At 39.2% G+C, this 71,227-nt stretch overlaps 3 protein-coding genes across 7 annotated transcripts; 2 read left to right on the forward strand and 1 right to left on the reverse strand.

Annotated features, from left to right (window-relative positions):
• The first annotated feature begins 8,394 nt into the window (after nt 1–8,394).
• On the forward strand, nt 8,395–18,378 carry ncam3 (neural cell adhesion molecule 3). 2 transcript variants are annotated; one of them, XM_012859131.3, is made up of 17 exons: nt 8,395–8,607; nt 8,922–8,999; nt 9,155–9,352; nt 9,481–9,618; nt 11,357–11,500; nt 11,595–11,712; nt 13,743–13,897; nt 13,989–14,122; nt 14,730–14,862; nt 14,969–15,136; nt 15,267–15,386; nt 16,276–16,278; nt 16,426–16,553; nt 16,646–16,814; nt 16,921–17,113; nt 17,186–17,299; nt 17,587–18,378. In XM_012859131.3, exons 1-17 carry the CDS (start codon nt 8,553–8,555, stop codon nt 17,612–17,614), a joined length of 2,076 nt encoding a protein of 691 aa, XP_012714585.2. In that variant the 5' UTR covers nt 8,395–8,552; the 3' UTR covers nt 17,615–18,378. The 2 variants fall into 2 exon arrangements, with proteins under 2 accessions (XP_012714585.2, XP_012714592.2); XM_012859138.3 differs by lacking the exon at nt 16,276–16,278.
• Nucleotides 18,379–26,800: 8,422 nt separating this feature from the next.
• mroh1 (maestro heat-like repeat family member 1) lies at nt 26,801–53,580 on the forward strand. 4 transcript variants are annotated; one of them, XM_021314666.2, is made up of 45 exons: nt 26,801–26,947; nt 28,064–28,150; nt 28,292–28,437; nt 30,489–30,620; nt 30,715–30,877; nt 31,760–31,858; nt 32,087–32,238; nt 33,096–33,236; nt 33,459–33,551; nt 34,952–35,030; nt 35,379–35,492; nt 35,583–35,656; nt 36,670–36,792; nt 37,199–37,309; nt 37,407–37,551; nt 38,613–38,653; nt 38,986–39,127; nt 39,249–39,301; nt 39,463–39,570; nt 39,932–40,051; nt 40,138–40,260; nt 40,351–40,497; nt 41,341–41,367; nt 42,841–42,963; nt 43,063–43,142; nt 44,512–44,653; nt 44,788–44,883; nt 45,223–45,327; nt 45,593–45,728; nt 45,851–45,963; nt 46,356–46,508; nt 46,616–46,672; nt 46,904–47,001; nt 47,136–47,301; nt 47,503–47,672; nt 48,173–48,310; nt 48,574–48,688; nt 48,857–49,003; nt 49,092–49,158; nt 49,263–49,384; nt 50,156–50,305; nt 50,428–50,562; nt 50,784–50,886; nt 53,019–53,084; nt 53,170–53,580. In XM_021314666.2, exons 2-45 carry the CDS (start codon nt 28,129–28,131, stop codon nt 53,244–53,246), a joined length of 4,914 nt encoding a protein of 1,637 aa, XP_021170341.2. In that variant the 5' UTR covers nt 26,801–26,947; nt 28,064–28,128; the 3' UTR covers nt 53,247–53,580. The 4 variants fall into 4 exon arrangements, with proteins under 4 accessions (XP_021170341.2, XP_012714571.2, XP_035986103.1 ...); XM_012859117.3 differs by having other exon boundaries at nt 26,801–26,943; XM_036130210.1 differs by having other exon boundaries at nt 26,801–26,943; nt 28,070–28,150.
• A 6,979-nt stretch (nt 53,581–60,559) lies between these two features.
• Nucleotides 60,560–63,912, reverse strand: LOC105923210 (cholecystokinin). The gene is made up of 4 exons (XM_012859109.3): nt 63,811–63,912; nt 62,003–62,082; nt 61,677–61,860; nt 60,560–61,147 (listed from the first exon to the last, which is right to left on the reverse strand). Exons 1-4 carry the CDS (start codon nt 63,824–63,826, stop codon nt 61,014–61,016), a joined length of 414 nt encoding a protein of 137 aa, XP_012714563.1. The 5' UTR covers nt 63,827–63,912; the 3' UTR covers nt 60,560–61,013.
• Nucleotides 63,913–71,227: the final 7,315 nt, after the last annotated feature.

Genomic DNA, 71,227 nt, shown 5'->3' on the forward strand with positions numbered 1-71,227 from the left:
CTACTACTACTACTACTACTACTACTAATAATAATAATAATAATAATAATCATTTGTAGTATTTAATTATTAGTAGTATTTAATTATTATTAAAACCCAGGAAGCATAATCAATATGACTAAAACAATACAATCAATTTCCCAGTTTCTGTAGAACATCTCAGCATAGGTTGGTTTTACCACTACAGCACCAAACCATGCACTTTTGATATTTAAGTTTGATAAAAAGTTTTAAATTTTGTTTTGAATGACTATGTAAATTTGATTAAATTGGTTGTATTGTATTTACTATGTATACTTTGGTGCAATTTATTACAACAAAGTGGGGTGTTATAATCTAATCTACATGTTTCGCTTAGTCTGCATATATTTTCAGATTTTTGGTTCCGTCACACAAAAACAAAATAATGAAATATATCCTCTTGAAATCATATTATGTCCCTTGAAAAGAAAAAAAGAAGAAAAATGTTGCTCAGTTGGTAGAGACTCAGCAGAGATAATATAGGTGGATGGCTTTCTGCAGACTACTAGGCTTTACCAATGACTTTTTTCTCCCAGCTGGTGTTAAATCACCACTGGGTTCTTTAATAATATGGCCTCAGAACGAGATCCACAGTATAAGTGATCTTAACTTTTGGCTCCAAATATTTTTGCCATATTGACATCAAAAGCCAAAGAGCGATTAGAAAGCACACTGTCAGTCAAGTGTCCTATGACAAAGAGTCAGGAAGAGAGGAGCAGAAGGCAGGAAACTCTCCCAGGTGACTCCTATGATAGTTACTGAAAATATGTGGAGCTGGAGGGGTCAGGCAAAATGCTGACCAAAATAGCCACACGCAACCAACCGTAAATTGATGCGCAGAGGGTCAGTAATCTGCAGCGTCTATTTATTGGTTATTTATGTGACAAACAATGGTTGGCGTAAACAGGTTCGACGACCTTGGGCCATCTCTCTTATAGCATCTTGTCTGTAAGTAAATATCAGCAGCATAAATATAGCACAAGCAGCGCTACTGTCGCTATCACAGAGGAAGTGTCCCTTTTGTTTAGAGTCTGGACCGTTGTTATTTTTGTAACAGTGATTATAAAGACATTCAGCTCAAAACACAAAGCTACACAAGGCAGACACAAATCTTACTAAAAGAGTACAGACTGCTGCTGCATTGTTGATCATTTGATTAGATATGATCCTCGACAAACGTTAATGTTTGTTACCTGAGGAATTATAAAAGTGAATAAAGTACAGAAGTAAAAAAGTGTTCATATTTCCCTAAATGTTTAAATAAACCAAGCAGTGTTACCTTTAAAGCAGGTGAATTGTCTCACAACAACAGAAAGTAGCTAAGATGTGGATCAGAAATAGGTCAATCCAGCTCTGGGGTTGATTCACAAACACATAAAACTGATTACTAGGGAATTAATACAGTACTTGGGTTAAAACTTTGAATCTTGAAAATATGCAGTCACTATTCAAAGTAATAGGCAGTGAAAAAAATCTCTCCAACACCCACCCACAACCCTCGGGCCAAAACATGCACAGCATTAAAAATGTATCATTGTTAGCATAATAGATAAATAACAATTTATTATGATCTTGCCATTTTTTTTTTGAGCCAAAATAACTTTAATTTTGTGAAGGAAAACCTACATTATGAATTAGGGAAGACATTATGTCGTGTTCTCCATCCTAGAACATTGTGCACTGTGACAAAAAAACAAAAAACAAGAAGCTTCTGCGTTACTGCCATTGTTTACTAAAAGTGCGGACAGAAATCATGTTACCACCTACAGGCTTACAATCAAAAATTCGTCAGCTAGGGGACATTTACGTGGGCATGTGCTTCAAAATGCACGGATTAGTCCCATAGCATTGTTGCTGTGCAGGGCTGGGCTGTGTGAGGAAGCTTTGTTTGGGTTATGCTGCACAGAAGGGTTGCTCTGATTCTTAGCAGCCGCACATGAAGTATTCAGTTACACACACAGCTGAACTTGATCGCTCTCTGGATTGCACGCTCGCTAAATACAACCTACAGATTTGAAACCGGAGGAAAATTCATTTTTGGAAAACTTCGTATTTGAAAACAAATTGGAATTCAAATGGTTTTGTACTGATGGAATATTTCCACTTCATAAGCGGGGCGTAGCTGTTTTAAGACCCCTCACACACATCTGACCAATTTTAAGGTAACTTTTTATCTGGCTGCTCAGGCTTTGGTTGCTGCCAGTCTCCACCCCTTTTGGTCTGATGGATCACTTTTTAGCACCTGCTTGACTTTTTTTTTTTTTTTTTTTTTTTTTTTAGGAATTTCTAGCAAACTGGAAACAACAGGTGGGATGCAGGCTGGAAATCTGGAAACAACTCTGTTCTACATGACAAAATAAACTTAAAATGTCTTATTTTTACAAATATGCAGAGGTTCTTAGGTTAGGTATTGGGGCATCTAATTCCTCTTTGGACTGGAATCATTTACAAAGACTTTTAAGTTATATTCCGTGTAATGAGCCCAATGGAAAAAAAACAAATATTAATTTCCCTTATGCAAATAAAGTTTATCATAACCGTAAAACACACCCAAAACACATTAGAAGTAAACCATAGATGGCTTGAATCGCATCATCTACAACAAAGGTTCCCAAACCAGATGCTCTCCCCTTCACACCTCCTCCAATAGATCCTTTTTATAGAAACCACAAGAAGCATCTAGTCACTGATGTATAATTGCACGCTGCAAAAGCCCTTGCCTGTGCAACTCAACAATCCTGCCATGTTTAAAACCAAAAGCCGTTTTGCATCTGCCCTCTGGAAGTTATGAAAGAATGACTGACAGAAAATAACATGAAAGACAAAATTATTTGACAAATTTTGACTTTTTAAAAGGTTTTATCATTCTAGTTGCCTTTATTCGCAGTCTTCAGACAGGAAAAGGGCAGATAGAGAAGGGGGAAAGAGATACAGCAAATGTCCTGATGTCGCAGTTGGAAACCCAAGAGGGCACGTTGAGGACAACTAGCTTCCCTATGTGTGGCAGCCAGTGAGGACGCAGCGAGAGCTCAGGAGAGACCTGTGGCTAGACCACTACTCTGAATCTCAGGAGCCAAACGTCTGCAGCTTCTGCTGGTCCTGCAGCTTTTTATGCTGAAACGTAAGCCCACACAACTACAAATAGGTGCTTGTGTTATAAAATATAAATCTAGAGATAAATCTAAAATAAGAGAGTGATACAGTGAGCATGTTACCAAAGCTCTACGTCATGAATAAAAACTGCTTGATCATTGGTGAAATATACTCATCAGCAATGTGTCAGTAGGTTTTGCGGTCTTTGTCCGCAGAATCAAGAATCTACACTTGCAGGTAGTATTTGACTTAATTACGTTATTATTAACTTGTCCTTTTAGACACTAAACTGTCAGCTTTTGAAAAACCGATTCAGAGTTTTATTCCCAGTTTATCAGATTAACACCCTTTTCGCTGCCATTTCAAAACAACGACCGTAATGAACTTATGTTTATTTGAAGAGGTGCACTTGCTGCAGTTTTCTAGTCCAGTTTACCCTTTGGATTTTCTAAGAACTAGAATTTCTAGCATGAAGATTTATAGCAGCATGAGGGTCATAACCAGTGATTTGCAGTCTGAGGAGGTGGCTGAGGCACTGCCTTACTCGTCATCATGACAGTTTCTGTCACTGACACTGACAAGCTGCAATCAATTTGTCCACTTGACTGTTCTATAAATTAGTTTTTATTGTGATTTAAACATTTCTACGCTCATAATCGCTAAATTTGCACATTGCTTTTTCAAATACCTAGGAGAAAGGCGAGGTGAAGCACCTGCCATCTTCCAGGCTCCAGTGTACTAGATTCTCTGAGACCTATTAGTCTAATTAAGCCTATTAGTGTTTGTTTACTTGAATGACAAACTGATCTTCTCCAAGAACCTTAAGGACCATAATGTCCAGTTCACATCAGTATTATTGCACCTTCTGCAATAAAACTTTGTCAAACCTGAGAAGTTTGAATTTAACCAAGCCACTACATCAGGGGTCTTCAATACCGGTCCTTGAGATCCGTGCCCTGCAGCTTTTTGACGTGTCCCCTGTGCAACACACCTGATTTAAATGCCTGAATTATCACCTCCATATGCAGACAAGTTCTCAAGAGTCCTGCTGATCACCGGATTATTTGACTCAACTGGAGATTGTTGTCAAATAATCTTTCCCTTATGCCACAATTGCAATTGTGGAGCTTGACCCGGTTGGAGCCTGACGGATCTGTACAGAAAATTGGACTTGTTCCGTAATTTGACGGTGAATGACGGAGAGCGAGTCCGCTGATGATGACGTTTAGAGTAGTCGTGGAGAATATAGAACCGTTCTCATTAATTAAAATAACAACGTAGTTGCTCCGTCAGTCGGATGCGCACGTACGTGAGCAGAATGAAGCAAGCAGGATGTGGAATCTGGGATGATGATGATGATACAAAATCAAAATCTCAGAAAAATGTCTTTCTTCTAACAACTACATGCATGAAAACAGCATTATATACATTAATATTAGATATCAGACTGAAGCAACGGCTGCTTTCAAACTATATTATTTATTCTGTTTGTGCTCTGTTTCAAAACGACTGGGTAAAAAACAATCCGGTTAGGGTTCTTTCACACACCCTGGGCTGATTTGTTGCGTCTGACAAATCCAGGGTTCAGTAGGTACCTTTAACCAAGATTGGGTTAGAGTGAGATGCGTGCGAGCGTGTGCATGCTTATACTCACACACACACACACACACACACACACACACACACACACACACACACACACACACACACACACACACACACATACACACAGAGGCATGTTTGGGTGACTCTGTGTAGAGAGTGAGGGTGTGTCTTCTACAGTCACGAGAGTCTCTCTGTCTCTCACTCCTTCCTGTCTCCTCCTCATGTCTTCAGCTCACACATCATTGTTTCTCTCAGTCTGTGTGTATAGTATGTTCTCATACACAATGTGTATAAAAAACTTGTATTAAGCTCTTATAACACCATGCTCTCCATTTTATTGTAGCTTAAACAAATATTTCAGTTCAGTTTATTTATGTGTCCATTAATAGCAGCAAGTCTTTTAAATTGTACTACCTTAGAGCAAGGAAAGCTACTTATAGTTTATCTTAAGAATTATATAACCTATAGGTCAGCTTAGCTAAATGAAGTCAACGTGAGAAGACAGACTAAGGCAAAGATGTTCAGATAAATGATATGTTTAAAGATGTAACGTCTGGCTTCCAACCAGCACTATTTCTCTCCTGAGAGTACAGCTCACTTGATTTTGTATTTCTAAGAAACATTTACTGCTTCTCCCTTTGACAACAAGTGACAACAAGAGAAAGTTAATTTTTGAAAGTTAAAGTTAATGTTTGAATGGCAAAGAATGTCAATATAAAACATCTATGATATAATATTATGACATGATATGACTCCAAAAAATAAATTAAATCCTTGAGAGGTTTAAACTCTAATAATTCAGACCATAAAGTCTGATTTTATAATTTTTTCAATTTAATTTCTTATTGAGATCTTTGTTTTTTACCAACTCAAGTATGAATACATTACCTGTAAATGTTGTATCAAAATACCTTCGTATGAGTCATAAATTTGAATAACAATGTGTGTGCCGACGAGGCTCGTTTGTCAGCCTAAAAATAACTTTTGATAATAACCTTTAAGAAGGTATAAAAGGTAACACACTTTTCATTAAGTCCATGTTGTATTTAAAATATTTATTGAGCTGTTGTAATACTCTAATCGTAAACGTCATGTTTCCCTAGTTGTAAGTGTAAAATCCTCTTAATTAATGGAAATAAAGGCTTGAAAACAACAGTGTCGTGGAGTTTGTCAATGAGAATCTGGCGCAGGCGACCACCGCGGACAACAGAGAAAAGTTTTACATGATTTATTGAAGTGACACGTGCAGTGATTTCCTGTTTCAGGCTCGGAGAACAGGTTCCAGAATGGCATTAAGGAGGAAAGGTAGGTAGTTCAGAAATGATACTGGAGTCTGTGATGAGTTCACCATGTAAAAACAGAGGCTTTCTTGGGAGTCAGGAGTCAGATCCAGGAAGTAGGGACCAGAGGAGACGGTAAGGGGACTTTGCAGAGTGATTCCAGAGGTGTGACCACCAGGGGGTTTCTAGGAGCGAGGAGAACGTGGAACTGTACTTCCTTCTGGAAGGTAAACACACAGAAGGTAAGTAAAGGAACACAAGTGTAAAAGGCCTGATTATCTCCATGAGCGTGAGAACTTTCTGCTGTCTCTCCTAGGAGATCCATTCCTATTTATGCTCTTCCTAAAAAATTCTGGATACATTGTGATAAAAATCAAAGGGCTGGCAATACTTTTGCAAGACACTGACTGTATATACACTTTTAGGGCATCTGATCTGACTGGGAAAGAGAACCTTATGAATATGATCCAGGGCTTCTGTCAGAGTGTGCCCACCCTCGTTAATGGTTCTCATTATGAGCACACTCCGATCTAATGAGCCATAATAACACCTCCTGATAACGCCGCGATAGGGGGCCCCTTTGGACTCGCCAACCTTTGACTGTCTGCCTGAACGTTGGTGTGCAGATGCTGATAGGCTATCAGAGGGAGGGAGGGGATGGGCAGGCTGGCTGGCTGCTGGCCAATGGAAGCAATATGACCCAGAGGAATGAAGAAGGACTGACGGCGTGAATTGTTGTACCACAGAGATGAAAGAGTAATGACGTACACCGTGTGTGTACGGGCATGTTTGGGTGTTTAAATATTGGCAAACCAACTGCTCGATCCGTTTATGAGCAGTGCATCTTTAACAATAATGGTCAATAGTCTGTGCAATGATCAAGTTAAGGTTGCATAGATTCTGACACACTTTGGCCTCAGAGGTTTGTGAGAGAACATTAATGAGCAAACAGCATCATGAAGACCGGGAGATGCAGCACACACATCAGGGACCACACTGTAGAGCGCTTTAAAGCAGCATTAAGTTGTGAATATCCCAAGCTTCAACTATCTTAAACAGTACTGTTCAGTCCCTCATCTGATAGTGGAAAATGTCAAATGAAAACTACAAATTGTGCATGCCACCATTATTAGTTTTTTTTATTTAAATTTAAAACAGTTTGAAAACCATGTACCCTTTCCCTTCCACTTCACCATTCTGTGAGTCTTTGTGTTAGCCTATCACATACAATCCCAGTTCAATATATTGAAGTTAGAGGATGTAAAATGAAAAAAGGTTTAGCTGCAATTAATACTTTTCTAAGGCACTGCCCAGTATGTTAGATGCATGTGCAATTTTTCAGAGGCTGCAACGTGAAAGAAGCTCCTTGTTCATGTTTTGTACCGCAGCCGAGCTGTGAGCTGTACTGGAGAGTTTTGATGATGCCAGATATAACAGGTCATAGGTCATAGACATAACATTCAGGTCATTTGACATAAAATTGATTTTATTGAACCAAAACTGGCATAAAGACACAATAAACAATAAAAACCTCCCCCAGAACTGAAGTAAAAGTTACATCCTCTGAGAACATCACCTCACAAAAAAGCTTCATTTGCTGAGGGAAAACCCTTCATTTGACTCCATTACTTGGTTGTTATACGAAAAAAACTCAGTGAAGAAAGACCTGCAGCAGATCTAGTTCAACAGTGACTAAATAAAATCAGGCATTTGTTGTGTGAAAAGAAAAAAACAGGTATCTTCACCTTTTTGTTTTGCCTATTTTAAAACATAGATGATGGTCAATTTTTTATTTAATTCAAATATTTCTTTGATTGCAGTTTCACAGTTAAAGCTGTTTCAAAAAGTATAAAAATCTCAAGTATAAAAAAAGTTTCCCAGCAGGTTGCACATTGTCAACAAATGGGAAACGAAGCAACGTGGTCGTTTCGGTATACTCTCTGTGTACTAGGCTGCATGCGTTTGAGAAAACGTCTACCTTAACGAAACAGGAAAAAGATAAAAAACATCTTTCGTCATCTCTTCTTTCCCTTGAGGGCCGCCTGCCCCTTCTTTCATCCGGTTGCCTGGTGGGTGAAGAGATTCAGGACAAGATGAAGAGGGAGAAAGGAAGGGAAACAGACGATGTCAGAAAAGGCGAAAGTAGAGAAAACAGATATTGAGATATATGGTTAATGTGAAGAAATAAAAGCAAAAATATTTAGGAATGAAATGAGACATGAACATTGTTCTCCATGAAGGAGCAACAGAAAGCCCGTTGGGTTGTAAGATAGGATGAGAGACAAGAGCTTGCTCAGTTTCCCCCTCCCATTTTCATTTCCTGCCTTTTCATCTGCCCCAGTGCCCCTATAAAGCCTCTGACACAGACTGGGTCCCATTCAAAGCTGTGTCAGCACGACAGGAAACTGCAGGTATCGTTCTGCCTGGGTGGTACCAAGTTACACATTTTTGAGCTTCATTTGTTTAAGGGACAAATACCTTGTTAAAAAAAAGTTACTGTCAGAGCTGTGATCTGAAGCCTTTCTGGACTGAAAAAGCTGCCAACAGGAGAAGATGCTGAAACAATCAGCCTTCATCTTGCTGCTCCTGCAGCTGGTGTGCAGTGCAGGTAAGAACCGTTCATCGACTGTGAATTTTGTACAGCTTTATCTACTGTGGTGATGTGCTTTAGTAGACCTTTAAAGGACTGATTGTGTGAACAACAGGTGTGAACAAGAGGTCATGTATGTGGGCAGGAAATAATTGAGGAAACAGTCAATATATCATCGTTAAACAGTCAAACGTGCCTCCAGATGGATGCCTCGTTGATGAGCCGAAGCTGTCTAATTTATTAAGATAATCAGTCAGGCAATTAGTCATGCTGTCCGCTGTTCTAAGTAAATCAAAAAAAGCAACAAAAAAAATAAATTTTCTCTTGTCCAGGTCAAGCATCAGGACTGGAAATCCTTTTGAGCAAGCCAGACCTCCAAGTTGGAGAACAAATCTTGCTGGTTTGTAGATGTAAGTAAAACGTTATTCAGTGTCTGTTCATCCATCCATCAACCCACCCATTCATCTATCCATCCATCCATCCATCCATCCATCCATCCATCCATTCAATTTAAGCTAATATTTTTTATTCCCTTTGTTCTGACTTCCCGTCCGATCTCCTGCAGCCACAAAAGACGGAGATTTTACGTGGCATAAGGATGCAGAAGAAATTGATGATGAAGATATTGTGTCAAAGGTGGATCCCACCACCTCCAAGCTGGTTATTAAAAAGGCCAGCCTGTCCGATGCGGGCACGTATACCTGCGCGTTTGAGTCCGACGATGGACACAAGTCCAGTGCTCAGTCAGTTGTGTATGTTTACGGTAGGTGGCTGCACACACCTACCCAAACAGGATAAGTTTGGTGTAACAACACATTGTGGCATTTTTGCTCTTTCAGTTCATTCGCACCAAGTATTTATCCGTGCCTTTGCTTCATCTTCTTTTCTCAGAGGGCCCATCGTTCCATGGCACCACCACCTACCATGAGTTTCTGGAGGGAACCGACGGGATGGTGCCGTGTCAGGTGACTGGGCAGCCAGCGGTGGATGTTCACTGGCTTAAAGACAAGGAACAAATCCCTTCTACACGTAAGATTAATATCTAGGACTAACACGTAGCCAAGTTTTTACAGCTAAAAATGTTTTTCTCTTATGTAGGTAGCAATGGACAACTTTTAAAAAATATCTAATATAGAACCCGAACTATCCTCTTATCATTGAATTTCTTTGATCAAAAACTGTTTTGCTGCCATTATTGTAGCATGACCTACAAACCAGTTCAGTAAATTACAAATAATCTAAATTATTTGTAATTAGTGCTCCCAACCCACGGGGTTGGGAGCACTAATTAGGGAGGCATTTCCGCTTATTTCTTCTGAGATAAAACTCATACTGCTGCCTTAAACAGATAAAAACTAACATTTTCATTTGAACTTAGGCACAGCATATGTACAGCTACTCAGGAAAAAGAAAAATCACTGCCACTCACCAATAGGAGATGTCCATTAGTGATTACAGATGTCTAGATTTCTGTCTGTTTTGGTTTATAACTTCTACATTGTAAATAACTCTGATTTCGTGTCAGATAAGCTAGCCCATCCCGTTTTTCACTAAAAGTAGTTGTTTTTTTCCTTTTGCTACATCTAATAAATTCAAGCTTAATTGGCCAAAAAAAAACATGCATATCTTATCTAGAGATGTAACTATAGAAATGAAAGATGGCAATTTTTTTATCTCATGAAAAATTATTCATGAACAAACATTCTATGCACCCTAGCTAAAAGAAAGTACTGCTAATGACTCAAAAGCTGACATTTTGAAGAAATTCATTAACCGAACCAGAAACTTAGTTGGCAAAAATCCAACTCTAGAGGATGCTACAATATGGATGTGTTAATTTAGCAAATAAATAACAAAACACATTTTTGCACAGCTTTGTAGATACATTAAGGGGAATACCCAAGGTAGCATAATCAAAATGGTAATAAAGGGGTTAGATGAGTGGCTTAGTAGAAATTGGAGAAATTGGAGTCCTACAAAGAAAAACAGGGCCGGATTATCCATAAGGGCCAGTGGGCCAGTGCCCAGGGGCAACAACCATGGGGGGGGGCACCACATGACACATGCTTTAAAAATATATTTTTCATAAATTGGTATATTATTTACTTGAAATTGTTGAAAGACCATGCATTATTCGTTTTGTGAACACTGATGTCACAATAATAATAAATTATAAATAAATGAAGATTTTTTTTTATTTCAACATTTTAAAATGAGATATTTAAATATTGCTCACTGCTCATATGCCTACATGTAGTTGTGTAAGTTAGTAAATAGTAAATGACATTACAGAAATCCCCTTGATTATGTCTGATGTTTTTGACCAGAGAACAGCCTGGGTAAGGGGGGAGGGGGGGGGGGGGGGGGGGGGGGGGCTTTGAGGTATAGTGCCCAGGGGCACCACATTGTCTTAATACGGGCCTGAAGAAAAAGGTAATAGCTTCCACATAAAACATCTCAAAACAATGTAAAACATCCAGCCCAGCAATAGAAAACCTCTAAGCCAGAAACAAACTTCTCCACTACTTTCTCTTCTTCCACATTTATTGGTGTCTAAATATTTACAATTATAGGGTGTAAAAAGCTTACTATAACTTTTATTCTCGTATAATTGATGTCTGCTCCCTAAAAATCTATATTGTAGTGTAAACTTACCCAACTTTGATTTTGCCCTGCCATGCTTTCACTTTGCCCAGCTGTAATAATATAATAAAAATGGATATTAACAATGTTATTAATGTAATGTTTTGTGCCTCTCTTTCTATAGCTGGAAGGCGTGTTCGTAAGATGCCCGATAACACTCTTCAAATTGAGAGGGTGAAAAAGGACGATGCCGGGACTTACATTTGTCAGGCCCAGATCAAAGGGAGACAAATTTACCAGGAGCTCCCTGTCTCTGTTGTCGTTAACGGTTAGTCACTTCTGACTTCTAAGGTTTCCAGAGGTTTGAAACGTAATTTATTTGCTAATAATTTTAATATGTTTTTATTTGTCTCACACTGCAGCTCCTCCCACTGTGCGGATTAGAGAAGAGGTGAAAAAAGTGATTGCCGGGCCTGACACCAATGTCTCATTGTTGTGTTTGGTTGATGGTCTGCCCAAACCCAACATCTCTTGGATATTGTAAGCCACCGCTTTATTATTCTTATAATATAAAAAAAAAACATTTAATTTTCAAATACTTAAAATTCCCATTAAGGAACATATCTAAAGTTATTTAAAAGGCTAACATTTAAATGCACATTTCTCTAATAAATATGTTTCAAATAACAACTTGCATTTCTTAATAAGGCAGAACTTTATTTAGAGACAGCTTTTTATTGGCATATTAACAATTAATTGTTATTTAGAAGTTTTGTAAGAATCTCAAAACAGTTTTATAATAAGCACCAAACTTGAAGTATGCCTTAAATCTGTTTAGTAGTTATTTCATTAAGATATCCAAACAAATGAACAAATGAATTGACATTGCATTGTTGGTTGAGGGATACTGAAAATTCCTCTTTTTTGACTTTCATCCATCCATCCATTTTCTAACACATCTATCCCTATTGGGGCCGTGAGGGGTGCTGGTGCCTATCTCCAGCTGTCAATGGGCGAGAGGCGGGGTACACCCTGGACAGGTCGCCAGTCTATCGCAGGGCAACACAGAGACAGACAGGACAAACAACCATTCTCACACACACTCACACCTAAGGACAATTTAGAGAGGCCAAATGACTTTATATAATCTAATTTGATGTCTGTTATCTTTGTCACCGCTTGACTGCTTTGCCTGCTTCCGGACTTAACCTTAGAAATAACTGAAGTCAATATAACCCTTCAGAAACTCTTGAATCTTAATTTCTCAGGAGACTTTAATCGATAGACAGTAACTCTGTTTCTCATTGACTGACAAAACATTGGAAAAGAGATAAGATAAGATAAGATAAGACAAGACAAGTAAAGATGAGAAATTCATTTGTTGTCCCACAATGGGGAAATTGGGGAGTGACAGTGGCAAAGACACAAACAGAGTTACACACAGCTTATAATAATGAAAACAAAAACAAGCTAATCCAAAGTTAGTTCTAAACCAACGAAGGATGAGCTTTAACAGAAACGACAACAGTAAAAGTAAAAATAAATACCAGAGTAAATGTTGCACATTTATTGATAACGTGGCATACTCTGGGGAGAAACAGTGGAAAAACACCAGCCTATTTACAGAACAATATGAGATAGTATGCATAATGATGCGCCAGCATTTTGAAGAAGCTAAGGAGGGTTCAAGTGTACCTCAGCATCTAAGAGACAATGTAATCATCATAGATTCTTCCATGTGTAAGCTAGTAGATAGGGGAGATGAAACTAGATACTTCTGTCAAACTGAGCTCAAGTAAATATTCATTGAAAGTCTGGACTCTCTTGACAGACTCTAAAGAGTCTTAAAGAATCCTCATTGCATATAGGGGGTGGTTTTGTGTTACATTTTTACTCAGAAGTATTGATTAATATTTTCTAAGAAAGGCCCCTAGAAGTTCAGAGTGGGACATCTGAGGTTTCTCACCAGTGTTGACCTCAAAATCCAGTATGGCTGCTGTGAATGTGCAACTTACTGATTATAGCAGAAACTGTTTGTGTGCTCTTTTGTTTATGTTCCTCCAGTGAACATATTTGAAAGTTCTCAATGCAGATATATTTATTCTTATGAACTTGTAACGCTAACTAGTTAGCATATCGTTTAGGAAACCCCACTACTTTTATTATTTGGAAGTAAAATGTAAGTTAAGGTTGATGCTCTTTCCAAATCCAAGTTCTAATGTCATAATGTCAGATAAGAAAAAAAGGCCATCGGTGGCCACCAGCACATTTTCCTGGCCCACTGTTGTTGACTTCATAACAGTTCCTTTAATTGTAGTAACCTTGAAAATTATCAGTACCAACATTTCTTCTCACTACCACTAGAGGTTGTTTGAGAAATCTGTATCGTGTGAATATCAGGGTGGAGAGCAGCGTCCTGGGAAGAGCGTTGTGTCTGTATACGTACACATCCCCGATTGTTTTTGCATCAGATTTCTGCCTCCCTCTGCTGAGCTCGGCTGTCTGTGCTTCAAATCTTGATTTCACCCAAACCGGACAGGACGTAAAACTGGTTTGTTTTTCATCCTAAGGCCACTGGACTTTGATCCTTCCCGACACCTCTTCAACTCAGACCACAGCCAGCTCACCATCCAGTCTGTGGCCAGGATCGACTTAGGGGAGTACATCTGCACGGCCAAAAACAAGATCGCTGAGAGCAGTGCTACCCTCACGCTGCACGTTTTTGGTTTGTGTGATTTCCCCATTCTAGGGATAACTTTCATTCATCCCTGATAGACTGAACCAAAGTGACATGATGATGATTGTTTCTTGTGCAGAGCCCCCAGAGGTGTTTATCTCAGAAGATAAGCACAGGGTGAATGTGGGTGAGCGTGTTTCTGTGTCCTGTAACGTGACTGGCCATCCTCAGCCCGAGCTACACTGGATCAACAAGCAAAATGGACAAGAACTGGTAATGCTGCTCAAACGCGATCTCGTGACACATACAGTGGTTCTCAAAGATGTACGCCATACTATTGAAATGCCGGGTTATTATCATGTAAAAAAATCTGACTTTTTTTTCTACATATACAAAGATACTTTGTTGAAACACCTTTTAATTTAATTTAAGCATTCAGTCTTCTTGAGTTCATATCTGCCATAAGTTATAGTGAATCAAATGACCCTGAACCAAAGTTTAGCTGTCTTATATGGATTTTCCTGATATTTGCTCTCTTGCATCATTTAGCTAAAGCTATAATTTGTACAAAGGGCAGAAAGGATCAAGATTAGATGCTGAATTTGAATTATTCAAACAGGTGTGTTTGTTTTCAGTTGGATCGTACAAGACTGCCGTTCTTTACATTATAAACAATTTGTATACTTAGAAATTAGCATGGCCTCTTTTTTATATTTTAAGAAGATGAAATGTTACCCGGGTGTTCATACTTATTAAAATCACTTTAACTTTGCAACTTGAATGTCATGCAGAATATGAAAATAACTTTTATTTTTTCATGTAACCTGTGCTATATAATCTGAAAGTCCTGTGTTTGACCCCGTCCATTGCTCTCCGTCAGGATTCTACTGGCCATATCCGTGTGGTGGACGGCATGCTGGAGATTGAGGAAGTGATGCCCTCTGATGGCGGACGCTACTCCTGCATGGCTGTCGGTACTTCTGGCAATGCATCAAGAGATGTTGAAATTCACAGTAAGATCTTCTCTGTGTTCAGGCTTATCTCCCCCTCAGCCATCGACGTGTCTCTAAGTGGCATCATTTTTTTGTGTATTTGTCTCTCCTCCTGTTTGACCCACAGCTCAGCCCGGGCCACCACATTACCTGACCGTCGCCCCAGGTCCAACCTCTGTGCTCTTTACACTCAAAACCTTCCCCATCAATGGAGGAACACCGATCCGAAATTTTGCCCTGCAGTGGAAGGAAAAGGCAATGGAAAAGTGGGAAGAGCTCATGGTTGCAGCTTCAGGTGAAATATGTGGTTTTTATTAAGACTATGAGGTTGTAATTCATACTTTAGACATTATTTAAACTTATTTACTCACCGATTCAGCCGTCCAGCTGACCCTGTAAATTCTTTGTATCTGTGTTTTTTGTAGATGTTCTGGCTATCACAGACCTGAAGCCGTACACGACGTACTCAGTTCGTATGGCGGCCTTAAACGATGTGGGACGGGGGCTGTTCTCAACAGAACACACGGTTCGCACTGAGGGCAAACGTACGTTTCACCACGTCATCTAGAAAAGCATATCGACTGCAACCACACCTCAATCAACAACCTGAATGTATTTTATTGGGATTTTATGGGATAAGCAACACAAACACAACAAACAAGTAACACAAACATGGCAGCCGGGTCAGCAAGAAAGTTGTGGAGGACTTTAAAGCCGGGTTAGATTATTAAACAATATTCTAAACTTCAAACCTACCTAATAGTGGACCCCTACCAAAACAGACACCCCAAGGCCATCCCTTATACAAATCTGGCATTAATGGAGAAGTTTCAAGAAAAAAATTCACACTGCACGTCTCCCTGAACAGACAGTTCCCATTGCAACACATGGTGGTGGCAGCATTATGCAGTCAGGATGCTTTGATTCAGCAGGGACAGGGAAGCTGGTCTGAGCAAATAGAAAAATGCATGGAGCTAAAAACAGGGAAACCGTGGAGGAAATCCTGTTAGAGGCTGCAAAAAGCCTTGAGACTGGACATCTGGAGACAGAGCCCACAAGTCTGGCAGGTGTGACTGAAGCAAAAGTTGGTTTTACCAACAGCTGACTCACTTAAAATCCCAATAAAAAGCAGGAATAAATGCAAAAGAGTTCAACAAGAAGGAATAATTTTGATATTATTCCTTGTGTATATGGACCCTGTATATGTGACGAAAAAGCTGGTTGTTAATTGTTTGTACATCTGAAAAAATGGTGTTGTTTGACAGCCAGAATTTGCCTTCATTAAAGGCTTTTCATCTTCATTTTCAACTACCATATCTATTTATTCCTGTTCATATTTCATTGAATCATTCTTCTCATATTTCATGCCATCATCCTCTGCTGCCCGCTGATTCAACTCACGTCATCACATAACCTGCTGCCCTCGCTTTGCAGAAGGTAAAGGTCTCATACTCGTTAACGAAACTACAAACTTGTAAATGAACAAATTCCCGTTGCATATAGTGTAACAATATAACCCCTGTGCAATGAGTTAAACAACATCAACAGATAAAGTTGATTTAAAGTTTCCCCTCCTGCTTTTAGGTGAACCAGAGAGTCCAGCTTTATCCACCGATCAGGCAGTAGTCGAGGGCAACTCCTTCTCTGTTCCTCTTGAACGGACCGATGACGGTGGATCCTCCCTGCTGCACTACAACGTCCAATACAAGCAGGTCAGACACAATGTGACCTCATCTCTCTCTGTGAGTCTGTCATTGCATTTCTTCCCAGTTATGAATTGGCTTCCTGCGCTCCTTTTACCCAGGATACAGATGAGAGTGAGTGGCAATCCATGCAGCTGCCTCCTGAAGCTAAATCTGTCGACCTGAAAGACCTGGCCTATGGTTCAGGCTATCACCTGGAAGTCGCAGCTGTCAACTCTAACGGCTCCTCCATCAGTGCAACGTTCAACTTCACAGTTGCAGAACAGCCTGGTGTGTTGCCTCTCTCCTTCCGTGATTATACGACAAGCATGTCCCGTAGGTAAGAGCTATTTCCAGTTTGAGTCGTCTGGCTAATTTGTTCCTTTGTCCCCCGCAGTGAGCAGCAACATGACCAAAGGCGCCGTGGTCGGCATCGTGATGTTGATCTTCCTGGTGGTGTTCCTGGCCGTAGATGCCACCTGCTGCTACAGAAACCGCTGCGGTGTGCTCATGGCCATTGCCGGGAAGCTGTCCGGGTGGAAAGATCCGGGTCTGAAAAAGGTTGAGGAAGGAGACGGGACAACTAATGGGTGAGTAGCTGTTTGTAAGAGAGCTACGTTTATGCAGAGCTGTTTAAACACTTCTGCATGTTCTGCCAACAGAGACGTGACACTGAAGGGTATCGCCAAACCGCGAGGCAGTATTCAGACAGTCAGCAAAGAGGCAGGTCAGCTCGCAGAGGTCACCTGCGACAAAGCCCCCCTCACCAAAAATGAGTATGTCAATTCTCCCAAATGCGCAGAAGTTACATAAATAGAGACCCTTGCAAATGTATTCATTCCCCTTTTAACTTGATGACATTTTGTCATTTTTCAATTTAATCCCAATAAAATTTTAAGAAGTCTGCGATTATACTGTGACTGAATGTGGAAAAAGTTAAAGAGTTGTGAATACTTTTGCATTGTACTGCAAATTACAAGGAAGAATGTGAAATGTTGTTGTTGGAAGTTAAATTTTGATTTTATTTTGACACAATATTGTTTTTTTGTTTTTTTACCCACAGGAAATTAGAACCCACAGCTGACCTATGAGGTGTTATAAACTACAGAAGAAAAATTAAGAACTAAAGAAAACATGTTGTACAGAGAGCAAGAGAAGAAGTCAGTGGATCCCAGCCGCTGTGGGAGAAGTCAAACACACTGAAACACTGCAGGAAAGGGACTGGTTTGGACTGATTGTGATAAAACTGAGCTGATCCTGGCTTCTGGGCTGTTAGCATGGAGGGGATGGTTAGCCTGGGTGTTAGCCTCGGTTTTTACACTTGTTTGTTCATTAACAGGGTAATAATGATGTCTGTGTTTTACAGGGTAAACGTTTTGTTACTGTGTAATCTTCATAACAACTTTTGTGGAAGAAAACGGTAACATTTACTTGGCACAACAAATGTTTAGCTACTGCTTTTCATAGTCTTGCAGACCGAATTATCTTTTTGTTGTTGCTAAATTCTGTTCTGCTAACATTGTGTCTCCAGTAGGAATCATTAAAATTAATTTAATACTTAATATCTTAACTATATGTTACTGAATTTGAATGTAAGTTAACTCCAGATATTATTTATTATTTTAGAATGTTAGCTTAATAAACGTTATGTGTTCAAGGAGGGTATGGATACGTCCACTACCATCTTTAACTTTGTTACTCGCTGTGCTTTTAAGCACTTTTCTGTGAACAGCCAGATAAGGGACTTGTAATTAAAAGCTGCTTAAGAAATAAGTAGCTCAACCACTCACCTGCAAAGAAATTCAACAACAGAGCAGCAAATCAGCTGTTTAGCTTACTTAACGCTTTTTTAATGGAAGTATCAATTATTCTGTCATTGTTTTTACCACTGTACATTGTGCATACATTTTGTATTTCATAATCAGCTTTATGTCTTTTTTGGCTCGCTCGTGTTTTAGATTGCACGCTTGCTAATTAGACTTAGGCCTTTGAAACTGCAGGAAACTTTGTAGTTGGAATACTCCTGCACCATTTGTATTTGAAAAAAGAATTGTATTCAGATGCGTTCGTATTAATGAAATATTTCTACTTTCTATACATACTTGCGGGATCATGGATATAGCCTTCTTCAGTGATCAGTGGGCAACACACTGTGGACATGTCAGTGGTCCATCAAATGAGAACACAAAGGACAAATAATACATGCAACAAAGGGCTTTTAGAGTGGCCAACTGACCTAGCGTCCATGTCTTTGAGGAGTTGCAGGAAAGCAGTGTACCTGATGTGTTCATGGTGCCGGGCAGCAGTGCTAAATGTTCAAGTTGTTTGGTGATGACTCTTATTAGACAACACGTATTAGGTTAGTTGGCCTGTGTGTGTGTGTGTGTGTGTGTGTGTGTGTGTGTGTGTGTGTGTGTGTGTGTGTGTGTGTGTGTGTGTGTGTGTGTGTGTGTGTGTGTGTGTGGCTGTGGGTAAACCTACACAGACTCAGCATCTGTTGGCAGCTCTGCCGTTGGTAGTCTTTTTTTTTTAAATGGAAACTAAAAATGCTTTCTCCTGTTTCTTTTGTGAAGTGTTGTAACTGGTGTACAGATGTTTCTTCCCTGTCTTTGTCTGTTTTCACAATGACTGTGTTTCCCTATCTACCTGTAGTAAGTGTACATACAAATTTGAATGTCCTGATACACCAAAGTAAACGTTGTTCCTTCGTGTTTCCAAGAGCAACGTCACACAACATTAAAGCTGCTTGTAACATAAGATGTGCTTGATTGCAGACTTTGTAATTGATGTTTGCCCATGTTACATAGAGTATTTGCTTGTATGCTGCAGTTGAAACTGTTCAAACAAACAAACAAACCTGACATCATTATACAGTTGGGAAGATGGTTCTCTACCCTGGGTGTGGTATCAATTAAAAACTCACATTCCTGAGATCTGCTGGTTTATTTTGTCTAATAATTTTTATACATTGATAGAAAGGCAGGGGTCTTGCCCTGGGTCTTTCTGCATGGAGTTTGCATGTTCTCCCTGTGCATGCGTGGGTTCTCTCTGGGTACTCTGGCTTCCTTCCACAGTCCAAAAACATGACTGTTAGGTCATTTGGCCTCTCTAAATTCTCCTTAGGTGTGAGTGTGTGTGAGAATGGTTATTTGTCCTGTTTGTCTCTGTGTTGAGGCATAGCTGTGCCTATATGTAGGCACAGCTATGCCAGTCCTGTTGATAATGCGCTCTATGACGGCTTTTCCAGTTCATTTAATGAATACTCAAAGGAGCAGCAAGCGAAATTTCATTATTTTAGATAGAATGAACTAAAAAAATTGTTTTGTGAGGAACTAAAGGCATCTTTTAGATGGGATATGGTATGACGTCACATGACATCTCTCTCTGTGTTGTTCTCCGGTCTCCTGTTTACGTTGTCGGGCCAGCCGTGCATGCATGTATGTGGGTGTACGTGCACATGAACAGCTGCCACTCAGGGCTTAGCCCCTCCCTGCCAAGAAACAGTCACCGCCAGAGCAGTGTAGCATAGCAGCAAAATGGCGGGGACCATGCCCGGCAGATCGAAACGTTCTCTTGCTAACAGCAGTATACAGTTATGAGTTTCTTACTTCTTAACTAGACATGTTCCTCCAAAAGGTGATACTGTTTTGCTGTGTATTTTCATCCGTCCATTCCTCCATCCATCTATTTTCCAACACGCTTGTCCCTATTGAGGTCGCGAGGGGTGCTGGTGCCTATCTCCAGCCGTCAATGGGCGAGAGGCGGGGTATACCCTGGACAGGTCGCTGCATATTTTATCCTTTGCAAATATGTACATATGAGGCGACGGGTGGGATGGGGAGGGTTAAAGGGGAGCAGAGGGATATAAATAGGTGTGGCTTGATAGACATCTTGTTTTGGTTTACAGACAGTGCTCAAGCCCCACCTAGTGGTGAAATATCACTTAATATTCCTTTAACCAATCAGAATTTCTTAAAGGAGTGATGCGTTTTTTTTCTGCACATCTTGATGCTGTTATGCACCAGTGAAAACGTTCCGTGCAGCAATCAAAAGCAAGGAGATGGCTTCACACAAGCAAACTTCTAGATGACCATTAAGGCTACTGACATCATGTAGAATACAGAAAATACTTTCTTGCTTATTTTATGTACATTCTTTGTAAATTTCTACACTTTCATTTAAGATTATTTCCTAATATCTATTGGTCCTCAATAAAGTTACATTACTGGATCTGCACTGAAACTAATGATCTCCCTCTATGGGAATGATAAAGTTTATATTATATACATAACAATATTTGTATGATTGTTAAAGTGTAGCACACCACCATGTCAAAGTATAATCCTGCCCCCAGACAAATTGGAAAAACTCCATCAAAGTGGGCGGGGGGAAGCAGGAGCAAGCTTGATTTGCCATATTGAATCATGGAGCTTGAGCAGAGTTATGCTGGTAGTTACACCATGTTTTGGTCTTTTAAGGTGGAGCATTTCCCCCTCCATTTCACCGGAGGTTGATGGAGGCTTTGTGGAGCCCAGTGGGCCAGAGCTTTATCAGTCTGAGCTGCGGGCTCAAGGCACTGACTGAGCAATGTCTGAAGCCCGAGCTGCCCAGGCAGTGGAGGTGAGTTACAGGACGAGGCAGCAGCAGTCTGCCTGTGAGACAGGCAATACCATCAAAATTTAATCACTAGACTGGATATTAATTACTGATATCTGTAACATTATTTTGCCCAGTCCAAACTCTTTCAAAATATCTGTAAGTAGATTTTGACTACTCAAAACTCTAAAATCTGTAATACAGTTTTGCATAGTAAGATTCAACCTATTTTCTTATTCATGTGTTTGTCATCACAGATATCTGTAATTTAGGTTTGACTGGTCAGAATGAGATTAGCTATATCGCAAAAAAAAAGTATCACGCTAGTCACACTGACATTACGACTAGTAATGTCACTGTGAACCAATAGCAAATACGGATTGGAAATTCAACACAAGACAACCGTCTAACCCTAGGAGGGCGCCACAGTGAAGATTTTAAGCACAAAAGAAGGATTTCAAGAAATATGCACTGATTTGTCAAAACTAATGACCAGGATATGTAGACAGTACTATAAGACAACCATGTTAACAGTTTATTGGCAAAAAATAGTTGATTTGGGAGTGAGTTACACTTTATATAAGTTTATGTGCTGATTTCCTCCACTGTTTAAAGTCAAGATCTAAAGCTGTTAAAGACATAACCCAGCAGCTCTAATGGCATGAAAGGTGGCTCAGGTGTTGTCCCATGGAGGCTGAAAACTGTTTTGATTTTTATTCAGATAATTTTGAAAAGCCATGTGTTGTTTGCCTTCCATTTCTGGGCACAGCTTTGTGTCTGTATAGCACTTAAAATAAAAACTCTAAAGTTTCTGGTTGTAACTTGACAAAATGTGAAAAACATTCAGGTTCTGCAAGGCATTGCATGGCTCAATGTGCTGACTAGAAACAAAACTAAGCAACGATTCCTACAGTTAGCAAAGTGCTAAGGTAAAATATCTAAAATATCCCTACTTAGGTTGTAGCAGCAACGACATTTGTATATAAACTACAAACACTGACACTTAAAATGCTTCTCCCAAACACATTGAGCGTATGTTGGTCTTTGAAGATATAACCCTTAGGAAATAACTGATACTTAACTTTTTTGTGCTAAAACCAAACTTTGTCCATGTTTACAAACCGGGGTAAACAGTGAATTATGTTTGTTTCTTCGTGTCTGAACACTTTGAAATAGATAAAATCCGTTCTATAAATAAATGGTGAGTTCCGATCAGATGTGAATGTGCATGAGCCTTGTGTCCCATACTTAGCAGAATCAGAAATAAATTTAAGAGCAAAAATAAGAATTTAAGATGTGGCAACAGCGGGATACAAATGTGCTGTGTGAAACTGAATATAAGTACAATTCATTTTTAGGATTATTCTTGAAGCAACAGATCAAACTTTAAAGAGTACATGGGCGCAGCTTAGCAGACCTTATCAAGATTTTCACTATATTTCAGAAATGCAGCATCAGTTCAGATAACGACATGACAAACCCCAGATTTGGGATGGTCATATCCTGGATCAGAGATAATTGCACAAATGCCGTAATGAGTTGCTGACATTTTCCTACATATACAAGTAAAAATTGGAAATATCCCATCATTATTCAGAAACCTCACTCAGCATCTCAGTAAAGCACCACACACTATAAGGTCCTCATGTGAATCATCTTTGAAACTCCGTACCATTCAGGCAAATAAGAAATAATTTTTTTTAATTATCCAATTTTAGCCCAGGGCTAGACCCTTGACCACAGATTGCTCCCCATACGCCACTCTGTTTGGCAGCACACTGCTCCCAAAGGGATGGCTTAAATTAAATGCAGAGACAAATTTCCTCTCTGTGGCACTATAAAGGGAAATATTATTATTATTTCCAAGTAAAAAGAACCCTTTACAGCAAAGGAGATTAAAAAAAATATGTGGGCTTTGCCAGTTTTTATAAAAGAATACAAAGGAGTAGCAAACTGCTCACCTACTTGCATGCTGCTACTTTAATAGTGCTGTTAATGCTCTTGACACTAGTGGCCTTTATTCAGAAGTAGACTAACAGACATACAGCAAAGGTTCAGGGCCTGGACTCCAGCCCCGGACGGTCACATCGAGGACAAAGTACATGGGCGGCACCCAGTAGCGGTTTTTGGCACAGGCAAACTGGGCAGACGCCCTGGGCGGCACTTTTTCAATGACACTTAGAGGGTGGTACAAGCTGTTAAAAAAAAAAAGAAGAAATAAATGAAAAATAATCGCCATAAAAGCAGTTTCTCATTATCTATCATATCACTGCGCAAGGAATTGGCACCCCTTGCAGCTGCAGGCGCCCTGCTTGCTGTGAGAAGATGTTGCAATCCCGCATACTGCACAGAGACCGACAGGCTGGAGGCTAGATAAGATGTTATTATTAGTTGTAGGTGAGGAGGCCAGTTTCAGTCGTGGAGTTGATGCAGAGAGAAAGAATAATGCCAGTCATAGGAGGAGGAGGAGGAGGAGGAGGCAGTGCCAGGTATAGGTGCAGAGTTTGGCTGGTAATAGTTGTTTGCATTGAATCATATAAAACCTTGAAGGATTGCAGTCCAAACCAAGGATTTTTGACATCTTCTTGCTGATAGGCTGCAAAGTGTTGATTCATTTCAGGTGTAGCTTGTATTTGTTTTGTTTGTTTTGCACATGTTGGGGCTCGGAGGGTTTCTCGCCCTGGGAGAAATAAATGTAGAACCACGATGGGTGGCACCCACTACCGCAAGACAACACCCTGCTTGTTGTTGTTTTTTTTATTGCAAGATGCTTGCATGTATGACACAACAGAAAAAAAATGTCCTGTTCATCCTGAATGTCCAGGAGGGGGTGACAAAATACACTCAAACTGAAGGAAGAATATTAACTGCAGAGCAAGGGGTCACCACCAGGTGGCCCCCAAGCACCATAATTGGTGCCCTCAAGCCTGTTCAAAAAATAGCACAACCCTCCTGTGAGCTGCATGTAAAATTTTATTTTATTCACTTTCCCTTCCTTTTTAATCATACTTGTATTTACATAGATTTAAAAATAACAATAGCATTAAAAACATGTTTATATTACATAAAGTTGAGCTCTAATTCTCCTGGTTCAAAGGTCAGTACTAGTAGCCCTTCGTATGACACAACACCAATGAAGTAGCTCTAAGTTTCAAAAAGGTTGGTGACCCCTGCTGTAGAGTCTTCTAAAGCATTCAAAGACACAAACTCAAGAACACTGAGCAAATATTCATTGCAAATGTTTTTGGTTCTGGATACTTACAACCTGCTGGTGAGAGTAAGCAGGATATACTTTAACAAAGGCCGGTGCATGTGGGGGGTGGGGGTGAGAAGATGAGTGAGACGTGACATTGCAATTTTAGGCAGATCATCTGGTGCACCAAAGAAACGTGGTGCTTTACTAGTTTTATCCTCCTCCACAGTTCAAAAAAGAGCAAGCAGATGGTTAGGAGACAGTTTCTAAATGTGATAGAAGACTGTTTAACTCCTACACATGTATTCACTCTCTTTGTAAAACAATTAAAAATAAACATAGTATTTATTTATTTGTTCATTCACTCACTATTGATATGATACATTTTTCCAGTGTTTGCAAGGATTAGGATCAACTTTTAAATATTTCTTTAAACTGAATATTAGTGACTGAAAATTAAGGGGGGAAATGAGAGGATATGTATACTGATCCTGATTTCCTGTCATGCTCTTGTTTGCATGTGATGTTGCACAATTCTCAAGCATTGTCATGCGACACACAAGGAGGATGAAAGAATCATAAAAAGTTCCTTGACCATTGCTTTAAGATCTTCATCAGAGTGTTTGCTTTGGAGGGAGTGGATTTCCTTCAGCCGAGTCGACACAATGAAAAATCATGCAGCGATAGAATGTCTTCCAGCTTTCATGTTGGATGACTTGCAGTAAAAGTAATTCATTTAGGTTCAACTTTTCTGTAGCGTTTTTTTCTTGCTGTAATTTAGGTGTATGTTTCTGTTTTATTTGTTTAAAGTTTTACATTTGTGGGACTGTTTCGTGTGGAGTGTAAGACTTTGACACCTGTGAAGAACTCTGCATTGTATTTGCTGTACAGCTGGATGATCTAGGGCAGCGTTTCTACTTCAGGACCTGGACGACTTTCTGAAACTTTCTGCTCTGGAAATGTTGAAGGAGAATGTCTTGCTCATGACCCTAAAGCTCAAGCACTCTTGCGTTATGTTGCAGGTCACGGCACGCTAACTCTGTTTGTCAAGGGACTCTCAGCTAGGAGTGCCTACACCACACTTGAGACGATCCAGACTCTCCATGTGTTGTTCCATGTTGGTGCAATGACCTACCAAACGCTACCTGAACCCTGTCTGTCTAAAAGAAACTTACCCTCTCGTTGCACTACTACCTGTTTTGCACTTCCCTTTATATCTGCACACTGGTGTGGCTGTAACTAGGTCTTTCATGGCAATATGGCTGTATTAACATAATGCTGCAAAGAAGAGAAAACCAAGCATAAAATGTTGCTTTTATTTTGAAATTTAGACTTTGGTTTATAATTTCATTGTTTGTTTGTTTGTTGTTGTTTTTTTTTGTTTGTTTTTTATGTCCCATAGTTTCGTAAGACTAATCAAGCCCATTTTTTGTGTTTAGAGATGAAAAGTAATATCTTATAATAGAACTGATCTAAACTTGTTTGATTTTTCCAGTTCAATTGTATCCAGATACTGTATGTTCTATAAATACATCGACCATTTTCAACAAATAGGCTGCTTGAATGTTTTAACACCTTCAAGTTACATCTCCCTGAGGTCGGTTAAAAAAACAAACATGAGGATTTATTTATGTAATAGCCTATTTATTTATTTATTTATTTATTTATTTTTACCAACTAATATTGTCACTAAAGGTTTGTATAATATTTTACGTGTATTGTTCAGTATGTTATATAGATATTTTTGTCCCAAATATTCAAATAACAAATGAGCACATCAACAAAATATGAAGTTACAAAAATAGATAAAGAAAAAGAAGACTAAGAAGAATCTTTATCTAGTTAAATTTAAATGTATGTGCAATTTTGTGTGTACAATATGATTCGTTTTTATAGCTTTATATTTTTTCCATCATATTTTTCTTCTCATATCCTCTCCTATGAGACCTCACACTCTCCTTTCATGCGCTTGACAGTGGCAGCTGCCATAATGTCATCGTTTACGTCACGTCCATGGCTAGAAATGGATTCTGATATATCCTACTACTTCAATGGAAGTGTGTAGCTTTAATACAATAGATAATAGAATCTTAATTTTAACGGATTACTATCTATGCATTTTAACTATTGTTTGATAAGAAAAAAAAGACGTACGCAGTAACGTTATTTTTCACGAGAATTATTCATTTTAGAGCAGAACGTCTGCGGCGCAGGGAGCAGCGCGACAGCGGAAGCGGTGGCAGCGGTAGAGGCGGCATCTGCGAAGGCGGCAGCGCGGCAGCGGTAGAGGCAGCGGCGGAGGCGGCAGCGCGGCAACGGCAGCGGTAGAGACAGCGGCGGAGGCGGCAGCGCGGCAACGGCAGCGGTAGAGGCGGCAACGGCAGCGGCGGAGGCGGCAACGGCAGCGCGGCAGCGGCAGCGGTAGAGGCAGCGGCGGAGGCGGCAGCTCTCTGTGGGAACGCCCCCCGGCCAGCCTGCTGACAAGAAGCACATGACCAGGCGTGTTTACACCTGCAGGAGAGGACCCACTGCGCACACCGCGATTTCGCCACTGCCTCTCTGTCAAACCAACACAAGGATTTATCCTTGTGTCAGGACGGGACTCTCTTTGAGGACACTCTGTGGGAGTCGGTGAGTGAGTTATGTGTGAATTAGCTTCATTTAAGATTCTGGTTGTCCTCCTCTGAGGAGGCTAGCTTTTCTTCCGTAGCAGCAGCTGCTAGGTTAGCATGCTAGCCTCTGTCATCGGGTTATGTCGCTGCAGCACATTCAACACCACTGTGGTGGGTCAAAACTAGCTCTGTGGAAATAATTATAGCCTCCCAAGAGAAATAATTCCTGCTGTATTCCTGACCAGGAGGCCAGCGTGTTTTTCCCTTGTAGTGTCAAGAGTGTTTAAGCTTCAGCAACTAGAAAATGACTGTCGGGCTGCTTGGGTCTTAATTCATGGGGTTTTTGAACGGATTTTGGAAGAAAACTCGTGTGACAGCTGTGACTGACAGTCAGATCAATCTAGGCAGTCTGTAATAGCTCCACTCATCGTTTGGTACAATGAGTGTGTGGAGCTGTCACGCAGGTTTTAATAATGTGGAAACATCACCCGGCTGGGTGGGCTCTGACCATCAGCTGCACAGTTTACCTCCGGCCTGCCTGCTTTACAGCTAATCAGTCCAAATGCATCAGCTAACATGACATTACTTGCTGCTGTGTCCTCAATTCTTACTAACGGATTAAAATAATGAGTAGTTGCACAAGCTTTGAACAATCTTTTGCACATGTAAAAGCTTAGGGATTATCTTATTTTCTTATGTGAGACAAGCTGTTTGGTGCATCCTGACAAGGTTGGTAACCATCAATTTATATACCGGAAATCAGAATCGGACAGTTTTCTATTGATCGGCTCTAATTGGTTATCAGCAGGTCAGTAACTTCCTCCATTTTCAGTTAGTAAAGGCATCAACCAACTACATGTTTTTAAACACTGTTTTTATTTAATAAAACCAGGCTGAGGGACATGCTTCATTGCACGTAAGGCAATAATCTTATAGGTCCTTCATTTTCTGTTTGATTTAAAACAACTCTGAGACCAAAAGGTACTGCGAATTTGTTTTTCTGTTGTGTGTCTTATAGTCCTTAAAAGGAAAAAATGGAATCTGCAAAGGAAATCAGGTTCAGCCTGGAAAAGGCTGATTGATGCATCTCTTATCCTTATGTCATGCAGTAATTGTAATTAACGTTTTTTTTCCCCCAGCTCCAGGGAACCTGTGCTCACCTTCCCTCACTGGCTTCAGGAAGCCCGTCTGCCTGATCACCACCATGGACAACACAGACGTAGAACGTACGTTCCCCTGCTTCCTCTGCTAAATGCTCTTTGTCACAAGTGCCTGAAACACTTTGTATTTGAATATCGTAGCTTTGGTTTTCTATACTTAAGAGCCAATGACATACTAATGTCTCCTGTTATTTCTTTCCTCTGTAGAGGTGACTCTGGCCCTGCTAGATGCTGCCAATGATAAAGACTCTGAGGTCCAGGATCAGGTCAGAAAGTCCATGTTGACTTTGGGAAAACAGCAGCCAGACAGAGTGCTAGCGATGTGCCAGGACTACCTCCTGAAACACCCCAAGGTAAAACCTCATGATATTCCTGTATTGCCTTGAATTATTAATAGCAGTAATAGTAATCATTAGACATTAATTAAATGAGACATAGATTCTGTTAAAACAATGTTTCAGACCACTTCTAAAACTTTCTGTAGGCGCTGTCGCCCCTCAGGGTGTCAGAGTATTTCATGGATGAGGAGAGAATATGCTACTGGACTATAAAAGGTCCAGTTTAATGGTTTAGTTTAGGCAAGTAAAAGAGCTAAGAAGATTGCTTAATACTGCCTTAATTTATTTACAATTATAGTAAATTATGCTGATCAGATTGTAAATGAACAACACATATTATACATGTGCCTTTTTGTGTTTAGCGCGCATAATTAGGCATAATTAGGAATAACTCTGACCACTAGATGGTCAAACTGATTCCAAAGCAGATTTACGTATGTGTAAAAAATGCATCTACAGGCACTTTGGCTGTGTGGTGCTTTGAGGTGAATTCACAACAGTACTCTACAAGGGTTTGAAAGATGACCTGACCAAAGGACTAGGGTAGTGGTGAATTATATATTTTCAGGAGAAAACATGGTTGGAAAACAATAATCCATAATGATCTTAGTCAGAACAAAGACTTATGTTTGTTTGAACCTAAAGATTGGAGTCTGAAATTGTATAAAAATGTAATTTGATCTGAGGAGACTAGTAAGGGGTGCATCATGGTGAGATGAGGTGTAACTTGCTCTACTGGACTTCATCGTCCTTTGTGACAAGTTATTCTATTTAAGGTTTGGTAGCAGGAGAGCCGGAGCTTACTGAAACGGTCCACTCTGTTTCCCGCCAACTTGGTGACTTAATAACAGCTCGGTTTATATTAATTTATTCCAATTCATTATTAATTTTCTGTTATTTTGACAGCTCTAGTTATAGATTAAATTAGCATAAAGGAGAACTATTTCCTTTTTAAAGGAATAAGGGCTTAAACTGGAGTTGTCTGATCAAAACTTACTCAGTCTAAATAATTTTTTTCAGATTTGTTTGCCCCCACATCTGTTTTTGTCACTCTAGAGTCCATTTTTGTTTAAAACCTGGCCCAGTTTGCCTCTGCCTCCTAAAAATACTCCCTCAGATGTGATGTGCTAATGGTTAGTTTATAGAGTTGTATTGTTTTCCATTCTCCTCACATTGTTGACAGTTTGATCATGAAGTTGGTCATGTGAAAGTTCGTCTGACTTCCTTTGGCGCTAATATCTAACCAGAATGCTGATTTGTGTTTTAAGGATCTTGACTTCTGCAAACTGGTCAGCGCTGATGTTTGCTTTGATATACATAGCGATCTATAAATAAGGAAATGAAACTGTGAAAGCCGCTTCAAAAGGCACACAAGTGTGTGTCACCATCAAAGGGGCTTCAGAAATTAAATGACGCCTGATGGAGTGAAAGACTAAATGGTCTTGGATTCAACATGGTGTCACAATCATTCATTTTATTTTTAAAATGTTAATAATTTCCCCTTTTGTTTTATTTAAATGACCTCTATAACACTGCCCTAGTACTGTAATAAAACAATTAACAGTAAATGGATGAGTTTTAAAAACCTATTTATCTCTTAAAAGATAAATAGGTTCCAGTTTTATTTGCTACCAACTTATTCTTCCTTCTGTTCAGTGATCTGACTCTGCTGCTTGCTGTATAATACTGACCCATCTTATCACTTTACCACAGCCGCTCATCTTTTCATCTTTGCCTCATTGCGACATTGCACTAAGAAATGTTTTTGAAAACATGAGTGACACATCACATAAGGCAGAAGAACGTTTTTTTTTTTTTTTTTTTTTTTTAACCTGAAGCACTCGTAACGCAGACGTGCCTTTAGGAACCAGCAACTAAAGTTTAAATTTGAGTGTCAGTTTTCCAGCCTACTGTGGTAACTAATTAAAGGGATGAGCAGTTATTGTACAGTAGTACTCCCTGTAGCTTTTCATGTTTTAATCTGGTTTGTTTCTGTGTTTTTTTTTTTGGTTAATCTTTTCCCGTATTTGCCCATAATCTGCTCGTCCTCTGTTTTCCTCTCTCAGCTGGTAGTGACTCACAGAGTTGTGATCCTTCAGACCATTGAGCTGATTGTTGGCTGCAGGATCGAGGAGATCAGTGCTCCCAGGATAAAGAGCATTATCTCCCTAGCTTCAGACGAAATGACCAGATCCAAGGTGAAACGATGGCTCCTTTTATTTCTTATAAATAACAACATTTACATTCTGGCCCTAATGTTTTGTTGGCGTCGCGTCCTCTTGGTTGTCTAAGGAAGTCATCCCTGACTGGCAGCAGGCAGCCGGTAACATCTTGGTTGCTGTGGGAAACAAATACATCAATGACATCATGGAGGAGATACTAAGCAAGTTCCAGCCAGGCGTCCTGCCTCACTTCTTCGTGGTGCAAACACTGGCCAACCTCTCCGACTCGAACGGTGAGAAACAAAAAGGGGAAGAAACGTTTCAGTGCGTAAAGAGGTAACCAGCAGTGAGAGGCCCGCGTGAAATAACTCGCCAGCCGCTGACCAGGAAGTCACAACTTTGGCATGAAAGTATTGAGTGACTGTTAGGAAGAAAAAAAACAGGAACCTGTTAAACCTGCTCAGAAATTTACTAACAGGTTTGTTCGTTTTTTTTTTTTTTTTCACATACATTTGAATGAGCCGATTTCCACAGGCATGAGGATCCACCGATTGAGAAATGATCCTGCCATTGAAAAGTAAATGTCTGAGTTCTGGTTTCAGCGCAGCTTTGCTTCACTAGTGAAAGTCTGAGGAGCTCTCTCTGAACAGGGGGACCAGCTCAGGGACCACAGACTACAGGATTTATCAGACCAACTAAGGGACATGTTGACACAATTTGGACAAACTAGATTATTTCTTTCCTCTCCGCCTAAAATAAAGAAATTTATTTTAAAAAGCTTATGAGATTTTATCCCATAAGTGAATATCTCGGTTCAAATATTTATTTGGATAGTGGTGACTGTTTTTATTTTTTTCTATTACTCATTTGGGTAATACAAATGGGTTTGGAAATGACTTTGAATGTTAGCTTTAATCTAAAAAGAAAATATCTCTACCTTGTACAAACAGCACACTCTATAAATTTGAACTGGATTGCGTAAAGAAAAATCTAGAATTTATGACTAACTTTTACCATTAAGACTAAACTACAACTAAACCATTGGTAAATTAACAGCTTTTGTTTTCAGACAAATTGCTGAATTTAGTTGACATTTTTACCTTTTTATGTTAAACTTAGCCATATTTTAATTCATAAAATGAATTCATATTCATTTTATTGTTTGTGTTTTGTAGTTTATGGGATGGTACCGTTCCTGAATGCCATCCTGGGAACCATGTTGCCAATGCTGTGCATGGCCAAACAGGACAACATGAAGTGGGTCTTTTCCTCTGGTGAGAAGCCCCCGCTCTTCCTCTGCTGACATCCCCTTTAAAATGTCCCTCTATCATGTTTATATTATCTGTTAAAGAATTTGTTCAGTAATATAGTGTGTAATAATGATGTAAAACCAAGTTACAGCTTAAAAAATAAGAAAAACACAATTTTCTTGTTTATCTTCCTTTTTTTATGTTTTCCCTTCCCTCTTTTGCTGTTTCCCTGTCTTCCTTCTCTCCGTGCAGCGCTGTGTCATTTCAGTGACAGCATCCTGGAGTATTTGGCCAACCTAGATAAAGCTCCAGATCCCACAGTCAGAAAAGACACGTTCTCCGGGGAAATCTATGCGGCTTTTGACATCCTCTTCAATAACTGGTTACAAAGCAGAGAGCCCAAGGTAAAGATACTCTGGATCAATGCAGACAGTTTAGCAAGTCCACCAGCAAACCTACAATTAGCATAAAGTCATATATTTTGGATGTAACTGGAACAAAAAAGTGAGATTTTCATCTTGTAGAGCAGGATTTTTTTTTTTAAAGTGGGCCGTGAGATGATTTGTTGCTGATGTGCTAAAAAGATTTAGTATTTCCTTATTTGTTAAAATGATTCCAACGTATAACTGTACAAGATGCTCAATATTCCTAATTTTAACGCAGGGGGAAGGCTGCTCTTTTTTTGTAAGAGTTCTTATAAAAATACTACTGTATTTATGGAATATTAGGATTTAGGATTTTATATTTTAATAATCCCCCCCCCCCCCCCCCCAAAAAAAAAAAAAACATCCCACCCGCCAAATGGGGTTCTCCAGTCTCTGACACTGTAATTTTGGGGGTGCAGGTTTGGGAATCCCTGCTGTAGAGACACAAGAAACCCAAGTATCCACTGCTTGTTGAGTCTACATTAGAGCCTTTACTGAATAACAGTCCCTCCATTGTGCTCCATAATTGAAGACGATGTTGGATCCATTAAAGTTTATTTTAGAGGCTTCCAAGAAGTTAATTGGATACTCATACAGTGAGAGACTTTTTCTTAGGTTCTTGGTCAGTAGCTGCTTGATATGTAAAGTGGTGAAATGCCGATGTTTTTCCCTGCGTTAATTTTGCTTCATTGAATTTACTTTGTTCGTCTTGTACAGTTTATGAATAAGATTTTAGCTGTTGGCCTGGCACTCCCTTCCGATTTCCTCCCAGTACGTCACGCAGTCTCTGTCACATCTGTCAGCTCGTATCCTGCCTGTCTTTGTGTGTCCTCCAGCTGAGGCTGACAGTGGGTGAGGCAGTGGGCTCCATGTGTCATCTGATGGCCAGCGATAAACTGGAGGAGCAGATCCCCAGAGTTATCCCCGCCATCGTGTCCCTGTACAAGAAAAACACCGAGCACTATGTCATCAGTAAGGTGGGTACAGTCGGAAACCGTCGCTCCGTTATTACTTTACTCCTGAATATTTCTCTGGAACAACAATCCTTTTTTCTCTCATCTCTAAACAGCTTTTCAAAAACTATAAATGTCTTGTTTTATCAATTAAAGTCTCAGATCAGTGCTTGTGTGGGTGGTATTTACAGTGCTAAGATCTTGAAGTAAATTTGAGGTTAAGAGTTTTCCCTTTGCTCTGAACAGAGCTTGTGCCAAGTCCTCGAAGCCTCGGTCAGCATCGGCAGCAGAGTGCTGGAGACACAGCTGGACGGTCTTCTCCTAGCACTGCATCAGCAGGTACGAGTTCAACATACAGCCAGGCCAGCTTGTCCACTTTATGTTAACAATTCATTTCCAGTAAACATAAAATGGGAATCTTGGGTTAAAAAAGATTTCTGTTAAAAATTCAATTACTGTTTGTTTTAAACCCAGCAAACACATTTTTAGTGTTGACTGGGATTTAAACATTAACATAAAATGGATAACCTTTAGAGCAGTAGCTTCAATTTGAGTGAAGCTGAACAAATATCTTGTCTTTAGCTGTGTGACATTTTCTAGTCATGTGCTCGCATGGACTGGTGACTTTGATAACACTTGCATAAAGCTTGGTTATTGTAGAAATGTGTCACAAAAGACTTAAAAGACATGCGGAAAATCTGTAAACATTGTGAAGTCACACTTTGGGGGATTTTGTTTTCTTTTGGGGAATTTTATTTTATTTACCCTGTATTTATACAGGTTGTTCATTGAGATCCAAGATCTCATTTACAAGAGATCTGCCTGTTACCACTGCATTGCAAAGTTGTTTTTCACCACAAGTTTACAAAGAATAGAAAGCATAAAAAATGTACGATTCATTTATTTTATTCTCTGCCTTTTTGGTTATTGTTATAAATAATAAAAAAAAATGTAAATAGATCAACATTATCCAGTTTTAAAGCTTGATTGGCTGGTTGGAAACTCAAAAATCAAATGTTTTTGTAATAACTGAACACGTCATACATAAGGCCTGCTTGGGTCACATTGACAACACTCCAGTCCAGCTGTAGAAGTTGTTAATGAGTGACACAGACTCAAAAAACCTTTGTCCTATATACCTATATTTAGTGTTGTTGAGGTGTTTTTAAAAATAAAGGCTGCAAGAGAGAGCAAGACTTAAAGCAGAAAACATGAAGGCTGAGTGTGTAGTACAGCAAAGTTGCTCTGTTTTATCCTTTCAGCTCAGTCATGGAATATTTACGAATGTTTTCAGCCTTTTAGACAATATTTTTAGGATAAGGTGAGAATCTAAATTCGGCAGGTTAAATACGCTCGGCTACGGCTGTTTTATTAATGGTAGCCAGGCGCTAATATAAGATGTGTGAGAATGCTCTCTCGCTCAAGCATAGACGCTGCTCCTGTTTTGAAGAATTCATGACCAATCACAGCAGGAAGGTTGGAGAATTTTTTTATTTTTTTATTTTTTGTTAAAGAAAAATCAAAATAGGCTATAATTGGTGTTGAAGGTTTCCAAAAAAAACAAGATTTCAAATTGGTACATAGTTGAGTTCACAGGGGCTAATCCAGTCACAGATATGGTTCTGATCTGAATGAGTTGTGCTGAACTAAAGTTGAGTTATAATCTGTCGTTACAGCGTCTGGGCTCACCTAAATGGATCTTTTTTAGAAATCATAGTAACTTTTCCTTTCTCCTACAGGTTTCTGCTCCGGTTGATTACGGTGACCCCCCCACTGTCAAGAACCATAACGAAGCCTTGCGTTGCTTCAGCTTGCTGGGTACTGGTTTTATTTTAATTTCTATAATCGTCTGCATTAAAATGGAAAGGTTGAGCGTATTAGATGTTTGTTAACATTCACCCCTCATCCAACTGGCCGATCTATCGGATGTAGCTCTATGGAGTCACAAGTGCAGTAATGAGATCATGCATTAGCGCGTTAGGCTCTGACTCCTCCTCCACATAATCTTGTTAACTGGGAAAGATGATTCACAACTTCATGCTCCCCCTACTTTCTAGCTTGTTTTTCCAGTTTTAACTTGTTGTTTTTATTTTGAAATGTTTTATATTAACTTGTTAATCTCAGATTTTCATTAATTTGTTTGCTCCTGCTCTCCTCTCCGTCTAGCCAACTCTTTTCCAGACCGTCTGGTTATGTATGTTCTGCAGAAGTTGGAGAACAGCAATGAACGAAGCAGGATGGGCTCCCTGGCAGTGCTTCGTCACCTCATAAACTCCTCTTGTGAGGCAAAATGCTGCAACCACACACCATTTATTTCAGTTCTGACTTAATACACCTTTGTATTCATAATTTTGTGCATGTGTGTTGCAGCGTCTACAATGGAGAGCAAAAAGCTTCTTATCCTGGCCAGTATTAGACAGCCTATGGCCGACCACAGCAACAAGGTAACGTCCATATTGATGCAAAGGAAGAATTGTTTCGCCCTGTGGGACAGCCCTGTTTTTATGAGTATATTTTCTGAATATGGAGTTTGATTGAGGTATTTCCAGATCTGCATGACTATGAAAACAGAAAATAAAGTATTAAAAAATACTTTTATTTGTAGATTCTATTTGTTTACCCATAGTTGGAATCATAAATATCTAAGTATAGGTTGCTCCATTAAGATTATAGGAAAGATGCACCTCCACCCATCAGTTCATCAGTTTATCACCCTGTCCGTCTATCTCTGTGTCCATTCACTCGTCCATCAGTCAGTCCATCCACCCATGCTTCCATTCATCTCTCCATCTGTTCATCTATTGATTCCTCTGTTCATCCTTTTATCCATGAAGCTTTTCAATCAGTCTGTCTATCCACCCATTTGTGTGTTCTTCTGTCCATTTTCCATTAAGCTGTCTGTCCATCCATTTTCGAAATCATATATATATATATATATATATATATATATATATATATATATATATATATATATATATATATATATATATATATATATATATATATATATATATATATATATATATATTAGTCCAGTCCATCTTATTATTAAAGCACACTCTCAGGTACTTATACTCCTCCACAGTGTCAATAGGGACCCCCTGGATCGAAACAGGGGTCACAGGTGTTTTGTTTTTTCCTCTTGTCTACCCATCCTTCAATCTATCTGGCTGTCTATCCATCCACTCACTCATCCGTCCGTCCGTCCATTGACCTATCTGGACACCTGTCCATCACTTTGTTCCATTTATGGAGCTTGATGATAGTAGAAATCTCCAGCATTCAGTGGATAGCCCTTTTACAAATGTTCTTTAATTTTAAAAAGGCCTGAGAGTACGAAATTGTGATGTAAAAAAAGAAAATCTATAAATGCCGCAGTGTTTTACAAAAAGGTTAAAAAAAATAATCCCATTGCTGTTTATTGCATTGTATCTGAACAAGGATGTGTCTGTGACAGGTGAAGAAGCGTGTGGTGCAGGTAATCAGCGCCATGGCTCATCACGGTTACCTGGAATTAGAGGGAGGGGAATTACTGGTCCGCTTCATAGTTCAAAACTGTGCTCTACATGACACCTACCAGGTAAAAAAAAACAAACTTCATTCTACAAACTACATTCTGTGTACTTAATTGTATTTGGAGTGGAAGTTAATGGTTCAAAATAGGTAATTTATCTATATAATTGTGTGGAGGTTTTGAGTTCAACCAAAGCTGGTTTGGCACAAAACCGAAGACAGACTTGCCAGCAGACACAGGCAATAAGATAAAGCAACAAATTCATTTGAGGCATATATGAGAGATGCAGATGGTAGGAGATAAAAAATGGACCTAATTAGCTTAATGACTGCAGAAGCTAACTAATTAACAATGTCTAGGTAGAGCTTGCTCATAAAGATTTCTCATAATTTTTTTTTTTTTTTTTTGCACCATTGATGACATTGAAAGTAAAATGTTTCCTGTTTACTATTTGTTCCTGCATGTCTCAAAGTCCCACCAAAGACCCACTTCTGATCCAGAGGAGGTGACTAATGAAGCACTAAGGACAATGTGTGACAGCACCCTCCATCTCCTAACCACCACCGTTGGCCGACTAGCTGATGTAAATGTCTGCTTCTTCGCCCATCTGGCTCTCTGTCTGACGTCTTCGTAGATAATAAGTGCTCATATTCTTAGTTTATGTTTTGTTTTGTTTGAAGGTGCTTTGGCCCAAGCTGCTGTACTACCTGACACCTTCACAGTACAGCAATGCCACTACTCCTCTCTGTAAGAGTCTCATAGTGTTGGGGAACAAGAAGAAAGCCAACCAGGAGCCCAGTTTCAAGATAGATTTCACACAGGAGGGTTCGTATAAGGAGTTCACCGATCAGTGCCAATGTTCTTTAGAGTGTGAAACCAGCATGGGGAAATATGAGAGTCTTGAAGTATGATAATGTTGAGTAAAAAGACCACCGTGTCATGGGATTCACACAAAACTCTTAAAACAAAATGTATAACGTTACTCATTTTGCTTTTATTTAAATCAAAAAGGCAATAATTGTTTATACTACTTCTAAAGTGATATAGCTTTTTACAGTTTTCATGTTATCTGTAAAAAGTATTCATAGGTATTTTGCTCAGACTAAAGAAAATTTACTTTTGCTTTTTACAGAGTAACACTGTAAGTCTACCATGCAGTTTATTCCTTGGTTAATTAGCTGGGCTATCTGCAGGTAGCAGTTTGTAGTTGACTGCTTAACAACCATGCTGCTTTTAGCACCCTAAGTTCAGTTTTCAAACAGCGTTCCCTTGTTAAGCATATAGGGGCACTCCATTGGTTTCTAAACCATTACTATCTGTGTGTTTTTTTTAATGATAAATGCTTACAAACAGCTAAATTGGTATTTCTTGTGAGGTGATCGTGTAGTAGCCCTCTTTTAGCCAGTCCATGGGTAGTATGCAGTAACACGTGGGGGAGGGGCAGCGCTGCTAAACGTTCTCCATACTGCGGGACGATTTGATTGAATTTTGACTTTGTAAAGTCTTTTGAGATGACATGTGATGTGAATTAGCACTATATAAATAAAATAAAATTCAATTGAATTAAGAAAGCTTGTCCTAGAGGCGTTCTCTGGCACCTCAGGAAAAGGCCTTTCACCTTTATGAGCAGTATGAGGAAAATGTAAGCAGGTTTTACACTCTAACTTTTTGATAGCTTGGTATAGCTTGATAGCGGTAACTGGGCTGTGCCTTTTGTGAAATAAATTTTTCTACTCATTTGTTAACGGGTAAAATGTACAAATGTGAAAAACAGCGTTGCAAAAAAAAAAAAAAATCTTCAAACGGTAAAAAAAAGTTGGGTTTGTCTTGTTCTGATGTTGGATTTAATGCTTGCGCGTTCTTCTCTTATTTTTCCTCCCCACCAGTTAATCTTCCATCTCCTCAAACCCTAATGATCAGACTGCTGGTAAGTCAATTTGCACACCACAAATTAACTATAAGCCCATATGCTAAACGCAGGATTTGCATGCGTTTCTTTTTAGCGTTCACCGTGTAAAACGAAGGCAGCAGAAAACTAATTGCTAAGTGGTAGAAGAACCAGGGAGGAACAGATTGTGATAAATGGGGAAAAATTAAATGCAATGCATATTAGTGTTGCAGACTGATCCCTGGTAAAACACTGCTGGATATATGTAGTTATGTATCTGTGATATCTCATTTATTTTCTCCGTCTCTGTTTAAGATTCCGGTTACAGATCTTTGAAACTATTTTTACAGAACTGTGTCGATGTGTTCTAGGTCAACGCTGCATTTCCTTTTAACAACAGAGGTCATGGGGCCCCATCCCTCTCGCTCCTACAAATCCTCAGCATCAACATTCACCCCAATACAGAGGCAGTCTGGGAGAAAGAAATACCTCCTATGCTTTCACTATTGGAAGGTATGAACATGATTTCTCCATGAATTTGTCTCTAGAAAGTGTTATAGCCTACCGTGCACATCACATTTTATATTCATGCCTGGCTATGTGGAGTCCTCAGATTTTGTGTCCTTATTATCAGAGTCAACAGCAGAGAGTCTGGATAAGAAGCTCTGGGATGAGAAACTGCTGGAGGTGGGTTTTTGTTTTCAATAAATATTACCAGATCGTTATAATTATTAGTCTTGTGCTTATGAGTAGATGGTAATGGAAGAGAGATTTGGCTGTCTGCTTTATTCTGAACATTTCTAAACTATGATATACTGGATTTTAAAAGTGAATATGTCCTCCCCCAGCTCTTGTCTAAAACCTTGACAGCGATTGATGATGACAAGTGGGTTTGTCAGTTTGCTGCGGAAGCAACAAGATACCTCGCTACATACAACAATTACCTGGAGGAAAAGGTAACGTTTTAACAGTTTGAGGAGTTATTGACTTCCAATTTTAGGGAAACGACTCGCATGCTGCACAGTAAACATATTTTCTTGTAGCTCCTCATGCAAGTCAACCTTAAATACTTATAGGAGTTCTAATAATGTCTCTGAAGTCTCTGCATAAGGAGAACTTGGATGCACAAACTGTTGAAGTTAGGAAATCTGAATGTTTATCCAAGACTTGTTAAGGTGTCATACTTGTGTAACCGATCAGGAAGTGGTTAAAATATCGGTTTGCACAATCATGAGCTAAAAATGAGTGTCAAGTGTTCAACACTGACAAGGAAAGGAATATAAAAGGTACACTGTCTTTTTTTTAAATCTTGTTTAGAGCTTCCTGTATCGATGTATCGGAGTGACTCTCCAGCAGTGTTTCAATAAGAAGGTTGTAAAGAAGCAACTACAGGAAGTTCTCCTCGCAGCGCGACACAACGATGCGATTGAGCGAGAGGTCTGAGAAACGTAAAACCATAGACGATGGCTCTATCATTCATTTGTCTGTTCCGCATTAGTCCAACTTTTACCTTCTCTCCTCAGGGAGTTGCCACGGGTGTCGGTCTGTGTGCCAACAGCCATTTAGAGGGAACCTTAGCCAAGCTAGACGAGTTTGGCAAATCGGATGCCTTTAAGAAGTCTCCAAGCATCTTCAACCTACTCAAAGTACAAACTGCTAAACATCTCAAAGTGTTGTGCGGAAATGTTTTGTTGGAGTTCATGCAAAGAGTTTTCCTCTCGGCTTTCCTGCCACAGGAGCGTAATGAAGTGGAGGTGGAGAAGGTGAAGAGCACATTAATCCTGTGCTACGGCCACGTGGCTCTGAACGCACCGTCAGAGAAGATTCTTAACCGCATTGATCAGGACATCTTACGCAGCATCAGTAAACACTTCAACACCAAGGTAACGGGCAAGCTGGGAGAACGAGGCGGGGATTACAAAAGCAACCGTCTGTAGAGATCATTTAAATGACATCCGCACTGTGACGCCAACAGTGTTCATTATCAGGGAACGGTTGCTTTATTGTAGGAACTACTGCGCATCACTTCAAAGCTGCTGAATCAATCTGACGCTTTACTGCAAACTGTCGGTGTTATTAAACTAGACAAGTCAAATTCTGATGTCGTCCTTTAGTCACATGATCTTGGCAGCACATCTGGATCTATAGAGGATTTAGGAACATGCTGGTAATAAATGCAAGACTAATTTAGTGACTAGTTTTGTACTGATGTAATTATCTGTTGCAAAAAAATAACCAAATACTAATGCTGCCTGTAGCGGATAGAAAATGTCTGACCAGCCCCACAAAGTAATTCAGATGGACTTTGAACTTTAAACTAAGCAGATATTGCAGGTCCCTTTTCCCTCTCCGTGAAAGCTATGCAGGCCATTATTTATCTAATCCTTCTCATGTGACTGTCACTCTGCTTATTCACGAGTCAACAGCACGTGTAACAAAACGGGCATCTCCCAACATAATGTTGACGATGTCATGAACGGTTTATTTTTAGTGTGGCAGTTTTGTTTTCAGTATTTTTGTGTGATATTCAGCGTTTCTTATCCCATCACACTTTGGGTAATTTGTGACTCTGTAACGTTTTAGCCATAACTCACTGCTGGTTGCTGAACAAATTGATTATTTGTTTTAACATTTTTGCGTGCTGTTATCAGTGCCAGCCTTACATGTGTAGAAATTGTGCAGAGCTTGTATACAACCTCATTACGCTGTCACCTCTGTCTATACAGGTTCTTGGGATTAAAGTAGAGACGAAGGTATTGTTACGGGATCAAAGGGATTTTTTTTTTTTTTTTCTGTTTGTTTCTTCTTGCTCCTCTATCTAAATTTTCCTCTTTGGGTAATTTTGCTAAATACTTGCCTGAAAGCTCTGAAATCAATACAACCCAGCTTGATCTTAATGAAACAAATGCGTTTTCTTCAAGCTTTTGCTGATCCTGCTTCATCTTTGGGAAATTCTACTGTATTTAGACTCAAACATACTGACTATTGGTTGTAGATGTCATATTAATTATGAGTGCACATTCACATCATGTGGACTTTGTATAGATATAATCAGTTTAAGGTCATTCAGGTCCAGCTTGTATCTCATTATTGATATCCTAAGGTGGAATGATGGCTATGATGATGGAGAACAAAGGTTCTGAGCATCTTAGGTTGATATAATGAATCATAAATGTGGCTGATTGTCACCTTTTAGAACATTTTCAGGTTTCACCCAACTGAGTGTATTTGAATCTGTTTCAGTATCAGGTATTTTTATTTATTTTTTTATCGTATTATAATTTCCGCTTACCAGCACCACCACTCATTATATTCTATTTGGATTTCCCAATCCCTGTAGTAGCCTTGCTTTTACAAATGGACTTTTTTTCTTGTCATTGTTATTGCTCTCAAACATTAAAGAAAGATTTTAACTCTGATATTTTTTATGACACCAGGTGTCAGTAGATAATAAGCTTGAAGAAGGCTTTCAAGCATAATTAACATCCACCTAAATGCACCGAAATGCAATGAAAATATGTAACTCTACATTAGATTTTGTACAAAAGAAACAAGAACATCATTAATTGTTCCGTTTTGAAAAAGTTAACATTTTGTTTTGAGCTATAAAGCAGACATCGTAACTCGGGTCAGGCAATTATTGTATCATTATCATTTTGAATATATATTTTTTGTTCTGTTTCTGTAATACACTTTTAAATGCTGGTTTATTTTTATTTTTTATCATTAATAAATGGCTCAGATTTCATGACACAATTTTAAGTCCACATCCTCCATCACTGATCGTATCTCATGTCGTTGTTAAACGTGTCTTTTATCCAACTCTCTAGATTCAATGCATCGTTTTTCTTGGTAGTTGCTTAGAGGTGGACTGCTCTTAAATCACTCATCAATGACTAACCATCAGTGTGAAATGCTCTTGTAATTTCTAACTCTAATCTCTCAAAGGCTTTAAGCTCATCTGATGCTTTTCAGACAGGAAGCCTGCAGTTGGTCTGCTGTTTTCACAAATCACTTCTAATCCTGCGACTGTGATTCCAGATTTCTCTCCATCTTTAAGCATGGAGGATCAATCCACAGTCGCATTTTTGGATTGATTAAAATTGTTGCTTTGCTGGGTGCTTTTCCATTTAAAAAAATAATTTTTGATTGCATTCACCATTATCAGAGTAGTTCTTGTATTTTATTCCTGTGTTTTTGGTCCTTCTGTGTTTGCCTTGATTCAGGACCTGACCATGAAGCTTAGTTTGATCCAGAGTGTCGGCCTCATAGCCAAAGCCATCAGTAGGTGTGTGAAGAAACAAGGCTACATCTTCTCCCGCAAACAGGAGCTCATCACTGTTATGCTGGTCAGTGTAATTACAAACAAATGTATAATTGCGTCACATATTGTAGAAATTCATCAGTTTGTAATATTCACTTTGATATTTTTTGATTGCACCGATCAGGATTTTATGAAGTCTGAGCCCTCTGATTCATTAAGGACTCCCTTACGCCCCCTGGTGATGACCACCTGCGCCAACCTGATGTATCCTTCATTTCACTGGTCTACTCTTTTCTAGGTGGTTGTAGAGCTGGGCGATTATGGCAAAAATATTACATAACATTGTTTTTGGGTTTTTTTTGGGGGGGGGGGGGTTGTATGAATAATTTTAGTAAATTCATCACTTATTAGTTAAGTTCACCGTAAATTTGATTAATATTAATACCATAGTTTAACTAGTTAACGTTGAAGTGCTTTATATACAGCTTAAAAAGTTAAGGGATCACTTTGTAAACACACGAGATCTCAACTGGGATGATAAATCCTGCTGAATATCCATACTTACATGGATAATGGGAGCAAAAGGATGCCACATAAGTTGATGAGAATAATTGAAATGACTCCTAACCCACGGAGGACAATCTGGGGTGCAACCTGGTGGATGTCAGATAGAAATGCCTTTATTGTCCCACAATAAGAAAATTCAGGTGTGACTGTGGCAAAAACACGTAGCCCAAAGCCCAGAGGAGAGCAGCTTTAAAATGGTGTTGGACTATATAGAAAAAAAGCATATGGATAAAATAGAAGTCATATCAATCAATATTGATAATTGTCAACAAATTCAAAACATATATTTTAAGTGCAGCCCTTGTCATTTTATGCTGTTGTTTAGTGACCTATTTTTAGACACAATACACACAAACACTGAATTCAAACTCAACCCTTTATTCAACCAACTTTTTACCAATAATGCAACTTTTTAAAAAAGAAAAAATAACACGTGCTCTCTGAACTCTTTGAAGGGGGCGGGGCTTGGTGAAGGAGGTTCCTGGGTCTGCGTTGTGATTGGTTGGAAGGATGTAATGACTGTAATATTAACCTACATGAAAGGCCAGAATGCAAAAAGAAGAAAAACTGTTATTCAGTATATCATTGATATACGTCTATCGAACAATATATATTGTTATCGAATTATTGTCCAGCCCTATTTAAACACTTACTGTCCTGTGGTGATTAAAATATCCAAACGCTCCTTCCACCGCCGTCTGTTAATCTCTGCAGCAGTACGTGTGACATGATTCGTTTGATCATCAATCAAGAGATTCAGCTGTAATAACTATATTATTACCATGTTTTTAGAGCAGGTAATCAGTGGGTCTCCTTCTATAGGAGTTGCTTTAAGAAGCTTCAGGAAAAAAGGAAGAAATAAAACTGAAATGTCTAAGCAGAAGCACAGTAGTAAAATATATAAAATGTCCCTCACAGACAAACCCACACTCTCTTTGCCTAGGCAGCTTGTTACCAATTTCTAAGCCTTCACTGTCTAATATAGTCATCTCGCCCAGCCCCTAGGTGGTTGCACTGGACTTCCTCTGTGTTTCTGCAGTTTAATCTTTAACTGTAAATGCCTCAGGCCCCTGGACCCTCCGCTAAGCGAGAACGAGAGCTTTGACTTGCTAAAGGTGTGTGTGAACGGAGTTTTTTCTCTGCCGCCCGACACACACACTCCAGAGAAAACGAAGGACGAGGAAAACCTCGACCCCAAGCAGAGAAAGGTGACTTGCAGATGACGCGTCCATGCAAACACATACTGCTTGGGTGCTGCTTCACATTTCGACAGCCGTGTGTACTAATCGTGTCCTTTCTTAAAGCTGTAGTCAAAGGAAAATGCTCTGTCTGATCCCTCTAGGCTTTGTACAACGACACATTGGGGGCTTTGCAGGAGCTTCTGAGGAGCGTTCTGGCCCGGGATCCCAGTCCTGATGGCCTGCAGAGTATCTTCAAGGTGAAGTCTGATGTTTTACCCTCATCAGCTTATCAGTAGAGCTTAACCTCGTCCATGTATGCATCCTTCGGGTGTGTTTGGTCTTTTATCCACGAAATGCTTCTTGAACAAATGATCGCTCTTATCCTTAGTTAGATGATACAATTGCATGTAAAGAGGAAACCTGACATTTATTATAGCCAGTCAGTCAAGTAGGTGATAAATCATCCTCCTTCTGTGGTACGTTTACCTATAAGTTCAGTTTGTGTTGCAGCCTCATCTCGATGTATTGTTTTTTTATGTAGACTTCATCTTCAAATCATCTGACCTGTGCTTCATTTCTGTTTTCCTTCGCTGCAGCACATTGAATCATGGCTGGGCTCTGTACACGACCATGAGAGGGAGAGGGCCATCACGGCCACCTCTAATCTACTGGCTTTCTATCTGGAGAGCCTGAATGTCAAGGTACACAGACCAGGGAACACAGATATCTGACATAGGGACAGATGTATGTTCAAACTTGCACAATCATAACATGAAATAACTTTTTCATCAGTTTTTAATTGTCCACTATTTATTTAGACATTTCTTATGCCATCAGTGGCACGGCCCACATATTATAGGACCAATAATGGACTCTATTGTTGATGTCTGTTCGAATATCTCTGCTCTTTGTTTGGTTGTACTATTATCTGTGCCGCTTGTTTCATTTTGGTTGTCGTGTTGGCAGAGCATGGTGTCGTTCCACAACCTTGGAGCGCTGCTGGGTCGGCTGTCTCCCCGCTGCTCCGACCCTCAGCCAGCTGTACGGGCGGCTGCCGTCAACTGCATCTACACACTACTTTGTATACAGCTGCGATATGAAGGTAGTCACACAGGACCCTCATAATATGGTTAAAATCAACTCTTAAGTCACATGTCGTACGGGATATACTGTGTGTAGCCGACGAAATGTTTGCACACTTAGATTTGTTTTTCTGTCTTCCAGGATTCTCATTGGATTATAAAGACGAAGCTGTTGAAAGTCTGCTATCTTTAAAAGAAGCTCTAGAAAATCCTGACCATTCAGTCCTTTACAAGACCTGTTCAGAGCTCACAAAGGTGGGTTACTATTTCTGGCTTGAAATGTAACTTTACTAGATTTTATTTAGTTAAGGGGGCTGAATACAATAGCTTTTTTTTCAGATTGTTTAGTTATAAATTCTTCATTCCGTTTTGCAACAATACATTACTTTCGGTTGGTCTATAACACAAAATCAGAATAAAACACACTGGCATTTGTGATTTTTATTGTCATAAAACCCATTTAGGGTTTAAATTGGTATGGATACATTTTCAAGGCAATGTTTGTCCCACTTTCTTGGCCTCATCTTTATTAGAACGTTTTAGCACCGCTTCATGATAAAGTCAGTTGTATTTGCAAAGGTAATAAGTGTGATAGCAACCAGCACAGCACAGCGGTGCGTAACAGCATCTTCCCCTGCCTGTGTCAGGTGATGAGTAAGCGTCTGCCTCAGCAGCAGCTGACAACGCTGGTCTTCATGTTGTTTGAAGGGCTGGTGGACAGTCAAACAAACTGCTGCAGAGCTTCATCCGTCATCTTAAATACAATGCTGAAAAACAGGGGAGCCGGATTACAAGACCTGGTAACACACACAGACACACACACGCGCGCGCGTGCTCAGCCACATGAGGGCTGCTGGGGCCTGAAATGATCTGGTCGGGTAATGCGTGGTGTGTGCTGGCTTTGCAGGTCCCAGAGATGTTGGAGGTTCTGCACGTTCGTCTGCAAAGCGTTACAGAGGACCAGGTACAACTTATACCACGTTTATTTTTTTATTTCATTGTGGTGTTCATATGATTTCATTTTAGGATTAACAGTTTTAGTCTGGCAAAAGTAACTCCTTGAATAATTTTTTTGAAGTGATGTACCTAGTGTTTGATTAATGCAGCCTCCTAATATACCGTTTTCTGTGCTCAACATCCTAAGTCATAATTCTGCTATCTTTATTGTTCTGTGTTGTTGTTTTTTTCTTTAAAGGTGAGAGTAGCAGTGGGGCAGACTGTGCTGATCCTGGCTTCTCAGCATCTGCAGACTGTCATTAATACTTTAGTCAACCAACCACTTCCCTATGATAGGTACGCAACACTACCAGCGACAAAATGTTTTCTCAAACCACTTTAGTGTTCTTAATATGTTTTTTTCATTGTTGGACTTCTTTAATAATCTAATTGAATTGATCGACCAGCACTAAATGTTTTTGTTTCCTTAGCTGGACCAGTGAGATGTGGATGGCTCTGGGAGCAGATCCCATTGTAGCCAATCAGATCATAGAGATGGTGATGGAGAAGCTTGCCATCACGGCTCCCTATGTTGACAAGAAGGAGTCAATGATGAGGGGAGGCATGACAAAAGTGGCCACCAATCAGCCACTGGCTGTAAGTCAGACATTCAGGCATATTTATATAAAATAGATTTCGCTAATATCTCTTATAAGGTATAATATGTTGTTTTTGTCCTCCAGTGAACTACTGGTGTGAAACTAAATCTAGTATAAAGCAGAAGGTGGTCAACCTGATGGGTAGAAGGTGCAGCTAATGTATCGACACCTTGGTGGGACGTGTGCTCTTTGTTTTCAGATGACTTGTGGTCTGAAGGAGTTGTTGTTAAATGGTCAGAGTCAGGAGCCAGCAGTCAGCCTGTTCCCTCAGCTCTTCTCCTGTCTGACCATCAGGCTGGGAGCGAGCGTCGGAGTCATGCCACCAAGGGACAACACTCAGAAGCACTTTATCTCCCTGCATGTAGCAGGGTATGGATCTTTAGATTATTATTTTTTTATCTGTTTATTTTAGGTATCTGCAACCATTAGAAAAGTGATAACTGATAACTTTCTGATGACTCTAAAGAGCCAATCTTCTCCAGCTAAATAAAACTTATCCAAATATAAAGTCAAACTACCCTTTCTTGTTGCTATTATATTGAATCATTTTTTGTTTTTGTTCATATACACTATGTGGTTCATAGTTTTTATTTTTATTTTTTTATATTCCTTATATTGAATTTGCTCACCATTCTGATGTGAAAAGTTTTATGCAGACATTAAATAAAAAGAGAGAATTCAGGAAAGGGACCTTTTCTGTTGGTTTCACATAATAAAAAAAAAAATAAAAAAAGAAATCGAATTTCTGTTCATGTTTGAGCCAAAGTCATGTAGAGGCGCTGCGGATGAGCTAAAGAGCCATTTGGTGCTTCAGTCGGGTTGGATAATTTTTAGTTCAGTGAAAACATTTTTGTTTTTTTCTGTCTCAGGGTTGCCGCTGAGGCTCTGAGAATCCTGCTAGCACGCGCTCAGTTGGATGAGGTGATGAAACGACTGGATGAAGATAATGCCTGGGATGCAATGAAGGAGCAAAATACACACATTACAGGAGTAACGCTATTAGCAAGGTAAGCACAAAAATAGACCAAAGCTATGTGGACGAGGAAAAGACAAATACAAATAATTACGGGGGGGGGGCGTGCTCTGTTTTCTGTTGTTCCGATTTGAAACACTAGGTGTCATTATTACTTGATTCTCCTTTAAGGACTGTTTATAAATTTCAACCTTCACTATAAGTGGTTATGAAGAGGATACAGATGTAAAAGCAGGTATTTATTTTTTTGCTGACTATATTCTGTAATTGCTTTGGTTATATTTATCCTGTTTATAGAGCCTTGGCTAAGCATGCTGGTCCCAGGTTGCCTGCGATCGTTGAGAGCCTTTGTCCGTCCCTGAACAACATCTATGAGTGTCAAAGAATTACGGTCACCACTTTCTTTTCTGAGGTGAGGAAACTGTGCTTCACTCAAACTAAAAGTACCCCCAGCTCTTATCTTCCTAACTTGGACCACAGATGTTTTTTCACGAGGATGAGGGATAATCCCAAAGGAAACTAAACACCTTTATTCCGTCTCGGATGAAAACCTGAATATTTTTCTCTGTGATGAGTGCAGCTGTTGAACCATCATGTGGTGACCGAGTTGATGTTGATAGACGTGTTGATGAACAACATGATGGAGAGGATTTCAGATCCCTGCTGCACGGTTCGCATGTTGGCTGTGCGAGGACTGGGCAACATAGCAGTGGGATCGCCAGAAAAGGTGCACAAATATATGTAAGGTCAGCCAGGCTACCGTATGGCCTGCAAGGCTGCTGTGGGTTAACTCGTGCCTTGCTGTCCCCTTTTAGGTCAATAAATACGCCAAGGAGCTGCTTGCAGCCATGAGTTCAGGAATGGAGGAGAAAGATGATCCGGGTAAGTGAGCAGGAACGGCAAAGTTTCAGTAAGGGGTTGTTTTATTGAGGCCATCATGGATGGAAGCTGGATATTTATTTATTTATTTATTTTGTGTTTTTCAGGTAAACTGATTACCCTTGAAGCCATGTCTGGTCTGTCTAAAGTTCTTCTCCACCTGGACAAGAAGAATGTCCACTTACTGGTGGTCTACATCTTCATGAAGATCAAACCTTTCTTAGAAAGTGTAAGTTGGGTGTTGATCAAAAATTACTTTATGAAATTCCTCAAAAGAGGTCCACCCAGTTCCCCAAATGTTACTGCTATGCAGAGAGGAAATGTGTGTGACTGCAAATATGCCATCCAAGCAGTTTTTTGCAATATTACACTTGGTAATGATAATGCAATAATAATAATTGCAATTCAATGTATTGTGCCTCTGTAATGCCACACACTGTACATGGTTCATTCTTTTATTAAGTTATTAACTCAGTTTTAAGCAGAAGTTGGCCTGTGTAGTTTTCTTTCTTTCTTTTTTTGCTTTAAATCCTTTTTATAGTACATCTTAAAACATCTGTCTGTTTAAAAAAAAAAAAAACTCCCTTTAGCTGTCAGATATTGATGTCTTCTGATGAGCTCAGCTCAGTCAACAGATTTTCTATTGTAGATACTAGCCTACAATACAGAAATTTAAAACAAAAAACGATGCAGTCCAATCATGAAACTAAGCCGAGAAGCTCCAACATTTGGTACTAGGCCTAAATAATCAAGTTGTGAATTAAGGAGTAATTTTTGCCAGGAAATTGTTGCTTATTCGGTGGAGGAAAAAATCCTGCTTGCTTGAAAAGACTTGTTCTTTATTTTTTATTTTTTTTTATTTTGGTATTTCCCCTCTTATAACACATAATAATTCCTGTAAGGTCAAGTGTGTTTCGATAAGGTTTTCAGACCTGAGGATATTTCATCTTACATTCAAATGTATGATGCTAACGCGCCGCCTGACCCTGTGTTTGTGCAGGACAACGATGACATCCGTTGTGCTTCCATCCTTCTAATGGGCAACCTGTCCAAGTTCGGCTCAGGGGAGCCGGTATTCAAAGACCAGATCCATAATGTCCTGGTCAGCTTACTGTTGCACCTGGTGGACCCAAACACAGAAGTGGTCAAGGTACAGGAGGACACACGACTATTGGACGCAGTTCTTTAAAGCTTTTTATACATGCTTCTCATCTGTTGTAAATCTGCTTTAAAGTTTAATGATGGCGTTTCCATTGATGTCGAATTTTTCAGGCATGTAAATACGCAATGCGAGTGTGTGCTCCTGTTGTTGGATCGGAGCAGATCACCACCATGTTTCAGAATCACCTACATGAAGACAAGAGTTTGCACTATGGAGAGTTCATCAATGACCTCACAAAGTACCTGGTGAGACAGTCTTCTGCCTCTTTTATGAAGAAATGTTTGTGTTTCTATATATAAAACATCAAAGGTACCTGGAAAAGTGCAGATTTTCGCTGAACATTCCCTTAAGTCACCTTACAAGTGTAACGAGTTCTTGTTACAGTAATGGCTCCATTTTAACGTGTAGCAGCAGAAGTTGCGGTCGTTCTTGTTTTATTGATCAATGCTTGTTTTATTGGTTGTAGATTCAGGACTTCCCCGGCATGCTGAACTTCTACCACATCTCTGTCATCCAATTCTTCAAGAGCAACTGGCCTGAAGTCAGAGCTGCAGCTGCCATGTTTATAGGTGCGGCAGCTTTGTGTTACGTCACGTTTGCTGTAAACCATAACAGGGTTAATTTTGTTTCTCTCCATGAAACACACACACATATATATATATATATATATATATATATATATATATATATATAGTAGAATATTGTTAAAAAGTTAAATTATTTCTCAAATCAAATGGGAAACCCTAATCAGGGTCCTTTCTAGGATTTTGTTTAAAACCGGGGTGGGGGAGGATTGAGGTCATCTTTTAATTGGCATACTTGTTCATACATTTGTGACCCAGGCAAAAAAAAAAAAAAAAAAAAGGTGATTAAATGTGTTTGAAACTACAAATGACCTTTATGGAACGATGTTGCCTGAATCCATGCTGCATTAAACAAATAGTACCAAAAAGACAGTTATCAGAGGCACACAAAGTGAATGAGGTGAATATGAGAGTGAGAATCAAATTCAGGGACTTATTTTAGTGCAACAGCTTCAGAGACAAAAAAAGACAACTTTAAAAACTCCTCTCTGCTTTCTTTACTCTGACTGCTGTGAGGCTTTCGGGATGAGGCAGCAGCAGCCGTGGTGTGCCTGTGAGACAACGCTGAGGGAAGGAGGAGCTAGCTCATACCAGCTGTCGTTGTTGCCTCGACTACAAAACGTTTAGTGCTTTCACGTAAAGTCGCCATTACACATTACACACAGAAATACTAGTTAGACTTGTTACTAGTCGCTTTTTGAAAGGAAATTGATGGAGAGGTCTCAAAGGACGCTAAATATTGCAACAAAGATGCTAAAAGGGCAACACTAGACTGTTGTCTCCTGAGAGCAGCTCGGCACATTAGCCACTAGCCAGCAGCCAGATAGGAAGAAGCAGGTGGTGTTAGTTTTTCAAAATAAAATACATTTTAACATTTTGTGATATTTAAATTCATTTTAAACTCTGATTATGGTTGGCATAAGTGCACAAATATAGGCTATACATAATACATGGTAAATGTATCTCATGTGCTTTACGTTGTTTTTATCTAATTTTTTTTCTACTTTATTCTGAAGGTGTGGCGGCTTATATTTTGCTGTGGCGGTATGCCATGTTCATTTACATGTAGTGGAAACGTGCTAATTATTTAGATTTCCATCCATTTTCTAGCATGCTTGGGGTCACGAGGGGTGCTGGTGCCTATCTCCAGCTGTCAATGGGCGAGAGGCGGGGTACACCCTGGTACAGGTCGCCAGTCTATCGCAGGGCAACACAGAGACAAACAACATTGTCACAAATTTAGAGAGGCCAATTAACCTAATAGTCATGTTTTTGGACTGTGGGAGGAAGCCACAGTACCCGGAGAGAACCCACGCATGCACAGGGAGAACATGCGTACAGAACTCGAACCCAGGACCTTCTTGCTGCAAGGCAACAGCGCTAACCACTGTGCAGCCCATTATTTAGATTTCTTTTAGCACTTCATCAGGGAGTTGACCTGAATTCAAAGTGCAACTAAATACAAGCTGTGAAACATGCTTGTAAAACAAGATGGCCGCCCTGCCATTGTAAACAATGAACATATAACAACATTTTTGGTATTACACAATGAGCTTAGAACAGCCTACACTTCACTTTGTTTAATTTCAAACTAATTAAAAAAAAGGCAAGTAACTAAATTTAAGTGCCTTGTATTATTTAAAAAAAAAAAAAGTTTCCTCTTCGCAATATATTTCCTAAAACATACTGTATATTCAGCATTGCATGCTATTTATGGAAGCCCAATGTGTGCATTGGCAAACTAAAATCCAGGGTTGCCAAAAATTAAATCCTAGAAAATTCTAATTAAATCGATGTGTCGTCCAGCCCTACTTTCATGTGAGAAACATCTTGCTGAGCATCTGTCCAGTCATTCTGCTGTAGCTATTCCTGTGGGTTCTGCCCTTCTTACCAGACTTTTCCCTCCCATACTTTTTCTTTTCAATCATCTTTAAATTCAAACACTTGGACACAGATCAGAGCAGCCAGGCACCTTTCCTCATGTTAAGGTGGTGATTCAACAGAGGGTCAGCTACTGTATGATAGTTTGATTACAACTAACATTCTGGGCAATGTCACTCGTTTGAACTGTGTGAAGAGCTGCTGTGTCACATTGTAATGAAAATATTCCCCATCAGGGTTCCTCCTTGGGAATATTCAACAGGAGCACCTATCTCACCTTAACATGGGCACTGTCTCCAAAGGTAAGTCCAACAGTTACCTGTATATCTTTAATGAGTGAGAATCTCGTTCTGAATGCTTATAGGTTAGTTATGTCTGTGTTTACAGGTTTAGTGATGCTGCTCCAGGACCCGGACCCTGTGGTGAGGGCAAAGGCAGCTGAAGCTATGGGCCACTTCCATTGACCCACAGTCAGCTGTGGAGAAGCAGGAGAGTTGTTTTGTTTTTCTTAGTCTTCATTGGTCTATTACCACTGAATAAATAAATGTAATAAAAAAAAATCAGAAAATTAAAGTTTTAAGTTTACAAATGGTCCAATGTTAAAACATGCAGCCATTATATAAAACCATCTCAATAACTTAACATCAATGAAAACCAAACTTGAATGAGACTGTAGTTGAAGAGTAAATAACCAATCTTATTTATACTGTATCAACCAATGAAAAGTGAAAATTCACTGTCGTAAAAAACAAAAATGTACATTCAGTTTAGAGTTAGCAGCTTCTTCCACCTTTTTTTTTTCTTTTCTTTTTTTTTTGTTTTTTTTTTGGACATTTCACCATGATACTTGAAAGAGATGAGGTTTAAATTTATTTTAAGGACCAACAACTGTGTCTATAGTGTTTACTGTCAGTGCGGTAATGCCAGAGATATATTGTGTTCCTAACACTGAAATAAACCGTATGAAGTTATTCCAAAGGGTAACATGTTCAAAAATGAGTACTTTATATAGTTTCTTTGAATATTACAACCTCATGCAAGTGTTTCTTGCTTGTAGCTTATTGTTGTCATGATGCCATTATTTTGTAATAAAAGTGCATGTCGGGTTTAGTTTCAGACACTCGTTCGAGTATTTAAACATTTTTACATGTTTAGCTCATAGTTTCCACGTGAAAGACCGTTAGCTGAACTGAATTCTGCGGACGTACAACCCATGCTAGAGCCAAAGCATTAAATATATAAGGTTCTTCGTTGTTTTATGGTTGCACTTATTGTTCCATTTCCTGTAGGTATTACGTCAGCCAGCAATAACTTAAACAGCTTGTCAATAACTACTTTTTTTGACAACTGGCATGATTTCTTTTTGCTAATGGTTGTACATTAGACGCGGTCGGGTTTGTTCAGAACAGATGTGCTATGCCAGCAAGGTGTTAAACCCTTTGAACAAGTTTGTTTCATACCCTGTCCCTACAGCTTTAATAAACAACGGTTAAACGGCTACAACTAGATCCAAAAGCCCTGCGGAACATCGCCACGTTTATAATTGCTTTCTAGACGCAGTCTAAATACAATCCATTATTCCGTTTTAAGCCGCACTGGCACTTTCTGTGTACATATCTTGAAATCACCTCATGGACATTTTCCTACTATCTGCAAAACTCATGCGCACACTCAGTCATATTATTAGATGGCTAATCATTGTGTTGTGGTAATAATCGGAATCAGCTAGAATATATTATTAACAGCTGGCCACTTTGTAGCAGAACAACCTACCTTGACTATACTCTCACCAGTGCCAAATGTCTATTACGTAGAATAATATTAACACTGTAGAGATGCTTTAAATAACCTCTGAGGCCGTTTCGATTCAGGTCGTTTTTTTTTTGTTTTGTTTATTTTTTCTTTAATCTGTGTGTGGTTTTAGGGGTTTACCTTCATGGCAGTAAATGAATGTGTTAGAATGGAGAGTGGGTGGTCATGTGTCCAATAAGCAGGTGGTGGTAGTAGCCTACATTGTTTCTTGTGAAGTAAACCCATGAATTCTGTTACACTTTGACCTCTGGCATGCAGTCCCTGATCTGAGAGCATTCAGGCAAGCTGCCATTGGATCCCCTCAGTAACCGGGTACATGTGGAGGTGCTGATTACTTTGTATTGTATCCATACTATTCTTCTGAAGGTGATGTCTCAGTGTTGAGACCTGCACTTATTGGTTTAGTTTGCCTCATCACTAATGTGTCATAATCTTCAAATATGACGGCAGTCCAAACATTTTCCCCGGGCTCCTCCTGAATTTAACGTCCTAAATGCTCTTTAAACAGGAACTCATGTCTGAGGACTTTTAACACTAGGGTTTAAGATCATTTCTGTTCTTTTGTGTCAGTCTGGAAGGTTTTTTTTTTTTTGTTAACATTTTTTAACGAATGTTTGACGATGTGCATCTCTAATGATGGTTCTATTTCAAATAAATATATGTGCTTATGTGTGGATGTCTGTTTTCATGTGTTACGGAAGAGCGTGTGGACAATGCCATTTATTGTATTCAAAATAAAGGAGTAAAAGGATTGCTGCGTGTGTTACTGGGTTTTTCTTGCGTTTTGCATTTTGTCTGTGGAATTTGAACAAAAATTATTATAAATGTCACCATGAATTATAGTAAGGATGAAATCATTTATTTTTAATTGTCCTTATTACAGTCATGTGTCCTCAACAGCTGGTACAGATGTGTAAATCTTCATAAAATTAGTGATTGTTATGAAAACTTGGTGGCTCCACTCTGCCGTTCAGTGTGCTCTGCCGTGTGAGTTAATGTCCAAGGTTTTTTCTATGCTGTGAAGGCCTGGGGATTTGTTAGAGAACATTAGTGAACAAACAGCATCATGAAGACCAGGGAAGAAGGCAGTCTAACCAAGGATGAAGAGATTTGAAGCAGATCTATATTATGAAGCAAAATCTAGAGCTTAAAACATCTCAGATTGCTCAATTCAATCCATCAATTTAAACTCTGGAGTATGGCAGTAGTGCAAACCTACTAAGACTTGTCCATCCGAGCTGACTGGCCAGACAAGGAGGTGAGGGGACCATGATGGCTCTGGAGAAGCTGCAGAGATCTACAGCTCAGATGGGAGAATCAATCACTGGATAACTATTAGATGTGCACTTAGCACATCTGGACTTTATGAAAAAGTGTTGGGAAGAGATCCTTTATTGAAGGAAAGTCCTAGGAAGGCCTGTTTGTCGTTTCTCACAAACCATGTGGGGGACATAGTTGTCAAACATTGAATAAAGTGCCCTGGTCAGATGAGGTCAAAATTCAAGAAGCTACTTCTGGCAAAAAAGTGACCCTACATCACCATGAACAGACCATTGCCATTCTTGATTAGCAACGGGGAAACTTAACGAAGCTATATACAAGCTAATCCAGGAAGAAAACTTTGTAGCATCTTCAAAGGAGTGAGACTGTGGTAGGACTTCACCTTCCACCAGGAAGACCACTCTAAACATATAACCAGAGCTCAGTCGGAAAGATTTAGATCCAATTATATTGATTTCTCATAATGGTCCAGTCCATTAGCCTGGCCAGCCAGACAATGTCCGATTTCAAAGGCGGGAATAACAAGGTCAGCGTCAACAGGTTAGAACCAATCAGATAACTACGGATGTGACGTAAAAACTCCAAGTGACTGTTTTTGTAATTTGTAATCTGTTAAACATGTCTCGCCATCGAGCAAACTCTCCAATGAACTATTTTTGCTGCTTTTGTCTAAAGAAATTTGAGGATACGATGTACTCGCATGTATTTTATTAAATTTCCAAGCAACAAAAATCTCTGTATTTTAAAAGGTATGGTTACAGAAAAGCGCTGCTATGTTATGGGTAATTTAGATGCTGAGAGTGATGCATCGTAAAGTCCTGCCTCCCGCACTGTGATTGGTCTGTTTCAGACCGGAGAGCATTTAGCCTTCGTAATTCCACATCCTCCGCTCCTGTAGGTGTCCGTCCTGTTCCAGACCGTCTCCGTCAGTCCGTGAAAAGCAAAGCCTACGACATCCACGGTTATTCTGTCTAGCATGTGCGATTTGTCGTCATTACAAGCAGAATGCATCTATTTGGAGAGGATTGCCACATTTCAAATTTAATGTTGAAATGACAAATCTGCTTCCTTATTTGGTGGAAAAAGAGTTGTTTAAATCCTATATTTAAATATTGTAATTAATTAAATTAAACTTTGTGAATATAATTTTTTTATTTGTGGTTAATGCACTGCAAAATAGAATTAAAAATAAGTAAAAATGTCTTGATATGAGTTAATATGTCCTTGATTTGAGCAGGTAAATAAGATGATCTGGCAATGGAATTAATATTTTGACCCCGAAAATAAGGTAAGTAGATATCCTGCACTTGAAATAAAATAATTGAGAGCAGTTGTTCCTATTTTAAGTGCAAAAACTTATTCCATTGGCAGATCAACTTATTTACCTTCTTGAATCAAAGACAAATACACTCATTTCAAGGCAATTTTACTTATTTTTAGTTTAAAATTTTCAGTGGGATCTCTATTTACATTATTCAACTTTGACAAACCAGAGATTGTTGATGTTCTTTTTCCTGTTTGCTACGATTGTAATTGAGGAGCTTGACCTGGTCGGAGCTCGACATACTGCAATGGAGCAGAAAATTGGAGTTATTCCGTATTTTGACGGTGATCAACAGAGAGTGGGTCCGTCGCTGTGATGTTCGGAGCAGTCACGGAGAATATGGAAAAGTTCTCATTAATTTACATAACATAGTTTCTCCATGAGTGAGACGTGCATGAAGTGAACAGAACAGAGCAAGTATGGAGGATGTGGAATCTGGGGGTTAACAGACAGACCTACGCCCCGTGTAAGTCAGGCCAGGCTACCAGTCCTAAATCCAGTAGAGAACCTGTTGAAAGACTTTAGCCCCATTTACCGAGTTCGGTTCTGACGATCATTTACACATCACGCTAGCACGGTTCCTCGCCTCCTAGTGACGATCTGCGGTACTGCTGCTCTCTAGGATTGAAGGAGGGACTCAAGCAAATCAAAATGGCGGCGCCCGTAACATTCAGGAAGTTATGCTTGGTTATAATTGCTTTTTGCGGAGAGTCATGCAAAGAAGGCAACCTTTGGTAAATTTACTTGACAGAGTCGTCTTTTGGGACGTGGATAAGACAAACAAACGTCTAATAAGGATTTACAGATGCAGGAAACAACGGCAAACGCTGAGGTTCATCATGCTGCTTAGCAGAATCATCACTGGAAACCGTGTGTGGCACGGTAAGGAAGCTAGTATTTTTATGAATGTCTGAAACCGCAAAATTAGTCAGCTGACGGTAAGGAGATGACGCGGTTTGCTCATGCACTCTTTGTTATTAGAGAACCGAGCCAGTGAAAAACCGTGCCGAGCCCACCTAGCGAACTGGTCTAGATTTAGCACGGTTCAGTTCAGTTTGCGATCCATTTAAACTCAATAGTTATCTCAGTTACCGAGCTCGGACTGGTCTCGGCACGGTTAAAAAAGGGTGGTGTAAACTGGGTATTTAAAGCTGATGTTCCTCACCTGATCTGTTCACAGATCTCTTCCTGGTATCTCTCCTGATTTCTTTAGATTCTTACATGAAACCTGGTAAGAAAGCATTTTTTTTTTGAGGTGTTGGCTTAAAATAAATCCACAGATGGGTCTCTAATTAACTAAAATACAGTCAATTAACCTATCAGCCATAACATCATCATGTAGGCTTTGACAATTTGTTTAAAGTCACAACAGCTTGTTTATGTAATCTTCTGAATCAGAAGAAAAAGGTAGAAAAATGCTAAAAGAAAGAAAAACTCCCTAATAATGTTGGTAACCTAACCGACCAAAGACAAGAAAAGTTTAGCCTGATTTGATATCAGTGAAGGGATACAAGATTACATATTTTTCACAGTGTATATAAACTAATGATTTTGACGGTATATGAAAAACTAGAAATTCTGTAATATATCTAAACCTTATAAGGGCTAAAGCAACAATGAAATGTCAGTAGTTCTGTGAATTAGGCTCCCAAGAATGACGGATGTCTTTAATTTCATCTCTTTATTAATGTAACAACACATTAGAGACAAATGAGTTACACTGAGTCAGACAATGCTACATGATTATTTCCCATATATATATTTAAGCTTTATTAGATCAATGTGTATTACATCGTTTGGCTTTTTATCATGTTCACTTTTCCTATACATCAATCAAAGTAAATATAATAAATACTTAAACCGGTGCAGGAACTGCAGCAGACAGTAAAAACAGGGCAGATTTCAGCAGTTTATAGGTTTATTTTTCTCTTTTTGTGTCTCTCAACAAGATGTCCTTGTTTTTTCATCTCCCCTTAAAAAGCCATTTAAAAGTTATTTTCAGATTATTTTATTGTGTGCACTAAAGGATTGCTAGCTTCCCATGCCATTTAATTGTACTGTGGGTTAAGACAATTTAATTTTTTCTTTTTGACAAGACCTGGGTGAGAGCCTTCTTAACACCTTTTTGCAGTATGCATTTCTTTTATCCTAATTTACGGGGACATGGCAGTAATTATTAATACAATTTTTTTCAGGAGAAGTCATCCATTCATTAACTATTGTGAATTAAACAAACCATACCACTAAAATGAATGCTGGATTGTGTGTTTTGTTTGAAAATAGGAGTTTTAAAGATTCAGAAGTTTAGTGTGTACTTCATTTATTTTATTATCTTTTGGCCTTAAAAACAAATGGTAGAATGATGTGGTGCAATGTGCTAATTGCGTATCGCAGAAGAAGTCCACTGTGAAGTGCTCTTATTTTAGCTTTGAACAGAACCAGCTGCCATCAGCCCTTTTCAATAAACCAGTAATGATCTGAGACGTATGTCAGCTGCAGCTTTAAAGCTGTGTTGAGAGCTCAGTTTCTGCTCACGCTAAATTATAACTTAGTATTTATGATATAAATGGAGAACCACTTAATGCTCAGAGACAAACACTCGTTTGTTTTTAGGGCTGAAATGTTCTGGACTGAGAGCGCGGCTACATGAGCTGTTTGGACTCAGCCTTGACACAAAGTGATGCATCTGCATTTCCTGCTGACGTCAGAGGACGGATACGCTTTATTTAGACTTGTATTGAATCAGAAAGATAGCAGAAACATGTTTATTACATAGTCTTCACCTTTAAGAGTGCAGATTTCCACATGGTAGTCCTCCCAAGGAGATACACCTCTAACACTTAATGTAAAGATAATGTGTACAGAGTTTCAGAACTTGATTTGAAAGCGCCACAATGGGATGATGAAGAGGCGATATCCTGGAAACCTCTCAAACAAGTTCTGGTCCTTTCACTCTTTCACACTTTTCTCACAGATTTACTCTCCGGAGGCGGACCGGAGATGTTCCCCTTTCAGCCCCTCTTCATCATTCAGATGCAGATGGTGGGACACAAAAAAAAAAAAAACACGTTCTTACCGGAGATCTGTGTGAAGTTGAAGCAAATTAAGGTTGCACGCTGTGAACTGCTAATTGTGCTACAACTCCAAACAAGATGCAGGAAATCCTTCTTTTAGACCAAAGATTGGAGATTTTTAGATGTCCAATTAAATGGTGCAAAAAAAACCAAACTTTTAACTTAAAGGACATAAATCAATATTATTTTGGATTAACTGTAAAAATTAACGCTTGCCTAATTTTCACAAACGCGTTAGAAAACTGGACCAAGACTAAACTAATCTCATCAGTGATTGTGTGCACCATGTTCAGCTGTTTGATGCATTTGTGCTTAATTCTGGGTCAAAACTCATACAAACCATCCGCTCTCCTAAATAGTTACTAAAGCATTAATCTGTATTTGGCAAACACTTGAAATAGTCCAAAATGATGGGTTAGAAAAACTGCAGGTCTCAACTGCAGGTCTCAGCTGGTTTAAGAGCTTCTCTCTTTAATGAAATGATTCATTTTGAGGAGAAAAAGAAATGATCAGAGATGAGAAAAATACTGCTTATGATCTTCTAAATGTCTTTTATCAGAATTAAAATCTTCATTGTTGTCTGCTTTACTCTTAACTTGTCATGTGGCGCTAATCTCGTTGCAGGATCCTACAGTATGTTGTGAAAAATAGTAATTGCTATGTGATTGTGCTGGCTTTAACTGGGGGTCTTGGGGGGGGGGGGGGGCTGTAACAGGGGAGGAGGAAAGCCAGCTGAGGCTTCACGGAGAATATTCATATTCTTCCGCACTCCGTCGTCCAAAGTCCATCCAGCCAAGGTAATCTCTGTCCTTTATCCTGTGGCTGGGGGCCACGGCTCTGCTGCTGAGGGAGGATCTGATCTGGAAGGGAGAGCCTGGAAGAGAACAAACACATTGAGTGATGGAGACAGAGAGGGTTTTTTTTTTGTATCCTATACTTTCCGCCTTTCACTCTTTTCCAAAAAAGACAGTGAGTTAACCCGTGTTAACCTGTTCTGTTTCTATTTCTGTCCCCTTTTACCTGCTGCAAAAGCGGTGAGCTCAGCAGGTCTGCCAGCCGCACAGAGCTGACTTAAAGGGGGGAAGCAGAGATGGAGAGACGGAGGGAGAGCGAACAGGACGCAGGGAGACAAGTGAGGAAATGATGGAGGGGGGAAGGTTGCTTAAAAAGAAGTGGAGGAGACAGGGAGGTGGCATGTACTGACGGAGAGTGGAAGCAGGAAGGAGGTGAGACGCGGCAGATGGTGGGATAGAGGCACAGCATGGATGAGGGTAGGCTGCAGGCGGACGGACACTGGGAGGAAGAGGAGTAACAGGACGAGGAGAAAGAATCTTGACACGGCCGAAAGGGGAAGGACGTTGACCCCGGCTACTCGTTGTGCCTTCATACCGCCGAGCACTCACCTTTCCTGGGGATGAGTCTGGCCAGGAGCTGGCTCAGGCTGCTGGGAGCCTCGGCGTTCTCACGGAGCTGGCTGTAGTGTTTAAACTGGTCTGACGGCGGCTCTGGAGCGGAGCGGGCCTGGCGAATGTGGCTGGGGGACGGAGCGTGGAGGCTTTCTGTTAGCCGAGGAGGACTCTCAGCTCTCTGGGAGAACAACGGAGGAAATATGGACATTCATTTTCAATTGAATTTAACTTAAAAACTGTAAATGTTCTTTATGTATTATGCCAGTTTAAAGGCAATTTTTAGCCTGTTTTTGTTTTCTTTTTGTGCGTGTGTGTGTTACCATTGACTGTGAAGGCAGACTCAGGGAGCCACTGGACAAGGCAGCCAGGATCACACACACATAGATACCTACATTCATGACTGGATATAAAAGCAGATGGGAAAGAAAAGAAAAAAGTCAACAAAGTTAAGTTTGCTGGAAATAATCCTCATCTCCTGCTTCTATTGAGAAAAAAAAAAAAAACGAACAAATGATTTGATTCGAGATAAAAGCAGCAATAAAGTGTTTTATAGTTACTAAAGTACAGCACAGGGGGAAGAGATTAAGGTCTGATGGAGCTGGGACAAACATAATTTTGTCTGTTTTATACACTCTGGTGAGCTGCCAAAGAGTGATGGAACATTTTATAGTTTAACACAAGCACACGCTCTGAGTGTGGTGGTGTCAGCGAGGAAGAAAGCCCAAAGGAAATATGCTAATTAACTCCAAATCTTTGTTTGGCTCTGCGCTTCGCTTTTTTTGATCCAGCAAAATGACTTATGAACAAGAAGTCTAGATGAAACATTTCCACACATGCAGAACATTACTTGTAGACTGATCGTTCTGTGGTGCAATATTACATTTGGGAGACTGATTTTGATCATTTTCCAGCGCAGGGAGGATTCTTCATTAGAGGTGATGAACGATGCTTCATATTAGAAATTTCTTCCAGAGGAAAAGTCCAATTAGATAAAAACAACACCAGTTGCTCGGAGGCTTTCAATTTGCAGTAATTGGAAAATCCCACTGCCTCAGTCGGCATCTCGGCTATTATTACAGCGCAGCCCTCTTCGCTGTACGTTAGTGGACACCTTTATTCACCGCACAATATTTCGATCTTAAATATGAAATACACAAATCAGTAAATCAGTTTTTAATCCTTTGTAAAATGCTCTGGATGACCTCACTGTTCCCTGGTTATTCAAGGATTATTTCATGTAAACCTGCCTCTGAATGTGAATATACACAAGGGTTTGCTCGGATGAGCCGTGAAGTTCTAGTTTTAATCTAAATTACATCAAGAATTGATCTATAATTTCATCACTGGGACAGAAAACAAATGTCCTTTTCAATAATTTTATTGAAAGTGGCACCATGGTGTTGTAAGTAGTCATTCTTTCAATGCTAATATAATTCCTGAAAGCAGCTGGTCGTCTTTCATTCATTATTCATCGGGCTGATAATGATGTGATACTGTGTGTGAAAAGCTTTCCACAACTCTGCAGCGCTCGTCTAAAAATCTGCTTCTTTTTTTTTTAAAGGATAGTTCTAGTTTTTATTTTAATTGTATCTTCCAGTCATTGTTAAAACATTACTGAAATGCAAAAAAAAAAAAAAAAAAAAAATCCCAGAAATTTGGATTTAGGTTAAAAAAAAATTCTGTTTATTTTTTTTTCTTTGCATTCAAAAAGTATGACATGTTTAACAAACATTCTTCTTTATATGTAAATGTGGCTACGTTTTGTTTATCATTATTTTAGCTAGAAACGTTCAACTCTTAATGCTTCTCACATGTTATAATTCAGACATTAATGAGAATTTTACTAAAAATAGGTTTCCACTGTCAAATGACAAAGATCTTAAACACTAAAAGCTCTGCTTGTGCAATTTTCACCAGAAATGCAACTTTTGAGTTCCTAATCCGATCTTAAATATTACAAAGGAAAAATAGGCAAATGAAAATGTAAAAAAAGCGCTTGTTCCCGCTTTTAAAATCTAGTATCATTTTATGGATTTGCATCCTATGAGGAGCTCTATTTTTTGAAAAACAATGTTGTGAAAAAGACAAAGTTAAAGGACTAGATTGCAAATAAATGTGTATTTCTTACCTTCAGTTGTTGGCATAGACCAGGAGAGGAGGATCTGAAGATGCTGAGTTTTGCTCCAATGCTCAAGCTGAGAGAAAGTGGTAGAGGTGGAGGGGATGGCATATTTTATACTGACTCAGAGGAAGTGGGAGGGGCCTGTACAGGTGGGAGGAGCCTGTCGATGGCGCAGAAACTGGCAGCTCTGACGCCACTGAACACGCAAACGTGCACACAAGCTCCGGACACACACCAACATGAAGACACCCATCGTTATAACTGTGGCAGCTTTGATTGTGATGGCTCTCCCGCACTCACTTTTGTTACAGAGAAAAAACGCAAGCACACATGCAAAGAACGTTTCTATCGACGTAATCAGAGGTATCAAGTGGGGACAGGCTAAAAGGCTCTATTTAATTTGAACTACAATGGATTGCAGTTGAAGCAATTCAGCATGCATTTCAAAGTGAAATAATTTTTGCTTTTAGAAAGTATTGTTAAGGTATGACAGGCTCCATGGCACCATAGAAAGGCCAAATTTCCATCTGGAGCTTTGTTTGCAGGTAACTAACAATAATCTCCACAGGAGTCCTGATGAAGCCAAAATTAGGGGTTTTCAAAAAGGTAATTCAGAAAAACTTCTAATGAAACTTTCCTTCCTTAGATGCATGTGCAGATGTGTGAAAATCAGAAACAGAAGTGGATTATCTTGTTAATTGAGGTATGTCAGGAGATTTAACACTGACACAGGCAAAAAGAGATTTCTGTTGTAGAGCTCGCCTACGGTATTATTCCTGAGAAATGTAAACACAGTGGGGGAAATAAGTTTAGATTGGGAAGTGTGCTGACAAATGAAAGAGCAGTCTTACATTCTACATCCATCAGTTGATTAGGTATCATTATTAATACAGAAAGTCCTGCAATTATTGGGGGAATTCAATGACTAGATTATAACAATTGTTGAGATAAATCTCTTTAATTATTATTAATTTAAGTTTGTTGTGTTGAAACAAACTTAGAAACCAGACTTTTAATTTGAGACCGTATCCACTTGCCTCTAAATGTCATGAAGTTGCCCAGTACACTTAAGAGAAAAAGAGCCTCGAAGTTTTATGCTTCCACCTCCGTACTTCACTGTGATGATGGGATCCCTCGGGTCATACCCTGCATTTCTTTCCTTTCAAACACAGTAGATTGAGTTTCTGCTACAGGGTAGAGTTTTGCTCTTTTTCGACATAAGCATATTTTACGAAGCCTTAATGAATGATTTAAATGTTCCCCTACAAAATGTGGACAGGCTGGTTGAGCTGCCTGCTACTGAACAGTCCATTACAGCATAGTTTGCTACTAGTCCGGGTTGTGTTCTGCCAGCTGCCTTCTCATTATCTTCCCCCCAAATAGTCTGATCGCTCACTTCCTGATTCGGAATAATCAGAATTCCTCTTCATACACATGTTCGCATTGGCACTGCAGCACAGCTAGCCTCAACAGGAAGTTAGAAAAGTAGCAGGTCAAGATCTCAGTTCGCAGTTGTTTCAAAAGGTTTGTTTATGAACAATTAAGATCCTTTTTTGCTACCCTACCAGTCAAAAGTTTGGACTCACCTTATTATCTAGTGGTTTAACTTTATTTCAATTTGGGAACTCCTTTTAGGTGACAAACCTCATGAAGCTCATCGAGAGAAGGTTGAGAGTGACCAAAGCAGTATTCAAAACAAAAAGCATTTAGAAAAGGCTAAAATATATAAGTTGTTTTGAGTCATTTCACAATTTTTTGTTTGATGCATAACTCTATATACTTTTGAGTCGTAGTTTTAAGGTCTTCGCTATGTATCTGCAATGTAGAAAGTCATACGTAAAAATAAGGAAAAGCCATTGACTGACAAAGGTGAGTCAAAACCTTTGACTGGTGGTATGTGCAACAAATATTTTAGGAAGGTTTAGAGCGTATTCAGCTGTTTTCAATGTTGGCCTGATAAACAACACAATAATAACAGTTCCTGCAGCAACAGCAAATATGCATCCTTTAAAGCACCTGAATGCAGTTTGAGTTTCATTTTGTCAAAACTATTTATCTAGAATACAGCATGTTTTCATAAATGAGGATTGTCCTCTATTTGTTTTTTTTTATGCTGCATTTTACAAGACCAAAAAATTATGTACAGAATATTTAAGAAATCTAGAGCTTGAATGAAGGAACCTTTGTCTATTGATTTTTTTCACGTATTTAAAACAAGTATTTGCAACCGCTTTATGACATATTGGAATGTATGACACTCGCATCAAGGTTACAACCGAACAAAAGAAATGACTGAACAAACGCTTAGCTCTTTCTTGCTTTGAAAAAATCTATATTCTGAAACTCTGTTGTAAAAAACGTTACAGCATGTGGGTCTTTTGTAAATAATAATTAAAAAAAGCTTGAATGGAATTCATCAATTTTATTTTACAGTAACCCAGAACATTAAGACAAAAAAAATGGAGATCCTTTAACTGCCTTGTAAAAAGTAGAATTAACAGGTTCAAAACTTATAACAAAACACACTGTCTTGACCTTGTGAAATTCAACTATTCATCCAAAGCCTGCTTGAAATCTGATTTGCTTGTTGGTGCAAGTCTTTAAAGATGCTCCAGCTGTTCACCTGCTGTGAAGGTCACACCAAGGTTTTCACGCATCTTTATTTATTTGTTTATTCTTGAGCTCTTTGTAGTTTAGAGCCTGAAACTTTAAATTCCCTGGAGAGATTCTGACCCTGAGGCTAGAATGAATAAAGCTGCATCATGTGGGTCTTATTTGTGGCTGAATTTCATCAGCCAATGTGGATAAGATAAGACGAAGAAATTCTTTTATTGTCCCACAAAGGGATGTGCACCTCTGAACTATTAAACAATGCTTTCAATCAAAGTTTTTTAATTGCAATCACATCATCAACAACAATGCATATGTGCAAAGTGTTGTACTAAATAACTTTGTCCCTGGGGAACCATGAAATGTGATTCCTGTAAGGGAACTGGATTGATCAGGAGAATTTTTCAATATCCAATTAAATTCAGTTCCATTCAATTTTATGTATATAGCACCAATTCACAACACATGTCATCTTTACAAAGTCTTTACAAACTTTACAAAGTAAAATTCAAATCAAATCATACAGACAAATTGGACAAAAAGGTTCCTATCCAAGCAAACCCAATATATTGCATCAAGTCTTGACAAGCAGCATTCACTCCTCCTGAAAGAGGTTGGAGCTACAGGGAGAGTCGTCTGCACTGTCCATGGCTTTGCAGCAATCCCTCATACTGAGCATGAATGAAGCGACAGTGGAGAGGAAAACCAAAGTCGTACTTACACATTTTAACAGATTTTTAGAACATTGTACATAAAATTAGTCAGTAAGCACAACGGTAATAATATATAAGGTGCACTGGATTATAAGGCGCACCATCAATTTTTGAAAGTGTGTCTTATTGTCTGAAAAATACAGTACCAGAGGCCAATTTAATGCCATTCAGATTAGATGTGTGGGTCAGATGTTTAAGGACTCTGGACCAAATATGACAACTTCTGTCTTCTCAGAATTTAAAAACTGAAAATTGAAGGTCATCCAGGTTTTGATGCCATCAAGACATGCCTTTAGCCGGAGTAATTGATTGGATTCATCAGGATTTACATATAAATATAGTGTCATCAGCATAACAGTGTAAATTAACCCCACGCCGTCTGATAATTATATTAATATATATATATATATATATATATATATATATATATATATATATATATATATATATATATATATATGTATGTATATATGTATAATATCTAATAGATATATAGATACATAGATAGATACATAGATAGATAGATACATAGATAGATAGATATAGGTAAAGCAAATTGGACACAAGGACAGAACTATGCGGTACTCCACAAGTAACCTTGGAGTTTGAAGAAGATTTATTATTACCATGAACAAAGGGGAATCTATCATACAGATAAGATTTAAACCAGCCTAATGTTTTTCCCTTAATCCCTACAGTATGTTCAAGTCTTTCTAGGAGAATATTGTGATCAACTGTATCAAATGTAGCACTAAATATATTTCAATGTACATATATTTGTCACTGACAAATATATGTCTGACAAAGAAATTCATGCTACGGAAAGAAACACTACAACACAAACAAAAGGGAAAGCATAAAATGTATCATAAGGGAATTTAATAATTAAATAAAATCTATATTCCTTTTTTAATGGCTAAACCTTTTTTGGGCTATAGCATAGTGTGTATTTTCTTATACGATAAATCGCCAATCATGTCCATATCAAAAAGACACATCTGTAGTTATTGTTTCACCACATAGTCACCATTTCATGTGTACAGAACCCAAGGCTGTGGTCTTCATGCCTGAAACTAATTTGTTTCTGTCTAAGTTCTCTGGTCTTTTGGCCTGACAGACATCTGACTTAAACCAAATAATCCTCCCTCCACCCCTAGGATTTCATTACAGAAGTAACACTGTCACCTCATTAGTCAGGTCCTGTCAGTTATTTTGGGGGAAGAAGAAAGATGAATGTTAAAATACAAAAAATAACCAGCCATCTGAATGAATGGTGTCTGTAGGGACAGAATCACACTGTCGCTAAGCCTCATTTTGTAGTGCATCTCAATCTCTATGTCACTCTTTTGACTGCATATTCTATTTCATTTGTCATTTCTTAATATTCAGTGTAGGTATTCAACATATCAACATTGTCAACATGTATTTGCTCCAATATTGATTTCTTTTTCTAGCATTTAAATATTTGAAATCATCTTGAGAAAAATCTTTGACTCTGACAAAGATAGCATGGGCAAACACAAAATTATTTTTTATTTTTTTATGAAGGAAAATCCATACCAATCTTCCCCCTTATAAAAAAAGTAGCTTCCCCCAAAACCCAATAAATTCTTTGGCAATTAATCTTGTATATTGCTGCAGAGGAATTCTGCTTAAAACAGTTTGTTTATGCTGTTAAGGATGGCCTAAGGCAGCATAAGAAACCAGATTTAAAACATCCCCTGTTGCTGCCTCTGCAGGTACAGAGAGTATGCTCAGCCAACCTGCTGTGCATCGGTCCTGCCTGCAGTTAATAGATTCAGATGGGGGAATATTTTTTTACTTTGACCATGCCAAACCCAAAGACAACTACAGCTTTACTTTAACTTTCCTTTTTCTTGCTTGATTTTGTGTTTGTTTTCATGAGTTTTTCTAAGACTCATTGCTAATGTGTGTCTATATCTGTTGATTGCTACAAACTGCAGGCTTAAGGTAAATGGATATGGTGTTTGTTCAGTGAGTATTTAATGGATTGATGAAAGACAAGACATGTTTCACTCCTAGACTCAAATGGTTCTCCTGGTACTGTTGCCTATTGTATTTTTACATCTCTTGTTTATCTCCAGCGCACGCTACCATTTAGGGACATATGTTTTGTTAGTCTTCACTATGCCTAGCTCTGCTAGGCTGTTTTATTAACATATTCATTTCACGAGGAAACCTCTAATTTTCCTAAAACAAATAGCTGCATACAGCATACTCTTCATTTTTAACAAACTGCTACTGGTACCTGCATCTGCTTGCCTTGTCAACCTGATCTAGGGCTAATTTGTTTAGTCAATGTAAAAAAAAAAGATGTCATACTCTTAGGTCTAGGTACAGAACTGGTTTCCTCCATCTCTCTCCACAGCAGGGCGTGACGGGCAGGTGCTTTCCATCAGAGCTAATAACAGTCCTTCATAAGGAGCTGGAACCAGGAGGAGGGTGTCAGTTTGTTAATGCTTCAGCGTGGTACAGACCAACTCCTTGTCTAGCCCTTGTTACCTCGTGAACCTGATTCTAACCAAGCCTGTGTTTTTATTCCTCCTAGTACCCTGGATCTTACCAAAGAGACACCTTGCCAAGAACCACAGACTCTGGAACCATATCAGAGACACTCCCAGATAATGAGCCAAGAACCTGTGAAGAACCTCAGACCATTTCCTCTGCTCAGCCCTCCTGCCTGCGCTCACCTGCCTGTCCACCCTCCAACAAACCAACAGGAGAAAACTAACCAGACCTGTACCGACAACCTGGACCTCTGGACAGCACTTCCCCAAGACCAAACCCAAGCCTCCTACTCTGAGTTCTTCCTCCATACACTATTTCCACCAGTCCCACCCAAGTTATGTACCAGCCTCTTCATCTTTCCCAGCAGAACCCGGAAGACCCTCAACCTGCGACACCTTTTTCTTGTTCAAACTACAACCTGACAATAAACACTTTAACTAAACTGCCTGCCTCTATAATTGCTCTCATTCAGAGTCTTTCATCTTAAACTATGAGAAAAGAAATCTCCTGCATGTATTTCATGCCCCTGATCTTTATTTTTTTTTCCCCTCTATGGAGCAACCGTGGTGCAAGAGTTAGGGAGGTCATCCTGTAACTGTCTATCCCCCGCTCCGACCGTCTCAGTCGCCGTGTCCTTGGGCAAGACACTTTACCCGTAATTGCCTGCTACTGGTGGTCAGAGGCGCCGATGTATGGCAGTCTCCCCTCTGTCAGTCTGCCCCAGGGCAGCTGTGGCCACTAACATAGCTCACCACCGTCAGGGGCTGACTTTAGTGTAAAGCACTTTGGGGTCATTGGACTTGATAAAGCGCTATAAAAGTACAAACTATTTACCATGTTTCAGATTTCCTATATGACTTTAAGCATAGAAACACAGCAATTAGGATAGGTACATTGCACATTCTGTTTTTTAAGTGTTGTAGATAAGTTGTCAACTCCAAATACCAAACCTTGGGAAAACAATTTAATATGTAAGTAAATAAAAATATAAATTAAACTCAGAACAGGATGGTCTCACATACACATCTGATGCGAATGAGTTAAATGTCTCCGCCCTCAGATTTCTTCATCACTTTAACATAACTGAAGTTACTAGTCCTTTCAGCTGGTCTCACATTTAACAATTGTCACTCCAAGTCATTCCAACTTGCACACAGTCTGGGCAGAGTTTTTATACCAGATGCTCCTCCTGGTGCAACTGGGATTCAATCTCAAATCCCCCCATTTTAAAAACACCGACTCAGGCCGCTACACCATTGAGGGACAAACACAACCTAAAGATGGATTGTTCAGAAATCAGTTTTGTGAAGAAAAAAAAATTCTCCTGCTGACATTTTTTGTTGGAACAGCTGGCAACAATTATAGATACGTATCACTAAAGATGGACCAAGTCCATTGAAATACAGAGGTAAAAGACTTGATTCAGTGTCAGTTTATAGGAAAGTGTCAGGAAATTAAATGACCCAACATTTACAGAGGCAAAACAAAATTGTTATGTTTATGCAGTCACTCATTTGGGGTCTAATATAAGTGACTATAAACACCAATAGAGAGATCCATTTCTACTGTTG

Source organism: Fundulus heteroclitus, chromosome 3, assembly GCF_011125445.2.
Source record: "Fundulus heteroclitus isolate FHET01 chromosome 3, MU-UCD_Fhet_4.1, whole genome shotgun sequence".
Lineage (NCBI taxonomy): Eukaryota > Metazoa > Chordata > Actinopteri > Cyprinodontiformes > Fundulidae > Fundulus > Fundulus heteroclitus.

What these genes read in the sequence shown, in the direction of transcription:
- ncam3 (XM_012859131.3), top strand. Translation starts at nt 8,553, where the DNA reads ATGCTGAAACAATCAGCCTTCATCTTGCTGCTCCTGCAGCTGGTGTGC. An exon ending in GTCAGTTGTGTATGTTTACG is followed by an intron (nt 9,353 to 9,480) that starts GTAGGTGGCTGC and finishes TTCTTTTCTCAG; the next exon opens with AGGGCCCATCGTTCCATGGC. An exon ending in CACAGTTGCAGAACAGCCTG is followed by an intron (nt 16,815 to 16,920) that starts GTGTGTTGCCTC and finishes TGTCCCCCGCAG; the next exon opens with TGAGCAGCAACATGACCAAA.
- mroh1 (XM_021314666.2), top strand. Translation starts at nt 28,129, where the DNA reads ATGGACAACACAGACGTAGAAC. An exon ending in TCCTAGCACTGCATCAGCAG is followed by an intron (nt 33,552 to 34,951) that starts GTACGAGTTCAA and finishes TTTCTCCTACAG; the next exon opens with GTTTCTGCTCCGGTTGATTA. An exon ending in ACCACCTGCGCCAACCTGAT is followed by an intron (nt 43,143 to 44,511) that starts GTATCCTTCATT and finishes TAAATGCCTCAG; the next exon opens with GCCCCTGGACCCTCCGCTAA.
- LOC105923210 (XM_012859109.3), bottom strand. An exon ending in GTCTGCCTTCACAGTCAATG is followed by an intron (nt 61,861 to 62,002) that starts GTAACACACACA and finishes TTGTTCTCCCAG; the next exon opens with AGAGCTGAGAGTCCTCCTCG. An exon ending in CAGACTCATCCCCAGGAAAG is followed by an intron (nt 61,148 to 61,676) that starts GTGAGTGCTCGG and finishes GTTCTCTTCCAG; the next exon opens with GCTCTCCCTTCCAGATCAGA.